General features: G+C 35.5%; 1 pseudogene; it reads right to left on the bottom strand.

The window, feature by feature from the left end:
* Nucleotides 1-51,214: 51,214 nt before the first annotated feature.
* On the bottom strand, nucleotides 51,215-52,164 carry LOC101284136 (14-3-3 protein epsilon-like; annotated as a pseudogene).
* Between the last annotated feature and the right edge of the window lie 19,925 nt (nucleotides 52,165-72,089).

Raw genomic sequence — 72,089 nt, 5'->3', positions numbered from 1 at the left:
ATACTTTCCTTCCCCAGACCTTAAATCAGCTATTTCTCTAAGGAGTCGTGGTTCTTTTTAGTGGACAGTAACATTTAGAAACCAAGATCTGGGCAATAGGTGTTCTTATTGTTCCTAGGATATCATTGCTTCTAGGACTTTTCATTGGGCAAGACTTTTAATTCATGAGTTCATACTCTAATTCCAATCCCATACCAGAGGATCTTTCTTATTCATAACATATTCCATATTTGCATTTTCCTTTTCCACCTTTAGAACACTGTTTCCACCTAAATATCAACATATTTACTCATTTGCTCAATTCTATAGTTTGCACAAAATAGTTTTATAATTATTATTGCATACAACTGCCAACAAAAAACCTACTAAGTAAAGTTCGTGATGTCTTTTCAGTTCTTTGTGTCTTTAGAATATATCCCAATGAGGATATATAGTCAGAGTAATATATTCAAATGTTACTTGGTTTTAATTCTATGTGTGGTTTTGTAATTAATTTGATTAATAATTACATCCGTGTATTTATCTTAGTATTCAATTTTAACTTTTTTCTACTCTTGCTAATTAAATTTTATTTTTTGAATGTGTAAAATATTCATATAACTTGGAAAACAATACTACCTATTAATAGGATACTTGAAGAAGTCTCATTCTTTTCTCTATTGCTCTTACATTATCACTACCCACAGGCTGTAGGTGCCAATTTAATTAGTTTCTGGTTTATCTTTCCTGTGTCTCTTTTTATAAAAATAAGGACAGGCAGACACACACTTCATATTATCCCTTCTTTCTTACACAAAATGTAATACACACTATATGGTCTTTTGCAACTTGTTTTATTCACTTAATGACATTCTGGAAAGTACTCAGTATTAGTTAATTGATAGTTTCTTTATTTTATAGCTTAGATGTACCAGATTTTATTCAAATAATCTCCCAAATGTGGACATTTAAGTTGTTTCCAATATGTTGAGATAATAAATAATGCCACAGTGAATAAACTTGTGCATATGTCTTTTCCCCCTAATCAGTGGAGAAATGCCTAGGAGTAGGATTGTTGATTCAAAGGACAAATACATATTCAGTTTTGTTAGATATTGCTGAATTTTCCACCATAGGATTAATACAATTTTGCATTCCCCGTGGCAATATATGAGAGTGAATATTTCCCTATAACCCTGTCAACATTTCGAATTTTTGCCAAACTAAGAAGTGAGAATTGTTATTCACTAGAGCTTTGATTTGCACTTCTCTTATTATGAGTGGAGTTTACCATGTTTTTGTATGTTTAAGGCTAATTGGTACATCTTTTTAATGAACTGTCTGTCCATGCCTTTTGTCCATTCCATCTTTTAATTGAGTTTTTGGTGGTTTCCTCAATTTTATGTTGTGAGACTGGCCCTTTATCTCACATCTCACCTTCCCATTATTGTCCAATGCAATAAAATATCAAAAGCATTATGAATCGCCTAATTTAGTTAGGCTGATACACAGTGAGTTAATTTACAGATCCTAGCACACAGTGACTTGTGTCTTCTAACTCAAATAAGAGGTAGAGAGTTCAAGTGGACTTATTAATATAACCTTAATTTAAGTCCTCAGTTGCTTATCTCTTGGGGACAAATGCTTCTCATAGTTTAGAATTTTATGAATTTTAGAAAGTTAATAGGTGCATATAATGTATCCTATATAGCATCACCCATCGGCTATGAGACAGCACCACATAATCAAATACATAAATATTTATGAAACAAAACTTATGAATATTTATACTAGATGGTGTACATAAAAAGCATAGTTAGACACACATCAGCTCAAGTCAGGTTTTGTGGTCAGATGAGTTTATGTAATATCAGGATTTGCCACCAAATGATTTATGAGTAAAATTTTAAGTTTTCAGAGGTTTTTTTAAATTTTGGAATTGTGGATAACAGATTGCAGACCTGCAATTCATTGAGCCAGTCATTTCTGTGTATTGTTTGAGAAAGTTGTGCATTATTAAATAAACCTTTAAGAGAACCATTAAAAATTCAGGTAAAATGTCTTTTTAAAAAATTATAGGGGCTTCCCTGGTGGCACAGTGGTTGAGAGTCCGCCTGCTGATGCAGGGGACACAGGTTCGTGCCCCGGTCCAGGAAGATCCCACATGCCGCAGAGTGGCTAGGCCCATGAGCCACGGCTGCTGAGCCTGCGCGTCCGGAGCCCGTGCTCTGCAACAGGAGAGGCCACAACAGTGAGAGGCCCACGTACTGCAAAAATAAAAAATAAAAATAAATTATAAAGGCAAATTATTTATACTTCCTAGAAATATACAATCTTTCAGGACTGAATCAGGAAAAAATAGGATATCTGATCACACTAATTACTAGTAATGAAATTGAATCAGTAATCAAAAAACTCCCAGCAAACAGAAGCCCAGGACGAGATGGCTTCATGGGCGAATTCTATGAAACATTTAGAGAAGAGCTAACACCTATCCTTCTCAAACTCTTCCAAAATATAGCAGAGGGAGGGACACTCCAAAACTCATTCTACGAGGCCACCATCACTCTGATACCAAAACCAGACAAAGATGTCACAAAGAAAGAAAACTACAGGCCAGTATCACTGATGAACATAGATGCAGAAGTCTGAAACAAAATACTAGCAAACAGCATTAAAAGGATCATACACCATGATCAAGTGGGGTTTATTCCAGGAATGCAAGGATTCTTCAATATACACAAATCAATCAATGTGATACACCATATTAACAATTTGAAGGAGAAAAACCATATGATCATCTCAATAGATGCAGAGAATGCTTTTGACAAAATTCAACGTCCATTTATGATAAAAACCCTCCAGAAAGTAAGTATAGAGGGAACTTACCTCAACATAATTAAGGCCATATATGACAAACCCACAGCCAACATCGTTTTCAGTGGTGAAAAACTGAAACCATTTCCACTAAGATCAGGAACAAGACAAGGTTACCCACTCTCACCACTATTATTCAACGTAGTTTTGGAAGTTTTAGCCACAGAAATCAGAGAAGAAAAAGAAATTAAAGGAATCCAAATCAGAGAGGAAGTAGTAAAGCTGTCACTGTTTGCAGATGACATGATACTATACATAGAGAATCCTAAAGATGCTACCAGAAAACTACTAGAGCTAATCAATGAATTTGGTAAAGTAGCAGGATACAAAATTAATGCACAGAAATCTCTGGCATCCCTATACACTAATGATGAAAAATCTTAAATTGAAATTAAGAAAATACTCCCATTTACCATTGCAACAAAAAGAATAAAATATCTAGGAATAAACCTACCTAAGGAGACAAAGGATCTGTATGCAGAAAATTATAAGACACTGATGAAAGAAATTAAAGATGATACCAATAGATGGAGAGATATACCATGTTCTCATATTGGAAGAATCAACATTGTGAAAATGACTATACTACGCAAAGCAATCTACAGATTCAATGCAATCCCTATCAAACTACCACTGGCATTTTCCACAGAACTAGAGAAAAAATTTTCACAATTTGTATGGAAACACAAAAGACCCCGAATAGCCAAAGCAATCTTGAGAAAGAAAAATGGAGCTGGAGGAATCGGGCTCCCTGACTTCAGACTATACTATAAAGCTGCAGTAATCAAGACAGTATGGTACTGGCACAAAAACAGAAATATAGATCAATGGAACAGGATAGAAAGCCCAGAGATAAACCCACGCACATATGGTCACCTTATCTTTGATAAAGGAGGCAAGAATATACAATGGAGAAAAGACAGCCTCTTCAATAAGTGGTGCTGGGAAAACTGGATAGCTACATGTAAAAGAATGAAATTAGAACACTCCCTAACACCATACACAAAAATAAACTCAAAATGGATTAAAGACCTAAATGTAAGGCCAGATACTATCAAACTCTTAGAGGAAAACATAGGCACAACACTGTTTGACATAAATCAGAGCAAGATCCTTTTTGACCCACTGCCTAGAGAAATAGAAATAAAAACAAAAATAAACAAATGGGACCTAATGAAACTTAAAAGCTTTTGCACAGCAAAGGAAACCATAAACAAAACCAAAAGATAACCCTCAGAATGGGAGAAAATATTTGCAAATGAAGCAACTGACAAAGGATTAATCTCCCAAATTTATAAGCAGCTCATGTAGCTCAATATCAAGAAAACAAACAACCCAATCCAAAAATGCACAGAAGACCTAAATAGACATTTCTCCAAAGAAGATATACAGATTTCCATCAAACACATGAAAGGATGCTCAACATCACTAATCATTAGAGAAATGCAAATCAAAACTACAATGAGGTATCACCTCCCACCAGTCAGAATGGCTATCATCAAAAAATCTACAAACAATAAATGCTGGAGAGAGTGTGGAGAAAAGGGAACCCTTTTGCACTGTTGGTGGGAATGTAAATTGACACAGCCACTACGGAGAGCAGTATGGTGGTTCCTTAAAAAAGTAGAAGTAGGACTTCCATATGACCCAGCAATCCCACTACTAGACATATACCCTGAGAAAACCATAATTCAAAAAGACACATGCACCCCAATGTTCATTGCAGCTCTATTTACAATAGCCAGGACATGGAAGCAACCTAAGTGTCCATCGACAGATTAATGGATAAAGAAGATGTGGCACATATATACAACGGAATATTACTCAGCCATAAAAAGAAACGAAATTGAGTCATTTGAAATGAGGTGGATGGACCTAGAGTCTGTCATACAGAGTGAAGTAAGTCAGAAAGAGAAAAACAAATACCGTATGCTAACACATTTATATGGAATCTAAAAAAAAACCAAATAAATGGTCATGAGGAACCGAGGGGCAAGACGGAAATAAAGATGCAGACCTACTAGAGAATGGACCTAAGGATACCTGGAGGGGGAAGGGTAAGCTGGGACAAAGTGAGAGAGTGGCATGGACAAATATATCGCACCGAATGTAAAACCGATAGCTCATGGGAAGCAGCCACATAGCACAGGGAGATCAGCTCGGTGCTTTGTGACCACCTAGAGGGGTGGGAACGGGAGGGTGGGAGGGAGGGAGACACAAGAGGGAAGAGTTATGGGTTATATGTATATGTATAACTGAGTCATTTTGTTATAAAGCAGAAATTAACACACCATTGTAAAGCAATTATACTCCAATAAAGATGTTAAAAAACATTATGAAGGCAAATTATTTATACCAGGCTGACAATTTTAAATAACTTCCTTAAACTTCACAACCCTACCTAATCAATATGAATATGGAATTACGTTCAGTGTTTGCTTAGAAGTCTGAAATTTCATAAAATATTTTTTTCTTATTTGGGACACATTTAACGTGAGTTTTTGTAAAGATACATAACAACTTTCTTTCCTTTCATCCCAAATTATATATTTATTTGGTTATTTGTTTATTATTGTTGTCCCTTAAGTGTTATTTAATTCACGACTCTATCTGCAGTACCTAGAACAATGTCTGACTGACTGTAAGTGCTTGACAATTATTTTTGCATGAATTCATGAATGAAAAGATATCATAAGGAGAAGACAATGCAGGGAAAGAAATATTAACTTACATCTTTATCTGCAATAAAAGTACAGGTTGAAAACACTAATACAAAGGGTAGTATTAATTTACTTCTTACTCTATCCCAATTCAGATTTTTCTAGAAATATACTCATGTATCTAGAGAGAGTGACTACATACTTCCCTTGCAAAGAGGAAGAAGTTAGCTTTGCTTGAATAGGTGGAAGTTATTTATCTCAAGATGCCCTTATCTTATGTCCTTTTTTCCCCACTCATCACTCCTAAAAGTAGATCATTAGAGAAAAACTAAAACCTCAACTTCTGTCATATTTTGGTTCTGTCCTCAATTTGTTGAACTGCCTTAGTCTACTAATATACTTTTTCCCTTTTTAAATATTTGCTTTATTTTTCAGATTATAAAAAAACACGTGTTCATGACAGGTTATTCATAAAAATTATAGACCATTTGGAAAATAAGGAAAAATAGGAAGAAGGAAAAATAATCCAGTTTCACTCCTCAACAATTCATAATATTTTGGTATATTTTCCTCTAGTCATTCTTCTAAGCATAGTATTTTTAAATATACCATATAGACATTTAAAATCTTGTCTTCTAACCCTTACACTATAAATATGTTGTGTATTATTACAAAATTTTAATAAACATAATTTTAAATAAAAACATAATATATCATCACATGGAAATATCAAAAATTTCTTAATTTTCCCCTATTATCAGATATTTTAGTTGTTTCTGTTGTTCATATATTATAATGCTTTAAAGAACATTTTGTAAATATTTTTTCTATTCTTGGCATTGTTTGCTTAGTCTCCCAGGTGTGAAATTTCTGGGTCAAATGGAATGAAGATAAATCTTTCCATAAAGCTAGGGAACTGATAGATATCTAGCCCTACAAGATCATTTTAAATCCCAACAAGTATTTCATAACATGAACCTGGAAACATATCCAAGAGGAACTCCATTACCCACTTACAATATATGGCATTCTTCTGAACTACTAATTATACCCTTTGACTTTGAAATTGTGGTAGTTTTTGTTAAGCAGTGGAGGAATCTGAACCATTGTCTTTAAGAATGTGCTAGCAAATTGCCAGAGAGATGTCTTTATCAAGTTTGCATTTAGTAGTTTCAATTTACTGCTTATTTCACTGATGCAGTTATTACATTATGTCTTAAAACAGCTGTATTTCACTTTTGAAATACAAAGGATCATAAGAGACTAGTACGAATTCTCAATCTATTTGAATTCCCCCTGGGGGGTTCTGAAAACTGTCATTTTGGCTTACTGTTACACATTTGCCATCTAGTGGCTAAAGTGGGAAATTGCAGACTTACACCCTCTTCAGTTGGGGGAAGAAGATAATTTGAGCCTGTTTTTCCACAAGAAATCCATAGTGGTAAAAAGCACAAGCTGTCAATCAGTAATACTCAATAGGGATGGGTATGATTGCTTTATAGGGTATACCTATATTCAGTTAAGAGAAGAGCCTACCCTAAAAAGAAGTAAGGCTCAGAGAATATCATATAGAGCTTTTCCCCAGCAAATGCTATCTCATCATCCCCATTCCCAAGCTCACACTCTTTTCAGTGAAATCAGGTTCAAAGGGTTATTAAAGGTGGCTTTGAAGTGTAAAACAAATCATCAAGGGCATTATGGTGTTACGTATGGGTGGAAGGAAGGGTACCTCACTAACTTTGCTTTGGCTACGGAGTATTTACTAGCTGATTGTTTTAAGATGAGCCCAGATCTTTTATTTACCCTCTTAAAAAGTTTCTTCCTTTCTCCCTCTTTGTAGTCTGAGTTAATTTCTAGTCAAGTAGAACATGTGGCTAAAAAAATAACGTTTTTCTGGACTTACTGTTCCTTAGAATTAGATGTATCTGGTAACTTTCTCTCTGCTCTTTAACTTTTTTCAAATTATCCCAACCTAGTAGAATGACATAATTCTGAGAACGTGGGCCATGCAAATTATATGAGAATCTCTCTAAATATATATTCAATACAGTGAAATGCTTAGATTTGGGAGGATAAATAAAGGTAAGGAGGTAGGTGAAGTAAAATAAATAAAGGGTTGGAGTGAGTGGGTAGAGGGGCATTCTTTCAAAGATAAATTGTGAAAAATGCTAAGAGCTGAACTGATATTCAAATTTGTCTGGAATTTTCTTTTGCCTTCAGACATGCAGAACTCAGGAAGGATGAAGGACATATTAACACATTTTTGACCGGAGATGTATTACTGCCACAGGTGTTAGTTTCTGCAAAAATCCCCCAGTCGGCAATGTGTTAAAATGTGGGTTAAGTTAGAGGTAGTGAAATATTTCAATAACAGCAGATTTATCAAGCGATACTGAGCTTGAACCATTTCTGGGTGTAGCCAGTTACACATGCCATTTACATAAAATTACAAACTATGAAAATAAACACCTAAAGTGGGCAGAAGTCCTCACATCCTCACCACAAAGTCTTTTGTTATATGTATTTCAAAATCATTCATCCATACGTTTATTCATTTGGCAAGGAACTACTAAGTATACTTCAAAATGAAAACAAAAAACATATACCTTTTGATTCAACAAATCTATTGCTTAGAATTTACTCCTTGATTATACTCACAAAAGTATGACAAGGTATGGTTGTCAGTATTTTCAGTGGACATTGTTTGAAATAGCAAAAGACTGTAAATTATTCATCAATGATGGTTTTGTTAAACTAATTAGAAGTAAAATAAAATTCATCAGTACAATAGAATAGTATGCCACCATTAAAAACAGCAAAGCAGGGTTCTATATGCTTGCATAGAAAGCTCTTTAAATTGTAAAAATAAAAGGAAGGCAATTAATATAATAATATTTTATTACATGTACATACATGAATATATAACCATATGGTTTCAGACATTCATTATGATAATTTCCTACTGCTGGAGGTTACTTAAAAGTGCAAGAAGTAAAACCAAAACAAAGCCCTATTAAGTAAGATTATAAAATTCTTCGAGGCTGTTAAAGCCTAGTTCACAAAAGCATGATCTGTGGTGTGTTTACTCCATCTGTACCATCTTTGAAAATAGAGCAATAAAGAGAAATATCAAGTATTCATTATTATTTTTTTGAATGAACTATATTTTAAGTTAATCATGTCTGGAAGCATTTTGACGAGATGAACTAGGGCCCCAGGATCTATTTTTAGCACTTAAAATGGAGCCCAAATTTAGGTGCTGGAGTTTGTAGCCAATATCCTCTTATCATACTCTTGAACTTCTTTTCTTGAGTGCCTGATTCCATTACACTGCTTATGCTTACTACAATTTTTTAAAATAGTAAGTGGCTGAGCTCACATTTATTTTTTTTAAGTTTTTTTGGATTATATTTGATTTACAGTGTTGTGTTAGTTTCTGCTGTGCAGCAAAGTGAATCAGTTATACATATATCCACTCTTTTTTAGATTCTTTTCCCATGTAGGTCATTACAGAGTATTGAGTAGAGTTCCCTGTGCTATACAGTAGGTCCTTATTATCTATTTTATATAAAGTAGTGTGTATATGTCAATCCCAATCTCCCAATTTATCCCTACCCTGCTTTCCCCCTGGTAACCATAAGTTTGTTTTCTACACCTGTGTATGCTCACTACAATTAATATTCATTGAAGGAAATCAACTGAATAACACTTACTGATTGCTGATTTAGTTACATGCACTATGCTAAGTACTTAATCTTCACAACTATCCTATGAGATAGTTACTAGTGTGATTCTCACTTTACAAATGAGAAAACACATTTTGATGCCCTACCTAGTGGTGACTTCTCCAAGCATTATAACCATGACCTGGACTTACTTGCCTCTTCTTTTATTAAAATATCTCTGTCCTATGCATTATTCTTTCAAAGCATGTAGATTTTTCAAAGGTGATAAATTAATCTGTATGAAATTATTTATGCTTGATTAGAGGCTAACATGTCACCATTCTTTGAGAATATTTACTTATTTAACAGAAGGTTTTGCAGACACATCATATATTCAGTCACACATTAATTGATCAATTTACATGCTAGGCACTAGAGATCTCTATTCTCTTGGAGCACAATTTTGTGGAGCCTATAGACATTAATCAAATAATTCACAAAAGCATATAACTTTAAGTTTTGTTTGTTTGTTTTTTTATTTTGACATCTTTATTGGGGTATAATTGCTTTACAATGGTGCATTAGTTTCTGCTTTATAACAAAGTGAATCAGTCATACATAAACATATGTTCCCATATGTCTTCCCTCTTGCGTCTCCCTCCCTCCCACCCTCCCTATCCCACCCCTCCAGGCTGTCACAAAGCACCGAGCCAATATCCCTGTGCCATGCGGCTGCTTCCCACTAGCTATCTACCTTACTACGTTTGTTACTGTGTATATGTCCATGACTCTCTCTCGCCCTGTCACAGCTCACCCTTCCCCCTCCCCATAACCTCAAGTCCGTTCTCTAGGAGGTCTGCGTCTTTATTCCTGCCTTACCCCTAGGTTCTTCATGACATTTTTTTTCCTTAAATTCCATATATATGTGTTAGCATACGGTATTTGTCTTTTTCTTTCTGACTTACTTCACTCTGTATGACAGACTCTAGGTCTATCCACCTCATTACAAATAGCTCAATTTCGTTTCTTTTTATGGCTGAGTAATATTCCGTTGTATATATGTGCCACATCTTCTTTATCCATTCATCCGGTGATGGGAACTTAGGTTGTTTCCATCTCCAGGCTATTGTAAATAGAGCTGCAATGAACATTTTGGTACATGACTCTTTTTGAATTTTGGTTTTCTCGGGGTATAGGCCCAGTAGTGGGATTGCTGGGTCATATGGTAGTTCTATTTGTAGTTTTTTAAGGAACCTCCATACTGTTCTCCATAGTGGCTGAACCAATTCACATTCCCACCAGCAGTGCAAGAGTGTTCCCTTTTCTCCACATCCTCTCCAGCATTTATTGTTTCTAGATTTTTTGATGATGGCCATTCTGACTGGTGTGAGATGATATCTCATTGTAGTTTTGATTTGCATTTCTCTAATGATGAATGATGTTGAGCATTCTTTCATGTGTTTGTTGGCAGTCTGTATGTCTTCTTTGGAGAAATGTCTATTTAGGTCTTCTGCCCATTTTTGGATTGGGTTGTTTGTTTTTTTGTTATTGAGCTGCATGAGCTGTGACAAAAGCATATAACTTTAAACTGATAAGTGCTATGAAAATAAAATGGGTCAATCAGTGCCAGTCTGGCAGGTTAGATAGGGCTTTCCTGGAGAAGTGAAGTTTATCTCAATATATCAATGACAAGTAGGAGTTAACTAAGCAAGTTGGGGGTGGGGACATTCCCCTCCTGAGAACAGCAAGGGCAAAGGCTTGGGAATGGTTGGGAGCCCAGTGATCCAAAAAGAAACAAGACCTGAGTGGTTAGCAAGTAGAGAGAATGGTGAGTGAAGAGACTGAGAATGGTGAGTGAAGAGACTGGAAAAGTAGACAGAGATTAAAAACCATATGCAACCTGGGAGAAATAAAAAGAAAATCAAGCAATTAAACAGATAATTTAAAATCCTTGTAAATGCCATAAATGAGATAAATACTACCATAATATGTAAGGGAAAACTCTAAAACATGCTTTGAGATTCAGGAAAGACTTCCCAGAAATGGGAGCTATGAAGGATGACCAGACATTAGTTAAAATGAGAAGAAGCGGAGGTGGTGGTTAATAGTGTTTCAGGCCAGAGGAACAACAAAGGCCTGGATATAGGAGATGGCATGATAAGCCTAAGAAACTGAGAGTAGCTTTTTTATAATGAATGCTGAGTTTGGCTGACAGTGGGGGAAGATGGTTGGGATAACAGTGAATGTAGGAAAAAGGCTATGGGGTCATTCTGGCTGAAACAAGATGAACAAAGGCAGTGCACAGCAGGGGAAGAAAAGAAGGGAGAAATTATTTAGATAATAAATGGAAAATGACTGCTTGGTGAATTATTGTGGAGGAAGGGTGTGAAGACAAAAAAGCCAGATTTCTAACTGGGGTTACTGGGTGCCTTAAAATGCCATTCACAGTGTTACAATGAATGCAGAACAAAATAGGAAGTAAGAGTTGAAGGAATTTAATTTGGGGTATGTTAAATGTTATGCACCTATGGAACACTCATGAACACATCTGATTGAGGAATGCATATCTGTCTCTACTACTGAAAATAGATATGAAGGCTGGAGTTAAAGATTAGGGTATCATCAGTATATTGAAGGTGTGTAAATGAGAGTATGCAGGAAAAAGAGTGTTTAGAATAAACGTTTGAAAACAATAACATTTAAGGGGTGGGAAGGAAATGAGGAGCCCCTGAGAAAAAGTGATTAAGCAACTAGAAGAGAAAAACTAGGAGAATGTCATGTCATATAATCTAAAGAAGGCATTGTAAGAAGGAGGGAATGATCAACATTGACAGATACAACAGAGAAGTCAAATAAGGTAAATACAGAGAAGTATCCATTAGGTACACAAAAGAGAATTTCTAGGTGACCTTTGTGTAAGCAATTTCATAGAAGTAGCTGACGCTGGAGGTAGTGGGATTAGGAATAAGTAGGAAATAAGATAATTGAAACAGTGAGAATAGATAACCCATTCTTAACGTTTGGTTGTAAAAATTATGAAACATATGAAGTGAGTGGAATTTTCCTCTCTTCCTTCCTTCCCTCCCTTGCCTTTCTCTTTCCTTCTTTCTTTCTCTCTCTTTCTTCCTTTTTCTTGCCTTCATCGTTCCTTTCCTCCTTCCTCCTTCCCTCCCTCCCTCCCTCCCTCCCTCCCTCCCTCCCTCCCTCCCTTCCTTCCTTCCTTCTTCCCTCCCTCCCTCCCTCCCTCCCTCTCTCCCTCCCTTCCTCCCTTCCTTCCATTTTTCTTTAACATGGAAAGACCCTTCAGAATATATAAATGCTAATGGGAAGGAGCCACTATAGAAGACAGTGAAGGTCAAGAAGAGAGAATAATAAATTGATTGCTGAGATTGGTTGCTGAGAATGAGGGAGTGAATTGGAGGCAGATTATAGGTGAGAAGATTGTTACAAAAGATGCAGGATACTGCTTTGATTCTAAAAAGTGAGGGGGAGGAAAATATACTGATAATATTTTAGAATTCACGGTAAGGAATATCTTTCTTATATTTTCTCAGTAAGGAAGAATTCATGCTTATCTGTTCAAAGGGAGGGTAATAGGTGGTAAAGCAGACATTCAAGGAGAATGGACTATAGCCTCTGTGGAGAATGGGAGAGAGAGAATGAGGTAAAGAGAAGTGTTTGGTATCATTTATGACAGGGTTTAAGTTGGAGACTTTAAATTTGTATTGGAAGAAGTTGGTATGGTAGTGTGAGTTTAATCTCATGTTCAGCAATCAGAAGATAGTACAGAGAATAGGAAGTTAGACCCAGGTGTCCATTCTTTTTCAGATTCTTTTCCTATATAGGTTATTACAGAGTACTGAGTAGAGTTCCCTGTGCTATACAGTAGGTCCTTGTTGGTTATCTATTTTATATATAGTAGTGTGCATATGTTAATCCCAAACCCCTAATTTATCCCTCACCACCCTACCTTTCCCCTTTGGTAACCATAAGTTTGTTTTCTAAGTCTGTGAGTCTGTTTCTGTTTTGTAAATAAGTTCATTTGTATCATTTTTTTTAGATTCCACATATAAGCGATATTATATGATAGTTGTCTTTCTCTGACTTACTTAGTATGATAATCTCTAGGTCCATCCATGTTGCTGCAAATGGCATTATTTCATGCTTTTTTATGGCTGAGTAATATTCTCTCTCTATGCTGAGAGAGAAATGTCTTCATTTCTTATCTTCTTCTAAGGAGTTAGTTTGGTTATTCTCTACATTGATAAATTAATGTATCAAATTGTTTTGAGCTTTTCATATGGAAAACTGGGCTGAATTAAACCATGTTTATGTATATCCAAGTCAGTTTGAAAACAGAATATAGCCATAGACTTCAGTCAAGCTACTTGTTATTGAAGAACAAATGGTTAGTAACTGGGAATGCACTAGTTACTTGATTTAATCTATTTTTCTACCCCCTACCCTAAACCAGCTCTTTAATATAGATGATTAAATTAGCTGTAACATATCTCATACCTTCTAAGATTATCTTCTTGGAGTAAAATGTCATGTGTACATATTTGTATGAATTAAAGGGGTTACTTAATTCTCAACAATTGTGACTTCTTAATGACTGTAAAAAATTATACTTATTAAGAAATCTTAGAGCATTCATACCTGGACACCATTCCCTATTTTGGCCAGTGTGGGAGCTGTTTCTCCTGTCTCTTTGAAGAATCTTCTTTTAAAATGTTCCTCATCTCCAAGCTAAAGACAAAACTGGCACAGCATTGTTTATAATAAAATATATAATACCATATATAATATAATATACCTGTATGTATAATCATACAAATACAATTTTTATTACATAATCCATATATTTAACCTCTTCTCTGTGCTAAACACTATTATGTCAAAAATAACAGTTAATAATTAAGTGATCATGAATTTACACATATATAAAATGCTTAATATTTATTTTCTTTTTTAAGCATTTTATTTTATATTGGAGTATAGCTGATTAACAATGTTGTGTTAGTTTCAGGTGTACAACAAAGTGATTAAGTTATACATATACATGTGTCTATTCTTTTTTTTTTAACATCTTTATTGGGGTATAATTGCTTTACAATGGTGTGTTAGTTTCTGCTTTATAGCAAAGTGAATCAGTTATACATATACATATGTTCCTATATCTCTTCCCTCTTGCGTCTCCCTCCCTCCCACCCTCCCTATCCCACACCTTCAGGCCGTCACAAAGCACCGAGCCGATATCCCTGTGCCATGCGGCTGCTTCCCACTAGCTATCTACCTTATGTTTTTTAGTGTATATATGTCCATGACTCTCTCTCCCCCGTCACAGCTTACCCTTCCCCCTCCCCATATCCTCAAGTCCGTTCTCCAGTAAGTCTGTGTCTTTATTCCTGTCTTACCCCTAGGTTCTTCATGACATTTTTTTTCTTAAATTCCATATATATGTGTTAGCATACAGTATTAGTCTTTCTCTTTCTGACTTACTTCACTCTGTATGACAGACTCTAGGTCTATCCACCTCATTACAAATAGCTCAATTTCGTTTCTTTTTATGGCTGAGTAATATTCCACTGTATATATGTGCCACATCTTCTTTATCCATTCATCCGATGATGGGAACTTTCCCATCTCCGGGCTATTGTAAAAAGAGCTGCAATGAGCATTTTGGTACATGACTCTTTTTGAATTTTGGTTTTCTCAGGGTATAGGCCCAGTAGTGGGATTGCTGGGTCATATGGTAGTTCTATTTGTAGTTTTTTAAGGAACCTCCATACTATTCTCCATAGTAGCTGAACCAATTCATATTCCCACCAGCAGTGCAAGAGTGTTTCCTTTTCTCCACACCCTCTCCAGCATTTATTGTTTCTAGATTTTTTGATGATGGCCATTCTGACTGGTGTGAGATGATATCTCATTGTAGTTTTGATTTACATTTCTCTAATGATGAATGATGTTGAGCATTCTTTCATGTGTTTGTTGGCAGTCTGTATATCTTCTTTGGAGAAATGTCTATTTAGGTCTTCTGCCCATTTTTGGATTGGGTTGTTTGTTTTTTTGTTATTGAGCTGCATGAGCTGCTTCTAAATTCTGGAGATTAATCCTTTGTCAGTTGCTTCATTGGCAAATATTTTCTCCCATTCTGAGGGTTGTCTTTTGGTCTTGTTTATGGTTTCCTTTGCTGTGCAAAAGCTTTGAAGTTTCATTAGGTCCCATTTGTTTATTTTTGTTTTTATTTCCATTACTCTAGGAGGTGGGTCAGAAAGCATCTTGCTGTGATTTATGTCATTGAGTGTTCTGCCTATGTTTTCCTCTAAGAGTTTGATAGTTTGTGGCCTTACATTTAGGTCTTTACTCCATTTTGAGCTTAATTTTGTGTATTGTGTTAGGGAGTGATCTAATCTCATACTTTTACATGTATCTGTCCAGTTTTCCCAGCACCACTTATTGAAGAGGCTGTCCTTTCTCCACTGTACATTCCTGCCACCTTTATCAAAGATAAGGTGACCATATGTGCATGGGTTTATCTCTGGGCTTTCTATCCTGTTCCATTGATCTATCTTTCTGTTTTTTCGTTCTCAAGATTGCTTTGGCTATTCGGGGTCTTTTGTGTGTCCATACAAATTGCAAAATTTTTTGTTCTAGTTCTGTGAAAAATGCCACTGGTAGTTTGATAGGGATTGCATTGAATCTATAGATTGCTTTGGGTAGTAGAGTCATTTTCACAATGTTGATTCTTCCAATCCAAGAACATGGTATAACTCTCCATCTATTTGTATCATCTTTAATTTCTTTCATCAGTGTCTTATAATTTTCTGCATACAGGTCTTTTGTCTCCTTAGGTAGGTTTATTCCTAGATATTTTATTCTTTTCATTGCAATGGTAAATGGGAGTGTTTTCTTGATTTCCATTTCAGATTTTTCATCATTAGTATATAGGAATGCCAGAGATTTCTGTGCATTAATTTTGTATCCTGCTACTTTACCAAATTCATTGATTAGCTCTAGTAGTTTTCTGGTAGCATCTTTAGGATTCTCTATGTATAGTATCATGTCATCTGCAAACAGTGACAGCTTTACTTCTTCTTTTCCGATTTGGATTCCTTTTATTTCCTTTTCTTCTCTGATTGCTGTGGCTATAAATTCCAAAACCATGTTGAATAATAGTGGTGAGAGTGGGCAACCTTGTCTTGTTCCTGATCTTAGTGGAAATGCTTTCAGTTTTTGACCATTGAGGATGATGTTGGCTGTGGGCTTGTCATATATGGCCTTTATTATGTTGAGGAAAGTTCCCTCTATGCCTACTTTATGCAGGGTTTTTATCGTAAATGGGTGTTGAATTTTGTCAAAAGCTTTCTCTGTATCTATTGAGATGATCATATCGTTTTTCTCCTTCAATATGTTAATATGGTTTATCACATTGATAGATTTGCGTATATTGAAGAATCCTTGCATTCCTGGAATAAACCCCACTTGATCATGGTGTATGATCCTTTTTATGTGCTGTTGGATTCTGTTTGCTAGTATTTTGTTGAGGATTTTTGCATCTATGTTCATCAGTGATATTGGCCTGTAGTTTTCTTTCTTTGTGACATCCTTGTCTGGTTTTGGTATCAAGGTGATGGTGGCCTCGTAGAACGAATTTGGGAGTTTTCCTCCCTCTGCTATATTTTGGAAGAGTTTGAGAAGGATAGGTGTTAGCTCTTCTCTAAATGTTTGATAGAATTCGCCTGTGAAGCCATCTGGCCCTGGGCTTTTGTTTTTTGGAAGATTTTTAATCACTGTTTCAATTTCAGTGCTTGTGATTGGTCTGTTCATATTTTCTATTTCTTCCTGATTCAGTCTTGGCAGGTTGTGCATTTCTAAGAATTTGTCCATTTCTTCCAGATTGTCCATTTTATTGGCATAGAGTTGCTTGTAGTAATCTCTCATGATCTTTTTTATTTCTGCAGTGTCTGTTGTTACTTCTCCTTTTTCGTTTCTAATTCTATTGATTTGAGTCTTCTCCCTTTTTTTCTTGATGAGTCTGGCTAGTGGTTTATCAATTTTGTTTATCTTCTCAAAGAACCAGCTTTTAGTTTTATTGATCTTTGCTATCATTTCCTTCATTTCTTTTTCCTTTATTTCTGATCTGATTTTTATGATTTCTTTCCTTCTGCTAGCTTTGGGGTTTTTTTGTTCTTCTTTCTCTAATTGCTAGAGGTGCAAGGTTAGGTTGTTTATTGGAGATGTTTCCTGCTTCTTAAGGTGGGCTTGTATTGCTATAAACTTCCCCATTAGAACTGCTTTTGCTCCATCCCATAGGTTTTGGGTTGTTGTGTATCCATTGTCATTTGTTTCTAGATATTTTTTAATTTCCTCTTTGATTTCTTCAGTGATCACTTCATTATTAAGTAGTGTATTGTTTAGCCTCCATGCGTTTGTATTTTTTACAGATCTTTTCCTGTAATTGATATCTAGTCTCATGGCGTTGTGGTCGGAAAAGATACTTGATACAATTTCAATTTTCTTAAATTTACCAAGGCTTGATTTGTGACCCAAGATATGATCTATCCTGGAGAGTGTTCCATGAGCACTTGAGAAAAATGTGTATTCTGTTGTTTTTGGATGGAATGTCCTATAAATATCAATTAAGTCCATCTTGTTTAATGTATCATTTAAAGCTTGTGTTTCCTTATTGATTTTCATTTTGGATGATCTGTCCATGGGTGAAAGTGGGGTGTTAAAGTCCCCTACTATGAATGTGTTACTGTCAATTTCCCCTTTTATGGCTATTAGTGTTTGCCTTGTGTATTGAGGTGCTCCTATGTTGGGTGCATAAATATTTACAATCGTTATATCTTCTTCTTGGCTCGATCCGTTGATCATTATGTAGTGTCCTTCTTTGTCTCTTCTAATAGTCCTTATTTTAAAGTCTATTTTGTCTAATATGAGAATTGCTACTCCCTCTTTCTTTTGGTTTCCATTTGCATGAAATATCTTTTTCCATCCCCTTAATTTCAGTTTGTATGTGTCTCTAGGTCTGAAGTGGGTCTCTTGTAGACAGCATATATATGGGTCTTGTTTTTGTATCCATTCAGCCAATCTGTGTCTTTTGGTGGGAGCATTTAGTCCATTTACATTTAAGGTAATTATCGATATGTATGTTCCTATTCCCATTTTCTAAATTGTTTTGGGTTCGTTATTAGAGGTCTGTTCTTTCTCTTGTGTTTCTTGTCTAGAGAAGATCCTTTAGCATTTGTTGTAAAGCTGGTTTGGTGGTGCTGAACTCTCTCAGCTTTTGCTTGTCTGTAAAGGTTTTAATTTCTCCATCAAATCTGAAGGAGATCCTTGCTGGGTAGAGTAGTCTTGGCTGCAGGTTTTTCTCCTTCATCACTTTCAGTATGTCCTGCCACTCCCTTCTGGCTTGTAGGGTTTCTGCTGAGAGATCAGCTGTTAACCTTATGGGGATTCCCTTATGTGTTATTTTTCCCTTGCTGCTTTTAATATGCTTTCTTTGTATTTAATGTTTGACAGTTTGATTAATATGTGTCTTGGCGTGTTTCTCCTTGGATTTATCCTGTATGGGACTCTCTGTGCTTCCTGCACTTGATTAACTATTTCCTTTCCCATATTAGGGAAGTTTTCAACTATAATCTCTTCAAATATTTTTTCCGTCCCTTTCTTTTTCTCTTCTTCTTCTGGAACCCCTATAATTCGAATGTTGGTGTGTTTAATGTTGTCCCAGAGGTCTCTGAGACTGTCCTCAGTTCTTTTCATTCTTTTTTCTTTATTCTGCTCTGCAGTAGTTATTTCCACTATTTTATCTTCCAGGTCAATTATCCGTTCTTCTGCCTCAGTTATTCTGCTATTGATCCCATCCAGAGTACTTTTTATTTCATTTATTTTGTTCATCGTTGCTTGTTTCATCTTTATTTCTTCTAGGTCCTTGTTAACTGTTTCTTGCATTTTGCCCATTCTACTTCCAAGATTTCGGATCATCCTTACTATCATTATTCTGAATTCTTTTTTAGGTAGACTGACTATTTCCTCTTCATTTGTTAGGTCTGGTGCATTTTTATCTCACTCCTTTACCTGCTGTGTGTTTTTCTGTCTTCTCATTTTGCTTATCTTCCTGTGTTTGGGGTCTCCTTTTTGCAGGCTGCAGGTTCATAGTTCCTGCTGTTTTTGATGTCTGTCTCTAGTGGCTAAGGTTGGTTCAGTGGGTTGTGTAGGCTTCCTGGTGGAGGGGACTAGTGCCTGTGTTCTGGTGGATGAGGCTGGATCTTGTCTCTCTAGTGGGCAGGTTCACGTCTGGTGGTATGTTTTGGGGTGTCTGTGGACTTATTATGATTGTAGGCAGCCTCTCTGCTAATGGCTGGGGTTGTGTTCCTGTCTTGCTAGTTGTTTGGCATAGGATGTCCAGCACTGTAGCTTGCTGGTCGTTGAGTGAAGCTGGGTGCTGGTGTTAAGATGGAGATCTCTGGGAGATTTTTGCCATTTGATATTATGTGGAGCTGAGAGGTCTCTTGTTGACCAGTGTCCTGAAGTTGGCTCTCCTACCTCAGAGGCAGAGCCCTGACTCTTGGCTGGAGCACCAAGAGCCCTTCATCCACATGGCTGAGAATAAAAGGGAGAAAAAGTAGAGAGAATTAGTAGAAGTATGAGGAAAGAAAGAAAGAAAGGAGGGAAGGAAGGAAGGAAGGAAGAAAGAAAGAAGCAAAGAAGGAAAGAAGGCAAGAAGGAAAGAAAGGAGGGAGAGAGGGAGGGTTAAAGGAAGGAAGGAGGGAAAGAAGGAAAAAAGACAGAAAGAAAGAAGATACAGTAAAATAAAATAAAGCATAGTAAAGTTATTGAATTAAAAAATACTTATTTAGAAAAAGAAAAAAAGGGACGGATAGAACCTTAGGACAAATGTTGGAAGCAAAGCTATACAGACAGAATCTTACACAGAAGCATACACATACACCCTCACAAAAAGAGATAAAGGGGAAAAAATCATAAATCTTGCTCTCAGAGACCACCTCCTCAATTTGGGATGATTCGTTGTCTTTTGGGAGGTCTGAGGTCTTCTGCCAGCCTTCAGTAGGTGTTCTGTAGGAGTTGTTCCACGTGTAGATGTATTTCTGGTGTATCTGTGGGGAGGAAGGTGATCTCCGTGTCTTACTCTTCTGCCATCTTCAAGGTCCCACCACATCTCATTATTTTTGTTGACAAAACTGTGGTCAGCATAATTGTAGACCTTTTATAGGAAATTTGTCTTTACTACATGGTTGTTTTTATGAATTTCTTTTTGTATGTAATATTCTTCAGTTTAATAATGAAACATGAAAACACTTTACAGTTTGGATTGAGAAAATGTTTCCACAAAGCCATTTTTACTTGTTTCACCAAGTAATTCAGTAATATTATAGGCTCAGGATACATTTTAATGTCAATTTCTTACCTTGGGAGTTTCTGTCTCATATAGATACTGTAGCATTAAATGCTAAACTTACATGTTAAGGTCCAGGTTTCAAATAATCAGAGTTTTCTGTTCTTTCATCCACACCTCAGGCCAAGAAAGACAAATTGCATTGTCTCTCTGTGCTGACAGACAGACATATTTTTATTTGCTCTCAGCTTTTACAGAGAATACAGTTTGTGTGCCAACATTTTTTTTTTATAAATCTCAGTTCTAACTTTCTACTTCTCTAAGACTTCATCTCAGAGCAGAGAGAGGGAAGAGTTAACCCAATCCCCAAGTTTTCTGAAACTGGCATTCCTTCCACACACACAATAAAGGCAACTGTAACATTATCTCACTCACTTAATGCTCAAGTTTTTTAAAAAATTTAATTTAATTTATTTTTTATATAGCAGATTCTTATTCGTTATCTATTTTATACATGTTAGTGTATATATGTCAATCCCAATCTCCCAGTTCATCCCACCACCCCACCCCCACTTCCCCCCTTGGTGTGCATACGTTTGTTCTCTTCATCTGTGTCTCTATTTCTGCCTTAATGCTCAAGTTTTAATTGTCACTTTTTTCAAGGATTATTTTGTCTTAAAAACACACAAATAGATGGAAAAATATACCATGCTCATGGATTGGAAGAATTAATACTGTTAAAATGACCATACTACCCAAGTCAATCTACAGATTCACAGCAATCCCTAACAAAATACCCATGGCATTTTTCACAGAACTAGAACAAATAATCTTAAAATTTGTGTAGAAACACAAGAGACTCCAAACAGATAAGACATATTGAGAAAGAAGAACTAAGCTGTAGGTATCATGATCCCTGATTTCAAACTATAGTACAAAGCTACAGTAATCAAACAGTATGGTAGTGGCACACAAAAAAAGACACATATACAATGGTCAGAATAGAGAGCCCAGAAATAAGCCCACACACCTATGGTCAATTAATACAAGACAAAGAAGCCAAGAATATACAATAGGGAAAAGACAGCCTCTTCAATAAATGGTGTTGGGAAAACTGGACAGCTCCATGCAAAAGAATCAAACTGAAGTTCTTTCTCACATCAGACATAAAAATAACTTCAAAATGGCTTGAAAACTTAAACGTGAGACCTGAAACAATAAAAGTCCTTGAAGAAAACATAGACAGTACATTCTTTAAAATTGGTCTTAGTAATTTTTTTGGGGGGGTGGAGTTATGTCTCCTCAGTGAAGGGAAACAAAAGCAAAAATAAACAAATGGGACTATATCAAACTAAAAAGCTTTTTCACAGTGAAGGAAATTATCAACAAAACAAAAAGGCCACCTACTGAATGGGAGAAAATATATTTGCAAATGATATATCTGATAAGACGTTAATATCCAAAATATACAAAGAACACATACAACTCAACATCAAAAAAACAAACAACCTGATTAAAAAATGGGCAGAGGACCTGAATAGGTATTTTTCCAAAGAAGACATACAGATGGCCAAGAGACACATGAAAAGATGCTCAACATCACTAATTATTAGAGAAATGCCAATCAAAACTACAATGAGATATCACCTCACACTTGTCAGCAAGACAAGAAATAACAGGTGTTGGCAATGACATGGAGAAAAGGGGCCCCTTGTACACTGTTATTGGGAATGTAAACTGGTGTAGCCACTAGGGAAAACAGTATAGATATTCCTCAAAAAATTAAAAATAGAACTACCATCGGATCCAGCAATTTCACTCCTCAGTATTTATTGGAAGAAAATAAAAACACTGATTAGAAAAGATATTAATATATGCACTCAATATGTTCATTGCAACATCATTTACAATAGCCAATATATGGAAGCAACCCAAGTACCCGTCAATAGGTGAATAGACAAAGAAGATGTGGTATATAGATGCAATAGTATATTACTCAGCTATAAAAAAGATTGAAATCTTGCCATTTGCAAAAACATGGAAGGACCTAGAGAGTATTATTCCAAGTGAGATAAGTTAAAGAAAGACAAATGCTGTATAATTTCACTTATATGTGGAATCTAAAAATCAAAACAAATAAAAATACATAAGAAAATAGAAACAGAGTCATAGATACAGAGAACAAACATGTGGTTTCAATAGAGGAGGTGGGTGGCAGGTAGGAGAGAAATAAGTGAGGGAGATTAAGAATTAAAATCTTCCAGCTGCAAATAAATGAGTTACAGGTATGGGGAATATAGTCAATAATTATGTAATATCTTTGTATGGTGACAGATGGTAACTAGCTTTGTTGTGATCATTTTGAAATGTATATAAATACTGAATCACCATGTTGTCTAACAGGAACTAACAGTGCTTTACGTCAGTTATACTTAGAACAAATAAACCAAAAAACAAACTATCTCATAGAAAAAGAGATCAGATTTGTGGCTACCAGAGGTGGGGGTGGGTGGGTGGTGGGGTGGGGTAGGGAGAATTTGATGAAGGCAATCAAATGGTACAAACTTCCAGTTATAAGATAAATATGTACTAGGGATGTAATGTACAACATTGTAAATATAATTAACTCTGCTATATGTTATATGTGGAAGTTAAGAGTAAACCCTAAGTGTTCTCATCACAAGGAAAAAAGTGTACTTTTTCTATTTTCTTAATTTTGTATCTACATGAAATGATGGATGTTCACTAAATTTATTGTGGTAGTCATTTCATGAGGTATGTAAGTTAAATCATTATGCTGTAAACCTTAAACTTATACAGTGTTATATGTCAATTATATCTCAATAAAACTGTAAGAAAAATAAATTATAAAAGAGAAAATCTTAAGAAAAACCACAGTGACTGAAATAATTTTGTTTGAGAGAATTTTAAAGCTATCTTAGATTTACCTATTACCTGAACTAGAAATCCAAAGACTTTAACATCACATTTTCCATGTGATTACATATCTGTTTATTGAAACTTAATCCCCCCTCATTGTTTACATGATTTCCTTTTTGAATGTAGCCAAATATACTAAATAATCATCTCTAGCCAAACCCACTCATACACACATCCTCTCACTTTGATTTAAAATGGTTAGAATATTTTTTTTCTGAAGCTTGAATCACTTTAAAAGGGGGAAGAGCTCTATATTTTGGGTGAAGTAGGTATAGGAACATAAGTAGCACTCTTAATTTGGTGAGATTGATTGACCAAACTTTAAAATATTCCAGCAAAATTTAGAAATGCTCATTCAGACAGAGTAGTGATAAGGGAAAATTTGAACTAGAGCAATCTTTGTGGTTTATGAGTATATTGTATTTTTAAGAAACCTATTGTTTATAGTATTTTTTCATTTAATTAATTTAAAAAATATGACACTTTCAGTTTGAAGATGACAATGTTTTGTCAGTATACTCCATTCTCTTCTTGGAAGTCACCCTAAAACAACAAGAAACATGAGAATGATAGATACAACTATGAATTTGTTTGAACTATATTCAGAGAAAACCTTGAAATAAGGACTGAAATGTGTTCCAAGCAATGAAATCAAGCATGGCTGTAGAAAGAACCTGAAAGGAGAAACCACAAATCTTGTAAAGTCAGAAATTTCTATTCCCTAATATAAGGTGGGCACTTTGGAGCGTGAAATGAGAACTCCTCAATTTCAACAGCAAGAAAATTATGCATACACCAGTAGTGTGAGTTTCTCTGGATCTGGTTTGCTTCTACAAAATGGAAGAGGTAATAGTAGAACAAGGAAGCACACAGACAACTCATATTTCCAGGAAGCAACTTGTATTTGTGGCATTGTGATTCGTACTGTGAACTGCTTACATCTGTCTATTTCCTTTGGCTAGAAAAAACAATAAAAGTTAACAGAACACTCACACAAAATCCTCAGGCACAAATCAATCTACTCATAGCTTAGAATAGAGTCCTATCCCCTTTAAGACAACAGCTTCCTGCAAATAGCTTGTCTAGAAAAAAATAACCTCATTCAAAGATTAAAAAATCACAACAAAAACAGAAGAAATATGAGAGACAGGGACAGGGAAGGTGCTTGGCAAGTTAAAAAAAAAAAAAAACTTACCAGAAAAATACTGTAGCAAAACAGATGAAGACTGTGGCAAAATATTTCACCATGAAATTTAAAAAATCATCAAAGCCATATCCTTTCTAGAAGAGCATAAAGAAGAGATTCAAAAGCTATTGTAACATATAGAGAGATAATGGAAGGAGATATGATGTTTTTCTGTAACACTTCAGAAAAAATCAGAGAAAACACACCACAGAAATGAAGGCAAAATTAGAACTAGCACAAGATTAAAAAATAGGTACTACAATCAACCCAATGAGTTACAAATATAGTAGGAAAAAAAGCAGAATTTGGAAAGTGCTATTATAATTAAAGAGAAAATGACACAGAAGAAAGAAAAATCTAACATATACACAATTGGCGTCTCTGAATAAGAAAATATAAGTAATAAAATAAATATGTTATAGTTATAAATCAAGAAATGAAGATAAGGCTAGAATCCACATATTGAAAGTATAATTGTGAGCAGTTATGAACAGATAACAGATGGAAGTCCTGTAGTGGCTTCAGGTAATCTCCTGAAACTATGAGCAGCTAAAATTGGTGATGGTGGCTTTCTTGAGATTACTCAAGTTTATTTTGGCTTCTGGATAAATTCCTATGAATCACATTCTTTAATGTTGCAGGCAGCTGAGATAGACATGGGCTTTCCTACAATCCTGACATTTCTTGATTTTATGAACTCCAGCAGAAGCTTCCCTGACCTTCACATCCCTAGCTCTAACAAAAGCTTTGTGAACCGCTAAGTCTTTATATTAAAATATTTCCTACAAAATTCCTAGACTAGCTTTTTTTTTTCTGACCAACACTGATTGATATGCTCATGGAAATAATTTTTTTAAATAGAGAATTATAGTTATTAAATAAAACATTAATGAAATAATGTATTTTATATATACTTTATAAACAAATAACATATTATTACATACAAATATATGAAAGCAAACCTTCCTAAATATCAGAGGAAACACACACAGAACATAAATAATTCATGTAATGAATGATTTCAAGAAAGTATATAAACAGAAATGTAACAAAATTTCAATAAAAGTAAATGAACTAAACTAACTAATTAAAAGGACTATCAAGAGGCACTACAGAAAATGGTGCTGTAAAGAATAGATAACTACAACAAAGTGATTTAGAAAGATTGAAAATAAAAAGAATATGTAAAAGGTGTGGAAAAAGGATAGCAGAATCTATAATGAGACCTTAATATGAGACAATTTTGAATCTGAGTTTTAAATTAAACAAAAATGTAGCATTGTATAATACTAAAAGTTATAATCACAATGAAGTTATAACAATTATATCTATGTATCAAATAACATGGCAGCAACATTTATCTATTCAAAACTATAGGATAGCAAAGAAAAAGTAAAAAGAAATGCATTATTGGCAGCAGATTTATTCACTCAGTTGATGTCATGCCAAGTGGACAAAGAATAAATATAGAAGACCTAAATAGCACAACTAGTAAGGTGAAGTTATTTGTATGTATCATATTCTATACCATAAAATACAGAATATATTTTGTATTAAAGGACCCCTGAAATATTCTCCAAAATATGACTATATATTTTGCTAAAAGAAATACATCATTTTTCAAGGTATAAGAAAAGTAAAACAATGTGAATATTCATTAATCACAATTCAATAAAAGTAGAAGATAACAACAAAAATAGGAAACAAAAAATCCTGCTTTAGATAACATTCTCTTAAACAATTCAAAGAGAAAATGAAACCTTACATTAGAATATGAACAAATGATGATAACAGAAATATTGATACTATATATCAGAACTTTTGTGATGCTTCTAGAGCAGTGCCCAAATTAAATTCCACAGTCTTAAACACTTAACAAAAAATTAAAAATTAAAAATATATGAATCATCAAGCCAAAAACAAGTTAAGAAAAAAAGACTAATAGAAGGTAAATCAAAAGAGATTAGAAGAATTAAAAGACTTTAAAAATTAATGGAGTCTTAAAAATTTGTTGATTCTTTGAATAACAACAATAAAACTGAGAAGCAGTTAGCTAACCTGATCAAAATAAAACATTGGGGGGATTTTTTTAAATAAAGTATGATGAAATAAGCTCAGATGGAGACACCTTGAAGAATAATGTCACAACTCTGTTCAACTGTGCAAATAAATTCGAAGACCAAAATGAAATGGATAATACTTTAGAAAAATATACCAAAACTCACTCAAAATACATAGAAAAATCTATCATAAAACAAGAATTAGGGCTTAATAATTTCACAACATTCCTACTTCTTGGAATTTATCTTCAGAAAAAAATTGCATATAGGAGAAATAATGTATGTACAAGTTTGTTTACTAAAGAATTGTTTGTAATAGCAAACAATTTGAACAACCTAAATGCCATCCGTAGAGAACAGATTAAAATGAATTATGATACAGCAATATAACGGAATACTATGCAGCTGAAAGAACAGACAAACCATAGCAAACACATGGAAAGCATTTTGTATTATAATGGAACAATCTCCAAGACACATTGTAAAGTGAAAAAAATTAGGTGCATAAATGCCTAAAAAAAGATAATTGTATTTGCTTGTGTGTGTGTATTTGTATATGCATTTATACACATATACATGCATAACAGTTTTCTAGAAGCATAACTAATAACATAGATTTTATGCAATAAAACCGGGTGCTTAGGGCAAAGGAGTTTTCATTTTACAACCTTTTGTGTATTTTGAATTTTGAAGCATGAGAAAGTATTACCTATTTAAAAATAAGTATAGGACTTCCCTGGTGGCGTAGTGATTAAGAATCTGCCTGCCAATGCAAGGGACACAGGTTTAAGCCCTAGTCTTAGAAGATCCCGCATGCTGTGGAGCAACTAAGCCCGTGCGCCACAACTACTGAGCCTGCGCTCTAGAGCCCGCAAGCCACAACTGCTGAGCCCACGCGCCACAACTACTGAAACCCGTGGGCCTAGAGCCCATGCTCTGCAACAAGAGAAGCCACCACAATGAGAAGCCCACGCACTGCAACGAAGAGTAGCCCCCACTCGCTGCAACTAGAGAAAGCCCGTGTGCAGCAATGAAGACCCAACACAGCCAAAAATAAATAAATAATAAATAAATAAATTTTTTAAAAAATTGTTTTTAAAAATAAATAAATAAATAAAATAAGTATAATTTACTTTTTAACGATAATAAAGGAAAATCAGCAACAACAAAAACTTCTTTATCAAGAGAGAACAAAAACTTCTTTATCAAGAATCAGCAACAACAAAAACTTCTTTATCAAGAGAAGAAGACTTCTTTATCAAGAGAGAAGAGAGAAGAATTTACTTTTTAACGATAATAAAGGAAAATCAGCAACAACAAAAACTTCTTTATCAAGAGAGAAAATTAAGGGTTGAGGCACTTAGGCTCTAAATCCTAGTCTTTACCTCCTGCAGTCTACCCAAAACAAAACTGGAAGATCCTGGTATTTTTCTATTATACTTAGTCACCTTGTCATTCAGTTTCAAAGTGAAAAGAGAAGGTTAATATGGTGGAGAAAAAATGGAATATATTTTTTAAATTCAAATTAAACATTTTTAAATGATTGAAAGTTATTAGGGATAAAACCAAATTTCAAAATTTAACTCACAAAATACACGTAGATTTAGGATACAAAGAAAAAAGGCTTTGCTACGGACACACCAATTTGCAGCACATACCAAGGAGTAATTGAATCTTAATTCAGGTTTAATAACTCTTTCCAGTTTGGAAACTTTCAGCTACAGTTCCTGTGTGCTACGGAAATGAAAGAATTCTAACAGACCTTTTCCACGTTAATTATAGTCAGCTTTTAGGAAGTAGGAGAAAACTTGTACAAAGTAGAACAAGATTTGGTAAATCCCAACCTTCCTTGATATTTCATGAACATATCATTGAGAAAAGTCAGTTCTTTGAATCTAATTTTTTTTTTTCACAGAAAGGTAGTGCAATTTGTACTCTAAGTTGCTCTGTTTGGTGGTATGTAATTTGGGTCTCATTGAACCATTGAGAAGATAATTCTTTTAATGTTTACAAGGTCTGGTTTTTGGAGGAGATTTTGTATGTTTTTTTAATTTCCAGGATTGTAAACAGCTAGCTCTGTAACACTGGGTGACTCATAATATTTTTATGTACAAGTCTGAATCTTTCCAAATTGGGTTGATAAAATCAATGGCTTAAAGCCATCTCTTTGTAATGTTCTTAACAGAATAATGTTTAAGTAATGGATAGTCTTAGATTCTGAAACAGTCCCTTAGGCTCCAACAAGTTAAATACAAGTTAAAGTGACTTAACCTGCTGAAGAGAAAGTAAAAGTGCAATAACAGTTCTAGCCTGTCAGGAATCATTTGAGTTACATCCAAGCACAGTAGCTACTTTAATTGTATTGTATACATTGATTGGTATGTTATGATGGTCATGTCTATCACATGACCCATTAATAATTTAGTGGTAATTGCCTAATGAGTGATTAAGGACCAATTATTTTAGATTGGTCAAAATGTTTGCTATGTATTACCTTTGAATCTTTTTTCCTCTTGCGTTTCCTTTATCTTTAATAATTATTCTGTTTAGGGAGCAGAAACCAAAATTTTTACCCAGGACAAGCACTTTCTGAAAAGCTCCTTGTACTCTTCAGTGTCTTTCATGTACACTAGAAGCTATCTCACCTCATAGTCTTTGGGAAAATTTTTCATCTTTAATCTGCATGGATTTAATCTTTAAATCCTGCTATGCTGTTTTTTGTTTTGTTTTGTTTTAACAGCTTTAATGAAGTGTAATTGATATATAGTAAGCTGTACATATTTAAGGTGTACAATTTGATAAATTTTGACATATCTGTATACCCGTGAAACAATCACCACAATCAATATAATGAATTTACCATCCACAATCCCAAAAGTTTCCTTGTGCCCCTTTGCCTCTCCTTGCACCCTCCCTCCCCAAGTAACCATTGATTTGTTTTTTTGTCAATACAGATTAATTTGCATTTACTAGAACTTCATATAAATGGAATCCTAAGTATGTACTTTTTTGTCTGCCTTCTTTCACTAAGCATAACTATTTGAGATACATCTATGTTGTTGGGTTATCAGCAGTTAATTCCTTTTTAGAATATTACATTGCAAGTAGCATTCCATTGTATGAATATACCACAATTTGTTTATTCATTCACCTGTGGGCAGATATTGGGTTGCTTCTAGATTTTTGGTTATTACATGTAAAGCTGCTGTAAACAGTCATGTACAAGTGTTCATATGGGCAAAGCTCTCATTTCTCTTGTGTAACTGCCTAGGAATGGAATGCTGAATCATAGAGTGGGTAGGTATGTTTAACTTATTTTTAATTGAGATATAATTGACATGTAACATTACATTAGTTTCGGGTGTACAACATGATTCAATATTTGTATATATTGTAAAATGATCATCATAAGTCTAGTTAATATTCATCACCATACAGTTACACATTTTTTTCCTTCTGATGAGAACTTTTAGGATCTACTCTCAGCAACTTTCAAGTATGCAATAGAGTATTAGTACCTATAGTTGCCATGCTGTACATTACATCCCCATGACTTATTCATTTTATAATTGGAAGTTTGTGCCTTTTGAATTGCTTCACCCATTTTGTCCCCCACCCCAACCTCCTGCCTCTGACAACCACTGTATATGTTCTCTGTATCTATTTTTTAAAACATATTTTTATTGAAGTAAAATATACATAACATTTATCATTTTAATATTTTTAAGTGTACAGTTTTGTGGCATTAAATACATTCACGTTGTTGTGCAATCATAACCACCATGCATCTTCAGAACTTTTTCATCTTACAAAACTGAAACTCTGTACTCTTTAAACACTAACTCCCCATTCCCATCTCCTCCAGACCCTGGCAACCACCATTCTACTTTCTGTCTCTTTGAATTTGACTACTCTAGGTATGTCATGTAAGTGGAACCACACAATATTTGGGCTTTTGAGACTGGCTTATCTCACTAGGCAGAATATCTTCAAGGTTCATCTATGTTACAGCATGTTTTAGAATTTCCTTTTTAAAATGATAATAATATTCCATTGTATGTATTTACCACTTTATTTTTATCCATTCATCATCCATTGATGGGCATTTGGGTAGCTTCCACCTTTTGGCTATTGTGAATAATGGTGCTATGAACATGGGTGTACAAGTATTTGTTCAAGTCCCTGATTTCACTTCTTTTGGGTACATGCCCAGAAGTGAAATTGCTCCATCATATGGTAATTCAATGTTTAATTATTTTAGGAATTGCCACCATATTTTCCACAGTGGCTGCACCGTTTTACATTCCCACCTGAAGTGCACAATGTTTCCAATTTCTCCATATCCTCACACTTTTAAAAATAATAGCCACCCTAATAGGTGTGAATATATAACCTTAGTGACTACTGATTAAATGAAATGAGTGAAAACTTAATTAAATGATGTTCAGTGTTGTTTAAGAGTCTTTAACCCCTTTTTCAAACAGACTACTATGTAAAAGCTTACTCTGTAAAAGAGATAACAACATGGCCATTCTGTTTGAAATGAGGGTGGGAGCAGCAGAGCTCTGCCTATTTTCCAGGCTCCCAGCCCTGTTCCTCTCCCTGTGGTACCCTAAAGGAACACTTAAAAGCAGTCCACAGTGTCAAATACCTCGAAATATCACCACTTCATGCTTGTAACTGTTCAGACTTGTAACTTCTACTTTGGCAACTAGTGTAGCCACCATTTCATTCAGTAAAGTTAGTTTCAAAAGTTAAGGCAAAGAATTAAAAACTCAGAGAGAGACTTAAAGCTGATAAATATCCTGTGTAATCCTACAAGTGCCCTCATGGTTCCTTGGTATCTCAAAGTACTTGGCAAATCCATATTATCCCTTAATCCTTTCAAATTGACTTGAAATGCCCTGACATCAATTAAAAACTAATTTCAACCTTTTACTGTCCTTGTATTTTAAATCTGAATATGCTGGAATCTAAATTGCTTGAACATCCAATCATCCTTATATGCATCATTTTCCAACAAATATACTCTATAGGATCCACTATTTAGTGGGTCCCCAATACCCCATTACTCTCTTAGCGAAATCCAAATTCATGAATGCTTTTTTACTATGTATGCATAAAATAGTTTCTGAGTTAATCTAACAGTTAAAGATGCAGCATAGTGTAATGGTTGACAGCATGGGCTATGGAACCAGACTGCCTGAGTTAGATCCTGTTTCTATTACTTTGCCACCTTGTGTGAATCAGGTAACTTCTCTGGGCCTCAACTTTCTGATCTGTTAAATAGGGATAATGATATTAGAACCTATTTCATAGAATTGCTATGAGGATTAACTGTACTAATATTTATAAAGTGATTAGAACAATGCTTGGCATATGCAAACACCATTAATAGAATTAGATGAAATTTCCTCTTTGGCAAAGGTTATGTTAGATCTATATTTCCCTCGAGATGTGTTGAATTCTAATATATATTGTCGATATGCTACCTCACTTTATAAAGCCAAGAAGCTGTATATGGACTTGATGAGTGCCTTTCTACAAAGTGTTTTAGATGCCAACAAAACAAGAGTGGGTTACTGAGAGCACTTGCTTCCTTCCATAATCTGGTGCCTGCTACTTTCTTGCAATCTCTCATCAATCTCTTACATACTTCGATTCAAGCCATAACAAAATACTTAAAATTATTCAAAGGTATAATGCTTTCTCAACCTCTACACTGCCTCACATCCTGTTCCTTCTTCCTGAATCATTCTTGTAACATTTCTTCTAGCTAACTCATGTGAAATTTCAGTACTGATTGAGCAATTGTAATTAAGTGTTGAATTTTATTTGAATTCTGGGCTTGATGACAGAGTATCAAAACAACTCCTAAATCAGGAAATACATGGGGAAGCAAAATAGAAGATATTCAATGTTAGCCTTCTCAGCATGTATTATAGCATAAAATTCATTCAACCTAATATACAATTTATATCTCTATAGAGAAAGAAACCAGGTCACCGTGCTACATGTAAACAGAGCCTTGGTCCCTCCTCTGTCTTTACCCCATTCTCGATTTCCTCTCTCTGGAGTTTCTCCCTTGGCATTTGCCTCCTGTTTCAACTATAGGCCATTATTCACCACTTGTCACCCCTTAGAAATTCTGGACAGAGTTGCCTCATAAATTGCCATTCTCTTTCTGTGCATGCCAGTGGCAATTCCTGACTACAATGGTATAACAACTAGCCAGAAAATGACAGAAACATAACCCAATTTCGCATACTAATTCTCAGTCAATAGTCCCCTGAGGTAACCACTATTCTGAATTCTACCATCATATATAAGTATTGGCTCTTTTTAAACTTCATGTAAATAGAATATAGTATGTGCTCTTTCTTTCAACATGAATGTAAATAGGATGCATTCATATTCTTCCATGCAGCAGTATTTTGTTCTTTTCATTGCTGTTCCCTCTTATAAACTTACAAGAATTAATGTAAATATTGTATTGTTGGACATTTGTGTTACTTTCAGTTTTGACTATTATAACAAAATTTTTTATATGAACTCACACTTTTGGTGTACACCTTAAAGTGGAATTCCTGAGCTGTAGAAATGTACATACACACACACACACACACACACACACACACACACACACACACACACACACACACCTCCCAAAGGACAGATATTCTCAGAAACATGACTCTAAACCCACAAAGAGTAAGAGAATCAACAATCATTTAGTAGATGCCTCCTGTTTTCCCTGACCTATACTGGGCATGACTGCCTCATAATTTGTAAGACAGGTTGTTTTTCAGTATAGTTCATATTTAACATGATAATGAAGATAGTCTTGGTTCCTTTCTTTCATTACTTACCACTCAACTATGCCTCTCAAATTTTGCCCCTCCTGACATGCTTTTGGATAACAGAGGGCCATAATATGGCCATGAATGCCTCTTAGTATATACTTTTCTACCTAGGAAAATTCAGCTAGGAAAACTTAGGATGCCAGTAATTCTTAACAAGGGCCTATCCTTTGTCTCTGAATAGGAGAGGGGGAGGTGTGTGGTATCATGCTAAGAGATGATTTAATTCTTCTGGTTACATAAGGGTCATATAAGCATGTATAGTAAAAGGCATAAGGCATTTTTCTAGCCATGTTCCAAAAGCATAAGATATTGGTAAGTATTATGAGAAAAGACACAATCTATATTTGTGGAAGATAAGGCCTAAAAAAATTAAGCAAGTTTTTTTACTATAAGAATTATTGGGGCTTTTAATATTCTGTAAAGTCCTAAATTAGCAAGGCAGACTTTACAATTTCCCAAGTTTCTTGAACATGAAACATTTTATCAGACTACCTAGTAATATGTTTTGGAATCAATGATTATTAGAACCCAGTTAGAGAAATACGTTCATAGGGATATAAGGGATACCATGTGGCCAAATGAATTGAGCCCACTGCTTCCCTCCAGAGGGACTGGAGAAGAATCTGTGGAGTTTCTCTCTATTCAACAGTTATTTACTGTGTGGCTAATGTGTTTCAGGCCCTACACTAGGTACAGGGTAGATTAACATGATAAGACTGAGGCTCTTCTCTATAGTTGCTCACAGGCATAAGTAGTGCCTACTTATGCAAAAATCATCTATTTGGGGCTAGAGTCCTAGAATAGCTTTCTTACCTGGAAGCATACCTAGGAGTAATATCTCATTGGGTCTGACTTGTTCTTGTTTCTTTAAGAATAAAAGTAGATATCTCCCTTAATTCTGACCAGCATGTATAGCAGTCCTGGTGTTTAGAATTATAAGATACTATATTTCAATAGTACTTTATATTTTTTCGAGTCGGCATGTTTTGTGTCTCATTTGAACCACAAAATTCCTGTGATTATTAGACGAGAGAGATGGTTATTTCTATCAGATATATAGAGAAATTGAGATAGAGGGGTAAGATAAAAGTCAGCATGGTGGAGTGGGAAAAATAACTGAATGAGGAAAAAGAAAACACATGACCTGGTTCCCTAGCAGCCATTAACTGGTTGCATGACATTTTTTAGATATTTACCTGTTTATTTCCCTTTTGAAATGATGATAAAATCTGTGCTATATACCTACTGGGGCTGTTGTGAGGTAAAATAAAATGCAGATAAAATACTTTGCAAAAGTATAAGCACTAAGCAAATGCAAGGTATTCTTATTTATTTGTTCACAGCTATGCACTTCACCAGGGATGCTGTTAGCATGAGAAACCACCCCACATGGATAAATCTAGTGCTTTTTCACAACATTAAGATGTGGGAAAATAACACAAATATAGATTCTCAAATGTCTTCCTAAATGTTTTTCTTGATTTCATGCTTGACCTACAGTAGCCTGAGAAAACTTTTTAAAACATGAAAATATTCATCCTGTCATTCCCCTGCCTAAAACTGTTTGATGGTTTCCCATTACACTAAAAATAAAATCCACATTCCTTTCCATGATCTAAAAGACCAGGTCTGATCTGGCTGCTGTCTATATTGCCAACCTTTATTTACTGTTTCTGTCATTCACTCCCTACAGACACATTTATTTTACTTCCTTGAATTCTCCAAGCTCTTTCCTATCTCAGAGCTTTTGTACATGTTAGTGCCTTTCTTTGAAATGACTCCTCTGCCTTCACGTGGTAATGGCTCCTCATATTTTGGAATTAGATTAAATGTTATTTCTTCAGAGAGGCCATTTGTATATAGTATGTATATCACATCACTTTCTCTCATAGCACCCATTTTTTTAATGTCATAGTCTTTATAGTCTTTATTTAAAAAAATATTCGTTTTTTTAAAATGTTGGCTTTCCCTAATGTACTAGAAGCTTCATGAATGCAGAGATCTTGTGTGTTTTGTTTATCAGGCTGTGCACAATGCTTATCACAGTAACTGACACGTAGTAGCCATTCAATAAACATCTGATGAATACTGCTTTTTATCAAAAATATCAATGCTCTCTTTTGATAAAAGAAAGGAGAATACTACTTTCTGAGGGAAAACAGTGACTAAAGCTTTATTTTGAAAGAATAATCATTAATAGTATCAAATATTTTTAGATTATATTATGAACTTTGTAACCTGTGGTCCCCATCTGAAGCAGACTAGTAATTCCTTCATCCCTCACATGGCCCTGGCAGCCACCACTCATTTGTCTTTACTGCCAGTACCCACTTCTCTGATTTCACACAAACTTTGGGAGAAAATGATCCTCCTGACAAATATGAATCTGTTGGTCAAGAGAACAGTGTCATCACTAATGGGAAGGATATATTGACTGTAGCAGTTATACAGTATGCTATCTTAAAAGGAATTCTTGAGCATTAAGCAAATATTTCCTTAATCACATGCCATTTTGATCATTATACAAAAGGCTTATAAAAAATAAAATTTTATTTGTATGATATTCACTTTGTTAGAAGTGGCACCAGAAGATAAAAATCAGATACTGAATCATCAGGTAGAATTTCACTATACTCCTTTCTTTCTCCTCATGTCCTGATGGAACCACTCCTGCTTTCTAGATATTTCAGCTTGAAATAAACAAATGACTCATAGATCATTCTGCTGCTGGGAATGTCCTGCAAAGTCCTGTATGTTTTGTTCATCTTTGAGCCCATCTGTGGTCTTCCTGTGCCAACCCTAGAAATGATCTGTAAAATATTTAACATCTGCAATGCTTCTGGATTCCCAGTGGTACCAAGCTTTGACTATAAAATAATATCTTCTACATGAGGGAAAACAATATAAAATAAAACATATTTTCAATTTTCATTTCCTTTTTTCTTTGTTATTAACATGTTGTCATTAATCAACCATTCAGTACAGCTGCAGACTCCTGTTTATTTTAATTAATTGCTGGGTCATCTGGTAGGTGTATGTTTAACCTTATAAAAACTGCCAACATATTTTCCAGAGTGACTGTGTCATTTTACATTCCCACTACCGGTGTATGAATGATCCACTCTTTACATATCCTTGCCCAAATTTTCTGTTGTTACTATTTTCTATTTTAGCCATTCTTTTAGGTGTGTAGTACTATCTCACTGTGGCTTTGATTTGAATTTCCTTAATGGCTAATGAAGTTAAACATTCTTTCATGTGCTTATTTGTCATCTGTATATGCTCTTTGGTGAAATGTCTGTTCCTGTCTTTGGCCCATTTTTGAATTGGATTTCTTGCTTTTTTTACTGTTGATTTTACAGAGGTTTTTAAAAGTTCAGGATATAAGTCCTTTGTTGGATAGGTGATTTGCAATTTTTTTCTCTCAGTCTGTGGCTTGTCTTTGCATTCCCTTAGCAGATTTTTCACATTGCAATAGTTGTAAATTTTAATGAAATCTAATTTCCAATTTTTCTTTTTAGAGATCACACCTTTGGTGTTGAATCTAAGGATTCTTTGCTTAATGCTAAGTCATGAAGGTTTCTCCTATTTTTTTTTCTAAGTTTTATAGTTTTACACTTCACGTTTAGAAGTAGGATCTGTTTTTAGTTAATTTTTTGTAACATCTTTATTAGAGTATAATTGCTTTATAATATTGTGTTAGTTTCTGCTGTATAACAAAGTGAATCAGCTATATGTATACATATATCCCCATATCACCTCCCTCTTGCATCTCCCTCCCACCCTCCCTATCCCACCACTCTATGTGGTCATAAAGCACTGAGCTGATCTCCCTGTGCTATGCATCTGCTTCCCACTAGCTATCTATTTTACATTTGGTGGTGAATATGTGTCAATGCTACTCTCTCACTTCGTCCCACCTTTCCCTTCGCCTTTCCCGCATCCTCAAGTCCATTCTCTATGTCTGCGTCTTTATTCCTGTCCTGCCCCCTGGTTCATTAGAACAATTTTTTATTTTATTTTATTTTTTTAGTTTCCATATATATGTGTTAGCATAAAGTATTTGTTTTTCTCTTTTGGACTTACTTCACTCTGTGTGACAGGCTCTAGGTCCATCCACCTCACTACAAATAACTCAATTTCGTTTCTTTTTATGGCTAAGTAATATTCGATTGTATATATGCACCACATCTTCTTTATACAGTCATCTGTTGATGGACACTTAGATTGTTTCCATGTCCTGGCTATTGTAAATAGTGCTACAATGAATATTGTGGTACATGACTCTTTTTGAATTATGGTTTTCTCAGGGTATATGCCCAGTAGTGGGATTGCTGGGTCATATGGTAGTTCTATTTGTAGTTTTTTAAGGAACCTCCATACTGTTCCCCATCGTGGCTGCATCAATTTACATTCCCACCAACAGTGCAAGGGGTTCCCTTTTCTCCACACCCTCTCCAGCATTTACTGTTTGTAGATTTTTTGTTGATGACCATTCTGACCAGTGTGAGGTGATACCTCATTGTAGTTTTGATTTGCATTTCTCTAATGATTACTGATGTTGAGCATCCTTTCATGTGTTTGTTGGCAGTCTGTATATCTTTTTTGGAGAAATGTCTATTTAGGTCTTCTGCTCATTTTTGGATTGAGTTTTTTTGTTATTGAGCTGCATGAGCTGCTTGTATATTTTGGAGATTAATCCATAGTCCATTGTTTCATTAGCAAATATTTTCTCCCATTCTGAGGGTTGTCTTTTGGTCTTGTTTATGGTTTCCTTTGCTGTGCAAAAGCTTTGAAGTTTCATTAGGTCCCATTTCTTTATTTTTGTTTTTATTTCCATTTCTCTAGGAGGTGGGTCAAAAAGGATCTTGCTGTGATTTATGTCATAGAGTGTTCTGCCTATGTTTTCCTCTAAGAGTTTTATAGTGTCTGGTCTTACTTTTAGGTCTTTAATCCATTTTGAGTTTATGCTGTCTACAGGAGACCCACTTCAGACTTAGGGACACATACAGACTGAAAGTGAGGGGATGGAAAAAGATATTCTACGCAAATGGAAATCAAAAGGAAGCTGGAGTAGCAATTCTCATATCAGACAAAATAGACTTTAAAATAAAGACTATTACAAGAGACAAAGAAGGACACTACATAATGATCAAGGGATCAATTCAAGAAGAAGATATAACAATTGCAAATATTTATACACCCAACATAGGAGCACCTCAATACGTAAGGCAAATGCTAACAGCCATAAAAGGGAAAATCAACAGTAATACAATAATAGTAGGGGACTTTAACACCCCACTTTCACCAATGGACAGATCATCCAAAATGAAAATAAAGAAGGAAACACAAGCTTTAAATGAGACATTAAACAAGATGGACTTAATTGATATTTATAGGACATTCCAACCAAAAACAACAGAATACACTTTCTTCTCAAGTGCACATGGAACATTCTCCAAGATAGACCATATCTTGGGTCACAAATGAAGCCCTGGTAAATTTTAGAAAATTGAAATCATATTAAGTATCATTTCCGAACACAATGCTATGAGACTAGATATCAATTACAGGAAAAAAAATGTAAAACATACAAACACATGGAGGCTAAACAATACCCTACTAAATAACCAAGAGATCACTGAAGAAATGAGAAGAAATAAAAAATTACCTAGAAACAAATGACAATGAAAACACGACGACCCAAAACCTATAGGATTCATCAAAAGCAGTTCTAAGAGGGAAGTTTATAGCAATACAATCGTACCTCAAGAAACAAGAAACATCTCAAATAAACAACCTAACCTTACACCTAAAGCAATTAGAGAAAGAAGAACAAAATAACCCCAAAGTTAGCAGAAGAAAAGAAATCATAAAGATCGTATCAGAAATAAATGAAAAAGAAATGAAGGAAACAATAGCAAAGATAAATAAAACTAAAAGGTGGTTCTTTAAGAAGATACAGAAAATTGATAAACCATTAGCCAAACTGATCAAGAAAAAAAGTGAGAAGACTCAAATCAACAGAATTAGAAATGAAGAAGTAACAACTGACACTGCAGAAATACAAAAGATCGTGAGGGATTACTATAAGCAACTATATGCCAGTAAAATGGACAACCGGGAAGAAATGGACAAATTCTTAGAAATGTACAACCTGCCAAGACTGAATCAGGAAGAAATAGAAAATATGAACAGACCAATCACAAGCACTGAAATTGAAACTGTGATTAAAAATCTTCCAACAAACAAAAGCCCAGGACCAGATGGCTTTAGTTAATTTTTATATAAGGTATGAAGTTTAGGTTGAGTTTTTCTTTTTCTTCTTAACTTATGAATATCCAGTTGTTGAAATGACTGTCTATCCTTCCTTCTTTGAATTGTTTTTTTCACCTTTATCAAAACTCAGCCATATTAGTGTGGGTCTATTCTGGAGTCTATTATGTTCCATTGGTCTATGTGTCTGTCTGCTAATACCATACTATCTTGATTACTGTGGCTATGTGGTGTCTTAAAATCAGGTAGTGTGATTCCTCCAACCTTATTCTTCTTTTTCAAAATTGTTTTATATATTCTACGTCCTCTGTTTTTCCATATAAAATTTAAAACAAGCTTGTTTATATCTAGAAACACTCATGTTGATATTTACATGAGGATTGCATTAAACCTGTAGATCAATTGGGGAAGAAGTGACATTTTTGCTACTTTGAGTTTTCTAATCCATGAACACATTATGCCTCTCCATTTATTTCAGTCTTTTATTACTTTCTTCATTTTGTAGTTTTCAGCATATAGATCATGTACATGATTTGTTAAACATATGCCTAAATATTTCAGTTTGGTGATACTGTAAATGGCGTTTTATTTTAAGTTTTGATTTCCATTGCTAAATTTTGATTTGTTCATTGCTAATATTTAAAAACATGATTTATTTTTATTTGATGATCATGTATCTGTGATAACGTTAAATTCCTTTGTTAATTCTAGAAGGTTTAAAAAATATATTGATTCTTTGGGGTTTTCTACATAGATAATCATGCAACATGACTCTATTTCTGGTACTAGTTTTGCACTATAACTTTGTGAATAAGGGTCCCACCATAATGTTTTTCTCTTTTTTACAGGCTGTTCAAAGCTTTTTAAATGTTTCTTTCTTCTTTAATTCTATGGCCCCAAATCAAGTAATAACATCAGATAAGGCTTTGCATCTCTAACACTCTATTCCTAAATTGGAAATTCTATCTCTTTTTCCTCCTTCATTCTGCTGATTGTAACATCAAAGGTTATACTGATGCCATCTGCACATCTCTGCAGAAAAGGATTTTTGAAGCATTAAAGTTTGGAGATAAGAACCTCATAATAAAAATAGCCACAGAAGCAAATCTTTCTCTCTCGTGAAAAATATAACAAATAACTACAAGTTTCTTTCCAAATATAAAAATGTGCTTTTTAATTTAACCATTAGATTTTATTATATCCATGAATATAGAAGACTTTCTTCAGGTTCACACTTCTCCAAAATGTTCTACATCCAACAGCAGAAATCATATTTATTCTCAGACATTCTCATTAGATGTCTTCTTTGAAGAGGAAATTCATGCAAATAGTTGTCTCTTCCATACATCTAAAACTGCCACCATTTACCCACCCAAACTTCCTTATCATAAGTCAGCTGTACTTGCTAGACAATTAAGTATTGTACATGGGGAGTTGCATTCAAATTTATTGCATTTGTTTACATTTGATTTCTTTGTTGGGAGGCATTATCCCCTTGGAGGGCATCAGAATTCTAGAAGGTGAATTTGGGTATACTGGCCCAAAAAGCTGCCCATTGATAACCACCATTCCTTAGCTGAGAATTACTAGATAACATTTTCTATGTTTGTTAGCAAGAGTATTTTAACCTAATGAGTATGGTTGTTGAAGGCCTTTCTTTCCCAACTGGATTAGTGCCATATTTAAAAATCCCACAGGGAGATCTACTATTAGTTGTCTCTTCTGTGTCTTTGCTGAGCTACTCTTATGAACTTCCTGATGCCAAGATGTGATAAGCATTAGTCTTGAAAATCCCTGTACAGAAGAGCAAGTAAGCACTCTTTCTCAATCTATGATGTGTACCTAAGTCAAACGAACTGAAAAAGTACTGAAAAACTATGTTTATTATTTTAAAAATAACTAAATTCTATGCAGTGCTAATTTTAAGAAACTTTCGCTGACAAAAATCTTATTGTCTCAATTCAATTAGCTCCATTAACTCAGGTGACTCTGAGATAAAGTCAATGTCAACAACAAACTCAAGTAGATAGAACTGATATTAAATAAGACGATTTTGAAATAAAAACTGGTCTTTAGACAAGTAAAGTTGATATATGTTTGATGTCAAAATAGGACTTTTTTGGGGGAGACAGATATTTTGTTCAGAAGTTAAACCTTACTAAAGACAATGCAATAAAACTGAGTTAATTGAATTTTTAAAAATTCATGATATAGCTCACAGAAGTAACAGCCTAATTTCTGGCTGATTCCTATTTACACTGGGTGCTACACTTTTAAAATGAGCATTATTATTGTTATTTGCCTCCCTTCAATCTTGATGACCTGGGACAAAGTTCTAAGTTCCCTGACCAAGTTCCAGCTTTACTTACAAATCATAATATACATATGTTAAATAAAACTCAACTAACCAATATCCTCAAGTTACCAAATGTCTTATCTGCACTTCACCAGAAAAGAACAGATCAGAGTTTTAATTTTTAAAATGGAAAAAAAGAAAATTAATCCAGGGTAGTCAACCTAGGGTCAGCATACATTCACCCCAATTTCATAAATCTACTGCCTCTACATATAATATTCTGAATAATGAGTATGGATCTTCAATCAAGATGATAGCCTTTATACCTTCCTAAATTGTAAAATCAGGTAATTTGGCACAGTCCTTGGGTCATGGGGAAGAGGGCAAGACTGTGCTACTCAAATATTAAAATAAAATGGGTGGGGGAGCAGTCTCTACATGAGAAATCTCTATATCTTTTGCTTAATTTTGCTATGCACCTAAAACTCCTCTAAAAAAATCGTCTATTTAATAAATAAATAAATGTCACCCTCTGCTAATCTTCAGCTACCCTGAAATTCAAATAACTAGAATCCAACAACCCCAAGTATGCATCAGTTAAATATGGCTTTTCTTTTTTCTATGTATTTCAAGTCAAAATGATAGATTACCAGCCCTCTGTACTTTAGGTATGAGCCCTACATCAACTGAGGCTGAGAGAGAATTCTATTGAATGCTCATGAAGCTGTATATCATTTGGCAGTGATAAATACATTTGGCTGACAGTAATAGAGACTCATCAACACTTGGCTATTGAGTGAGTTTCATTCATCCGACACTCATATGAGGAACAGTTTCTAAAATACTTTTTCATGTGTTTATGTTTCTCTGCCAGTAAAGAAAAAGTATTCTGAGTATTTTGGGCTACCTTATCAGTAGGTACAGAAAACTCTCCTGTTTTCCAAATTTAGGAGTGAGTTTTGATGTCTCACTTCTGATATTCCCTTCCTGCCCCCAATAGATAATTATGCCTTCTATTTCTTTGCCTTGCTTCTGCAGTAGGCTGGGAAGACCCTCCTTAATAAAAAGTGTATTAGTTAATGTCAATACAGGCTTTCAGACTTGTAACATTTGAAAAATTGAAAAATCAAAAGACATGAAAAAGGAGAGAGCTTTAGTAAAAACAAGGAGAATGGTAAGAAACTATATATCTATTGGAGAAACATATATCCTAGCCTGTAGGTATAAGTAGGGTAGTCTATATTTCTATAGTTGGGAAAGCTTAAGATATAAAATGATCTATATTTTCCTTCCATGAAATATTATAATGAACAAAATATTTGCCATATAATAAGTTTTAAGGATGGTAGTCAGGAGGCTGATTTTTGTTAAAATGTTGTTCCAATCCTAGAGCCAGGCTAATTTCCATGGCAGCAATGCTATAAAGAGAGTTAAGACTGTTTCAAAGCAATATATTAGGCTAAAAGAATATGCTAGATTAAAAGAACCAAACAGATAACCGTGAAGAAAATTAGAAATAATTTAAAAGTCTTTTTTATCAGAAAGCTTATGAATGTGTAGTGAAATAAAAAGAAAAGCATCTATATCTTTTTCAGGGAGTCTAAAGGAATATAGCCCAACAGAGGTTACTGGCAGATGTTTGTCTCCACTCATTAATCTGGACAAAAACAGGTTTTAGCAATTGAATTCTATCTGTGCTTTCCATAATCCTGCAAACACATTTCAAAGTACTGTACTTATATTGCGGTTCCAGGGTTGTTGAAGAGAAAATATGCCTGGCATCCTTTGGAATTGGCATATGCAATGTTTTTCAAAACAGACTAAATCCCTGGCATCTTTCCTAAGCTTATTAAAATGTTGTATTTGCCTTCCAAGTGTCACTTTTTAACCAGAACACTCTCATAAATTTACCCTAAGTCTATGACAGCTCCCATGTTTTAAGAGAGCCAGAATTTTGTTTTGTACATATAACAAGGGAATAAATGGCCCCTCGATGAATAATTTTCATTTTTGCAGGATGAAGTTATCAAGCAGAAAGCTTCATTAGACTTGCTGCCATTGTTTTAGAGATGAAAAAAAGAAATAATTTTCAAGGTGATATGCCTAACTAACACTGAACTACCACAGTAGTACCCATTAACTTCAGATGAGGGGCCATAGAGTTTAAAATCCATTCCAAAAAATTAGAAAAAAATAGTCTGTTCTAAGTGAATTGTTTTAATGAAGCTTAGTTATGTTACAAACATATGATAAGAATACAAAATGAACTGATAGAATACTTCTCAGCTAAATAAATGAAATATGAAGTCAAGCCTGTTAAAATGCCTGCATCTGCAGAAAAGGATTGCAGTTACACTAAAGATATTCCATATGGTGGAGAGAGATGGGGGTGGGGGAGAGAGAGAAAGAGGGAGGGAGGGAGAGAACACAACTAGATAACTAGATGTGCAGTTGTGGACTGCATTTGATCTACAGGGTAATGATGCATGGAATACTGGGTTCTTTATAATGGAAGTTTTCTGTATACCTATGATATTAGCAATAGCAGTGAGGTTGAATTTCTCCTTTACATTAGCAAAAAAGATAACATCAGATGCTCTCAGAATTGCCCTTTATACTCCTTTTCAAAGAACCCCTGAAGGTTTCCTGGCTGCAAGAAAGTATCATTTTTAGGGGAAAAAAATACATCCCCTGCATAAGAAAGAAGAAACACATCCCTTTACCACTCCTTACGACTGTGAAATAAAGTTTTCTTGGAGTGAGACTAGAGGTGGTGCCTTTTGTTACTCTTTTCCATTACCATTTTTCACTATCCTCATGCTGTCAAATAAATGTATATGAGATACTTTTCCTTCATTTCTTTTTCATTTATTTCTGATCTGATTTTTATGATTTCTTTCCTTCTGCTACCTTTGGGGTTTTTTTGTTCTTCTTTCTCTAATTGCTTTAGGTGCAAGGTTAGGTTGTTTATTCGAGATGTTTCCTATTTCTTAAGGTAGGATTGTATTGCTATAAACATCCCTCTTAGACCTGCTTTTGCTGCATCCCATAGGTTTTGGTTTGTCGTGTCTCCATTGTCATTTGTTTCTAGGTATTTTTTGATTTCCTTTTCAATAAATGGTGCTGGGAAAACTGGACAGGTACATGTAAAAGTTTGAGATTAGATCACTCTCTAATACCGTACAAAAAGTAAGCTCAAAATGGATTAAAGACCTAAATGTAAGGCCAGAAACTATCAAACTCTTAGAGGAAAACATAGGCAGAACACTCCTTGACATAAATCACAGCAAGATCCTTTTTGACCCACCTCCTAGAGAAATGGAAATAAAAACAAAAATAAATGGGACCTAATGAAACTTCAAAGCTTTTGCACAGCAAAGGTAATCATAAACAAAACCAAAAGACAACCCCCAGAATGGGAGAAAATATTTGCAAATGAAGCAACTGACAAAGGATTAATCTCCAAAATTTATAAGCAGCTCAATAACAAAAAAAACAAACAACCCAATCAAAAAATGGGCAGAAGACCTAAATAGACATTTCTTCAAAGAAGATATACAGACTACCAACAAACACATGAAAGAATGCTCAACATCATTAATCATTAGAGAAATGCAAATCAAAACTACAATAAGATATCATCTCACACCAGTCAGAATGGCCATCATCAAAAAATCTAGAAACAATAAATGCTGGAGAGGGTGTGGAAAAAAGGGAACACTCTTGCACTGCTGGTGGGAATGTGAATTGGTACAGCCACTATGGAGAACAGTGTGGAGGTTCCTTAAAAGACTACAAATAGAACTACCATATGACCCAGAAATCCCACTACTGGGCATACACCCTGAGAAAACCATAATTCAAAAAGAGTCATGTACCTAAATGTTCACTGCAGCTCTATTTACCATAGCCAGGACATGGAAGCAACCTAAGTGTCCATCAACAGATGAATGGATAAAGAAGATATGGCACATATATACAATAGAATATTACTCAGCCATAAAAAGAAATGAAATTGAGATATTTGTAGTGAGGTGGATGGACCTAGAGTCTGTCATACAGAGTGAAGTAAGTCAGAAAGAGAAAAACAAATACCATATGCTAACACATATATATGGAACCTAAGAAAAAAAATGTCATGAAGAACCTAGGGGTAAGATGGAAATAAAGATGCAGACCTACTAGAGAATGGACTTGAGGAAATGGGGAGGGGGAAGGGTAAGCTGTGACAAAGTGAGAGAATGGCATGGACGTATATACACTACCAAATGTAAAATAGATTGCTAGTGGGAAGCAGCCGCATAGCACAGGGAGATCAGCTCGGTGCTTTGTGACCACCTAGAGGGGTGGAATAGGGAGGGTAGGAGGGAGGGAGATGCAAGAGGGAAGAGATATGGGAACATATGTATATGTATAATTGATTCACTTTGTTATGAAGCAGAAACTAACACACCATTGTAAAGCAATTATACTCCAATAAAGATGTTAAAAAAGAAAAGAAAAAACTCAATTTGCCTCCGTTTCAAAGAGGGGATCTGCCTTGAGAGTCCCCAGGCATCCAGAGATAGGTAGGCTATCTCAGTATGAAAATGCTTTCAATAAGAACTTTACTTCCTCTACAATTTGGCCTCTAGTCAACCTTGTAAAAATGTATTATGTAGAAAATATTATTTAATTAAAACTCATCAAGTAATGCTCTGTGTGAAGCCAGATAGTTTTCAATTCAATAGCCACCTACTAATGGCTGTGATAAAATTGTAAGATATACAGGGTAAAAAACCATAGGGTTCTTAATCTCCAGGAACTCACATATCTTATAATCCTCTCTTAGTATTGCTCATTTATAGGCACTTATATCTTCATCCTGCAGGATCTGGAATCAACCCTGACCAAGGCAAACTGTACATAAGGAGAAATATCTCTATCACTGAGTGAGATTTTGAATTAGTCCTGCTGCTTTAAGTCAAATATCTAATATCCCTAAACTTTCCTTTTAAACCATATGTGTCCAATTTGTGCTACTGAACAAGTCTTGGTTTCTGATTATTCATTTGTTCATTGGAAGCGAAGCCTTGTTTGGACCCTAAATACTAGATACTAGAGCATGTTTGGGGCCTTGAAAAACTTTCTACATGTTGCTAATTACCTTTCTCTATATTTCCTCCATCTTCAAGGTTCTTACTCAAAATTGAATATACCACCTACAGACATATCTTACTACAATAAATCTGAAATTGTCAATCACCACTTTCTGAAGCCTCTTGTTTCTATAACCTTACACACCAGATCTGATTCCCTAGGACTCCACTGACAGCCAAGTTCAAGAACAGCTTAACCACATTTGATTGAATGTTCTAATTTAAACTATTGATTGTCCCTCTCAGGAATTAGTCTTATGGTTTTGTCAGCAAATCATCCCCATTTTACTTGATTACCTATGCTTCCACCATTAGCTTTGAAGTCGAACCTAACTGGGTTATCACAGTCACCTTAATAGTTATCTTCCTATTCTTTTTTTTTTTTTTTCGGTACGCGGGCCTTTCACTGTTGTGGCCTCTCCCGTTGCGGAGCACAGGCTCCGGACGCGCAGGCTCAGTGGCCATGGCTCACGGGCCCAGCCACTCCACGGCATGTGGGATCTTCCCAGACCGGGGCACGAACCCGTGTCCCCTGCATCGGCAGGCAGACTCTCAACCACTGCACCACCAGGGAAGCCCTATCTTCCTATTCTTAATCACAATATGTACACAAATTTTCTACTATGCCCTATCACTCTTGCAATCCAAAAGTGTACATAAGTTTTTTTTCTTCACATCTTCTAAACAGAAGATTAATTTATAAACCACCTGATATTTTTAAGAAATATCTACAATGAATGTACTGATATCTTAAAGAAAGTAACAAGAAAGGAAGGAAGGGAAATAGGAAGGGAGGGAGGGAGGGAGAGATAGAGAAGGAGGGAGGAAAGGAGGAAGAAAGAAAGGAAGAAAAGTTGAAAGTAACCACAGTGAGAAACTCAGTATTTTGGCTTGTTGGCTTGGCCCTCCAAGTATAATTCAAACAAAACATAAAATCCTACAATATGTGACACTAACGTGAAAATTTCTCCCTTGATGCAAACCCTCTTTGGTATTTTTCAGCTGGAAATAAAAAGCACACTACTCTCTAACTATGTAAGGAACATACTTATGATGCTATGTAAGACACCATTAATGCAGAAATAAAAATTTTTAATGTTAAAAATTTATATTTGTGATTTACATTAATATCCATAGCATAGTACATGGCATTGTTTGTTCTCATGATTAAAGAACTTATCTTAAAAACACTGCCCTAGATGGCACAGGAGAAAATGCTAGCACAAGTAGGAACACAAAACATAAAGGTGTAAATTGCATTCAAAAATCAAGTCTAGAAAAAGAGGTTAGAAAACAAATCTCATATTACTCTTTAAGATCTGAATTGAAGTGTAATTATAAGATAATGAAAGTTATTTTCTTGTGTGATACATCAACTGGCTCTGACAGCAGCTCCCAAAATTAAAATCCACCCAGATTTGCAGCAATGTCAATAATGCTAGAGTATGTGTATGGTCTTACAAGGTAACTGTGTGGAAACATATTTTTTAGTTATGTTTCAATTATATTGGTTTACTAAACATCACCCCATAAACCATTAAATGGTGTAAACAAAGACACAATGTATACATGGACAAGAATATAAGCTCCTACTCTCATGTGAAATTGTAAAAATATCAATTTCAAAATCATGTAAAAATTAGGAAAGTTTCACAAGAAAAATATATTGAGACTAAATAATTCATATTCTGTTATATTTTACACCTTTAGTTCTCCTTCTTAGAACTACTTAGTGTAAACTAAAGTAAAGATGGTTTATAAAAGTAAGATTCAAAGATTCTAAGGTGGTAGCCAAGAAAACTTCACTTTGTTTATGGACAAAAGACTAATTATGACTGTGAAATAACCAAAGTAGAGAGTAGGGTACATTTCAAGGAAGAAATTGATTTTAAGTTCAGGTTCATAATATCTCTCCTTCCCAAAGGGAGCTTAAAAAGGGTAAGAAAGATTAAAGTATCATTGAAATTAAGACAATATCTCAATCGCATAACACAACTCTGAGGAATATCATCCAGATATAAAACATTTTGAATGAAATTAAAAGAATATACTAAGAATCAACTACAGAGAGGCCAATATAATTTGTTAGGATATAAGCAGAAGAAAGTATGAAAAAAACTCCATTTTTCAAACTGAATGGACAACTGAGAGTATTATGTTGGCCAGGGAAACAAATTGAGGAAATATAATAGTAATGTTAAAATGCAATTAAAGTAGAAAATTGCCTATTTTTTTTTACTAGTAAAAACTAAGCTACTAGAATGGAAGACAGGAGCAAATACATAACAGATAATGCATTATGGGACAAAGAAGAAAACCCATTAAGAAAAAAAAGGATATTCATAAAATGGGGATTCAAGACTCTAGATAATTGATATGACTGATGAAAGAAAACATATATAGCAATAACAACAAAAATATTCACAAGTCTAAAAGAAGAAAATCTTCCAAAAATGACAGAAGTCCTGAGTCTGCAAAGCAAAAGGCTTCACTGTCAAAAAAAATTTATAATGGCAAAAAAATCCAGATATTCCTCATTATATAACTTTTGAGATGGAGAAGGAATATTATACCTACCCAGATATAAGGTTACTTGCTGTAGGATTAAGATATTTTTGGCTACAAGTAAAGGAATATATAGTTTAAAGTGGTTTAAAAATAGGTGTTTCAATTCTTGTTGGTTTTTCATTTGTTTTTGTTTTTATTTTACTTACATTACAAGAAATCTGAAAGAGGCTGTTTCCCAGTTGGTACAGTGGCTTAATGATATCCACAAGGATATGGGCCCTTTGTATCCTTTCACATGACCATCCGCAGCAGTAAGACTTTTGTCTTCAGTTTTGTTCTCTCATGGTCACTTAGCTATTGCATCATCCCTCATCGTGTCCTCATACAACCACACCCAAAAGCAGGAATAGAGAGTAGATACTGTCTCCTCATTTGTCTTATTTATTTGACTAGAGATTTTATTTTAGAAATACAGAGGATAGTGGTGCAATAATATTTGACATTTTAAATTAAGGTTTGCTTCATTTAAGTTTAATATTAATTCCATGCTGTGTTTCAGTAAGAACAATACAGATTTTTTGTATCTGTGGATCCAGTCAGACATCCAGTAGTATAAATTAACTTCAAGGCATACAAACTGAACAAAAGAAGTTAAGCGATTGAATGGCTGAGGAACTTATTTCCCCAGGGGAAGAGGGAAGAAGAAGAAACAAAGAATATAACAGGCATGCAGCCTTTTCCATACCACCTTCGATGCTAACCTGCTTCAGAGGGAGAGTAAAAGCAGGCAATGAGCAGCCACAGATCGTTGGACTGTCACCAGCATCATGCTTTTCAGCAACATTTCAGCAGAGTTTGAAGCACTTTTTTACAGTAAGAGCATTACAACAAACTCTCCAAAGACCTTTAACCACCTCAAGCTAACACCCAATTAGTTTTAAACATCAGTATAAAATTCAATTTAAACAACCAGAAAAAGGAAAAATGATACCACTTATGCCTCTAGAGTGTGATTAACCTCTCTCTTAGATGTTTGCATCACCTAGAAGTCTAATTGCTTTTGAATGTAATTTCCATTTCTAATGGTGATCCTGCCACATCTGGCAGGAGATGATACAGTAGTGCTGAAAAAGCCTGTATGTAGTCCTATTAGTGTCTTAAAGAACCGAAAAACTGGAACAAGTAAAATGCACAGAAATTCATTCTTGCCTTTAAGAACATTTGAAAACTGTTTTTTAAAAAAAAAAAAAAAAAAAACAACAGGGCAGAACCTAAATTCTGAAACCAAATGTAGAAGTCAGATTTGGTGGTTCTCACTGACCATGAGGAATTTCCTACGTGGTGGGATGGGAAAGAATAGGGTGGCTAGGGATGGTTTTTCTTGTTGGCTTTTAGGTCTCACTGATTTTCATCTTCCACATCCTGCAAAAATTCTTTATTCTTCTCTTCACCCTCACCCTGCATGTCTGAATTCAATAGTGTCAGATTATCACATAACAACTGCATGATGTGTAGAGTCCTTATAGCTCTCTTCGCTCAGCATATCCAGCTCTGCAGTTGCATCGAGAGTTGATTTTGCCAACCTGCAGGCATGCTCAGGGAAATTAAGAATTTCATAGTAGGAAAAAAGAAGCATATTCACAGATATAGAGAACAAACCAGTGGTTACCAGTGGAGCGGGTTGGGGGAGTGGGAGATACAAACTATTGAGTGTAATATAGGCAAAGGATGTATTATACAACACGGTGAATAGAGCCAACATTTTGTAATGACTGTAAATGGAAAGTAATCTTTAAAATCTGTATAAAAATAAAATAATTTCATAGTAAAATACAGTAAAATTGAGAGCAAGCCCTAAGTAAATGGGATGCGTTGGTGGAAGTTCTGTCATTGCAATATCATTAGCAGCTTTAAAGCTACTAGGCTGTTCTTTGCAGCCTCCTTCCTGTGGCAAATTCAGCCAGATACCTGTGATAGTTCCTTTTCATTTTATAATAGAAAACCTTGGACTCGCCAGTGTTAGCTGCTAGAATGAGGTGTTTGTCTGGTATATCCAAACTGTAACAACAGATTAACCTTAGCTCAATCTAGACCATTTGCCAATATTCCTAGATGATTTTTAGTTTGTTTACTCCTTCTTAGTTTCTTCTTTCTGTTTAATGCTGCTGATTATTCTCCAGGAGGCTCTTCTAGCTTCAATCACAATTTTATATACAACAGATAGAAAATGTATTTCTTCAACTGTCAGCTCCATATCTATCCCTGCTACTTTCTTCATTAATTCCATCCTATCATTCAGCCTCCTTGGCCAGATTCCTGGTGTATACCAGATTCTCCTGATCATGCATAGTGCAACAGCTAGCTACAGTGGGGCCTGTGCAACAGATGGAAGTGGATAGGATCTCTCTCTCAGCCTCCTGCTCTGCATCCAGGCAGCCCAATTATCTCTTTTATTAGTGAGGAAACTCTTTCTTAGAACACTCCAGCAAAATTCTCCTTACATCTCTTCACTTCAACAAGGCCATATTACTACACTCTAGCTATAAGGGAGACTGGGGAAGTGATTTTCTACATTTCCATGCTCTATAATCAAAGATGGGACTCTGACAAGAAGTAAGCAGTAAAAGGGGATTGGCTAATGGGTAGGTGACTCAAAGTGTCTACTATAGTCATTTACCAAGGGAAAAAAGTGATTGAGCTATTCTTAGATTTTCAACATCACCAGATGCCAAATATAGAAATAATGTCAGATAAATTTTTATAAATGATATATATACATATGTATACATATATATACATATACATGTAAAATATACATATACATACACAATATACATATATGTACATAAAACTACACAAATCATAAATGTATGTAATTTAATGAATTTTCACACAATGAATATACTTAATGAAATCTGCATCCAGATCTTAGTTGTGACCAATCTACTGAAAAGCCTCTTGAAGGGGGGCTTCCGGGAAGATGGCGGAAGAGTAAGACACGGAGATCACCTTCCTCCTCACAGATACACCAGAAATACATCTACACGTGGAACAACTCCTACAGAACACCTACTGAACGCTGGCAGAAGACCTCAGACCTCCCAAAAGGCAAGAAACTCCCCACGTACCTGGGTAGGGCAAAAGAAAAAAGAATAAACAGAGACAAAAGGATAGGGACGGCACCTGCACCAGTGGGAGGGAGCTGTGAAGGAGGAAAGGTTTCCACACACTAGGAAGCCCCTTCGCGGGCGGAGACTGCGGGTGGCGGAGGGGGAAGCTTCAGAGCCGCGGAGGAGAGCACAGCAACAGGAGTGCGGAGGGCACAGTGGAGAGATTCCCACACAGAGGATCAGGGCCGACTGGCACTCATCAGCCCAAGAGGCTTGTCTGCTCACCCGCTGGGGCGGGCACAGCTGGGAGTTGAGGCTCGGGCTTCAGTCGGAGCGCAGGGAGAGGATTGGTGTTGGCGGCATGAACACAGCCTGCAGGGGGTTAGTGTGCCACGGCTAGCTGGGAGGGAGTCCGGGAAAACGTCTGGAGCTGCCGAAGAGGCAAGAGATTTTTTCTTACCTCTTTGATTCCTGGGGCGCGAGGAGAGGGGATTAAGAGCGCTGCTTAAAGGAGCTCCAGAGACGGGCGCAAGCCGCGGCTAAAAGCGCCGACCCCAGAGATGGGCATGAGACACTAAGGCTGCTGTTGCCGCCATCAAGAAGCCTGTGTGCGAGCACAGGTCACTATCCACACCCCCCTTCCGGGGAACCTGTGCAGCCCGCCACTGCCAGGGTCCCGGGATGCAGGGACAACTCCCCCCGGGAGAACGCACGGCACGCCTCAGGCTGGTGCAACGTCACGCCAGCCTCTGCCACTGCAGGCTTGCCCCGCACTCCGTGCCCCTCCCTCCCCACGTCCTGAGTGAGCCAGAGCCTCCGAATGAGCGGCTCCTTTAACCCCGTCCTGTCTGAGTGAAGAACAGACGCCCTCCGGCGACCTACACGCAGAGGCGGGGCCAAGTCCAAAGCTGAGCCCCTGGGAGCTGTGAGAACAAAGAAGAGAAAGGGAAATCTCTCCCAGCAGCCTCAGAAGCAGCGGATTAAAGCTCCACAATCAACTTGATGTACCCTGCATCTGTGTAATACATGAATAGACAATGAATCATCCCAAATTAAGAAGGTGGACTTTGAGAGCAAGACTTATGATTTTTTCCCCTTTTCCTCTTTTGGTGAGTGTGTATGTGTATGCTTCTGTGTGAGATTTTGGCTGTATAGCTTTGCTTCCACCATTTGTCCTAGGGTTCGATCCGTCCGGTGTTTTTCTGTTGTTTAATTTTTTTCTTAATAATTATTCTTTATTTTAATAACTTTATTTTCTTTTACTTTATCTTCTTTCTTTCTTTCCTTCCTTCCTTCCCTCCTTTACACAATGAATCATCCCAAATTGAGGAGGTGGACTTTGAGAGCAAGATTTATGATTTTTTCCCCTTTTCCTCTTTTTGTGAGTGTGTATGTGTATGCTTCTGTGTGAGATTTTGTCTGTATAGCTTTTCTTCCACCATTTGTCCTAGGGTTCTATCCATCTGTTTTTTTTTTATTTTTTTTTATTTTTTTCTCTTAATAATTACTTTTTATTTTAATAACTTTATTATATTTTATCGTACTTTATTTTATTTTACCTTATCTTCTTTCTTTCTTTTTTCCTTCCTTCCCTCCTTCCTACCTCCCTCCCTCCCTCCCTTCACCTTTCTTTTTTTTTCTTTCTTTCTTTCTACTTCTACTAATTCTTTCTTTCTACTTTTTCTCCCTTTTATTCTGAGCTGTGTGGATGAAAGGCTCTTGGTGTTGCAGCCAGGAGTCAGTGCTGTGCCTCTGAGGTGGGAGAGCCAACTTCAGGACAGTGGTCCACAAGAGACCTCCCAGCTCCACATAATATCAAACGGTGAAAATCTCCCAGAGATCTCCATCTTAACACCAGCACCCAGCTTCACTCAACGACCAGCAAGCTACAGTGCTGGACATCCTATGCCAAACAACTAGCAAGACAGGAACACAACCCCACCCATTAGCAGAGAGGCTGCCTAAAACCATAATAAGTCCACAGACACCCCAAAACACACCTCCAGACGTGGACCTGCCCACCAAAAAGACAAGATCCAGCCTCATCCACCAGAACACAGGCACTAGTCCCCTCCACCAGGAAGCCTACACAACCCACTGAACCATCGTTAGCCACTGGGTACAGACACCAAAAACAATGGGAACTACAAACCTGCTGCCTGCAAAAAGGAGACCCCAAACACAGTAAGATAAGCAAAATGAAAAGACAGAAAACCACACAGCAGATGAAGGAGCAAGATAAAAACCCACCAGATGTAACAAATGAAGAGGAAATAGGCAGTCTACCTGAAAAAGAATTCAGAATAATGATAGTAAAGATGATCCAAAATCTTGGAAATAGAATAGACAAAATGCAAGAAACATTTAACAAGGACCTAGAAGAACTAAAGATGAAACAAACAATGATGAACAACACAATAAATGAAATTAAAACTACTCTAGATGGGATCAATAGCAGAATAACTGAGGCAGAAGAATGGATAAGTGACCTGGAAGATAAAATAATGCAAATAACTACTGCAGAGCAGAATAAAGAAAAAAGAATGAAAAGAACTGAGGACAGTCTCAGAGACCTCTGGGACAACATTAAATGCACCAACATTCGAATTATAGGGGTCCCAGAAGAAGAAGAGAAAAAGAAAGGGACTGAGAAAATATTTGAAGAGATTATAGTTGAAAACTTCACTAATAAGGGAAAGGAAATAGTTAAGTCCAGGAAGCACAGAAAGTCCCATACAGGATGAATCCAAGGAGAAATACGCCAAGACACATATTAATCAAACTGTCAAACATTAAATACAAAGAAAACATATTAAAAGCAGCAAGGGAAAAACAACAAATAACACACAAGGGAATCCCCATAAGGTTAACAGATGATCTTTCAGCAGAAACTCTGCAAGCCAGAGGTGACTGGCAGGACATATTTAAAGTGATGAAGGAGAAAAACCTGCAACCCAAATTACTCTACCCAGCAAGGATCTCATTCAGATTTGATGGAGAAATTAAAACCTTTACAGACAAGCAAAAGCTGAGAGAGTTCAGCATCACCAAACCAGCTTTACAACAAATGCTAAAGGAACTTCTCTAGGCAAGAAACACAAGAGAAGGAAAAGACCTACAATAACGAACCCAAAACAATTAAGAAAATGGGAATAGGAACATACATATCGATAATTACCTTAAATGTAAATGGACTAAATGCTCCCACCAAAAGACACAGATTGGCTGAATGGATACAAAAACAAGACCCATATATTTGCTGGCTACACGAGACCCACTTCAGAACTAGAGACACATACAGACTGAAAGTAAGGGGATGGAAAAAGATATTTCATGCAAATGGAAACCAAAAGAAAGGTGGAGTAGCAATTCTCATATCAGACAAAATAGACTTCAAAATAAAGACTATTAGAAGAGACAAAGAAGGACACTACATAATGATCAAGGGATCGATCCAAGAAGATATAACAATTGTAAATATTTATGCACCCAACATAGGAGCAGATCAATACATAAGGCAAATACTAACAGGCATATAAGGGGAAATCGACAGTAACACATTCATAGTAGGGGACTTTAACACCCCACTTTCACCAATGGACAGATCATCCAAAATGAAAATCAATAAGGAAACACAAGCTTTAAATGATACATTAAACAAGATGGACTTAATTGATATTTATAGGACATTCCATCCAAAACCAACAGAATACACATTTTTCTCAAGTGCTCATGGAACATTCTCCAGGAAAGATCATATCGTGGGTCACAAATGAAGCCTTGGAAAATTTAAGAAAATTGAAATTGTTTCAAGTATCTTTTCCGACCACAATGCTATGAGACTAGATATCAATTACAGGAAAAGATCTGTAAAAAATACAAACACATGGAGGCTAAACCATACACTACTTAATAACGAAGTGATCACTGAAGAAATCAAAGAGGAAATAAAAAAAAATACCTAGAAACAAATGGCAATGGAGACACGACGACCGAAAACCTATAGGATTCATCAAAAGCAGTTCTAAGAGGGAAGTTTATAGCAATACAATCCTATCTTAACAAACAGGAAACATCTAGAATAAACAACCTAACCTTGCATCTAAAGCAATTAGAGAAAGAAGAACAAAAAAATCCCAAAGTTAGCAGAAGGAAAGAAATCATAAAAATCAGATCATAAATAAATGAAAAAGAAATGAAGGAAACGATAGCAAAGATCAATAAAACTAAAAGCTGGTTCTTCGAGAAGATAAACAAAATTGATAAACCATTAGCCAGACTCATCAAGAAAAAAAGGAAGAAGACTCAAATCAATAGAATTAGAAATGAAAAAGGAGAAGTAACAACTGACACTGCAGAAATACAAAAGATCACGAGAGATTACTACAAGCAACACTATGCCAATAAAATGGACAACCTGGAAGAAATGGACAAATTCTTAGAAATGCACAACCAGCTAAGACTGAATCAGGAAGAAATAGAAAATAAGAACAGAACAATCAGAAGCACTGAAATTGAGACGGTGATTAAAAACCTTCCAACAAACAAAAGCCCAGGACCAGACGGCTTCACAGGCGAATTCTATCAAACATTTAGAGAAGAGCTAACACCTATCCTTCTCAAACTCTTCCAAAATAGAGCAGAGGGAGGAACACTCCCAAACTCATTCTACGAGGCCACCATCACCCTGATACCAAAACCAGACAAGGATGTCACAAAGAAAGAAAACTACAGGCCAATATCACTGATGAACATAGATGCAAAAATCCTCAACAAAATACTAGCAACAGAATCCAACAGCACATTAAATGGATCATACACCATGGTCAAGTGGGGTTTATTCCAGGAATGCAAGGATTCTTCAATATACGCAAATCAATCAACGTGATACACCATATTAACAAACTGAAGGAGAAAAACCTTCCTGTATGCAGAAAACTATAAGACACTGATGAAAGAAATTAAAGATGATACCAACAGATGGAGAGATATACCATGTTCTCGGATTGGAAGAATCAATATTGTGAAAATGACTATACTACCCAAAGCAATCTACCGATTCAATGCAATCCCTATCAAATTACCAATGGCATTTTTTACAGAATTAGAACAAATTATCTTAAAATTTGCATGGAGACACAAAACACCACGAATAGCCAAAGCAGTCTTGAGGGAAAAAATCAGAGCTGGAGGAAGCAGACTCCCTGACTTCAAACTATACTACAAAGCTACAGTAATCAAGACAATGTGGTACTGGCACAAAAACAGAAACATAGATCAATGGAACAAGATAGAAAGCCCAGAGATAAACCCATGCACCTATGGTCAACTAATCTATGACAAAGGAGGCAAGGATATACAATGGAGAAAAGACAGTCTCTTCAATAAGTGGTGCTGGGAAAACTGGAGAGCTATATGTAAAAGAATGAAATTAGGACACTCCTTAACACCATACACAAAAATAAACTCAAAGTGGATTCGAGACCTATATGTAAGACCAGACACTATAAAACTCTTAGAGGAAAACATAGGAAGAACACTCTTTGACATAAATCACAGCAAGATATTTTTTGATCTACCTCCTAGAGTAATGGAAATAAAAACAAAAATAAACAAATGGGACCTAATGAAACTTCAAAACTTTTGCACAGCAAAGGAAACCATAAACAAGACCAAAAGACAACCCTCAGAATGGGAGAAAATATTTGAAAATGAATCAATGGAGAAAGGATTAATCTCCAAAATATATAAACAGCTCCTGCAGCTCAATATTAAAGATACAAACAACCCAATCCAAAAATGGGAAGAAGACCTAAATACACATTTCTCCAAAGAAGACATACAGATGTCCAAGAAGCACATGAAAATCTGCTCAACATCACTAATTATTAGAGAAATGCAAGTCAAAACTACAATGAGGTATCACCTCACACCAGTTAGAGTGGGCATCATCAGAAAATCTACAAACAACAAATGCTGGAGCGGGTGCACTGTTGGTGGGAATGTAAATTGATACAGCCACTATGGAGAACAGTATGGAGGTTCCTTAAAAAACTAAAAATAGAATTAGCATATGATCCAGCAATCCCATTACTGGGCATATACCCAGAGAAAACCATAATCCAAAAAGACATATGCATCCCAATGTTCATTGCAGCACTATGTACAATAGCCAGGTCATGGAAGCAACCTAAATGCTCATCAACACACAAATGGATAAAGATGCAGTGGTACATATAAACAATGGAATATTACTCAGCCATATAAAGGAACAAAATTGAGTCATTTGTTGAGATGTGGACAGATCTAGAGACTGTCATACAGAGTGAAGTAAGTCAGAAAGAGAAAAACAAATATCGTATATTAACGCATGTATGTGGAACCTAGAAAAATGGTACAGATGAACCAGTTTGCAGGGCAGAAGTTGAGACACAGATGAAGAGAACAGACGTGTGGACACCAAGGGGGGAAAACTGCGGTGGGGTGGGGATGGTGGTGTGCTGAATTGGGCGATTGGGATTGACATGTATACACTGATGTTTATAAAATTGATGACTAATAAGAACCTGCTGTATAAACAAACAAACAAACAAAACAACTAATACTAAACTTTTTTTGGTTATTTGTATGGAAATATGTTAATATAAATATTTCAGACATTACATGAAATTTCTAAAAATCTTATATGTTCTGGTATAACGCTACAAGTCATAATTCTAGTTATTACTTTAAAATGTATATCTCAGAAATAACTAAATTTCCTTGTCAATTGCATTATTATGAACTTTCATCAATCTTTAACTGGGATCATTTTTAAGTCTTTTGTCATTTACAGACAGTTCTGGGTGTTCTCTGATGCTTTTGCAAATGTGTTCCTATAAAAGGGTTTCATCTTCAAGGAATTCATGGAAAAGACTCTGACAAGTACAGGTTTCTGATAACTGACTATACTGCTGAACTGAATGAATAAGCATTTTCAGAACGCTAATGGAAAACTGATGAACTCATAAAAGTGCTAACAAAAGATCAAGATGAAAAAAAAATTAATTACACGGGACTGAGTGAACTGATGAGGATGATTACAATTTTTGTGACTTTCTGTTTGAATAATAATAAAAAAAATCCCACAAGGACTCAGAGGCAAAAAATATACAAATCAATTTTCACTGCAAAGTAAAGGAGCTGTTACAGTGGAGGATTACTGGACTGAATGTCAACATTATGACATAATATGAGTGTGTTTCGTGTTTGGTAATTGCAATCATTGTTGCTTTCGTTGTGATCATCCATTAAAAAAAAAGTCTAAAAATAATAAATGCTGGAGAAGGTATGGAGGAAAAGGACCCCTCCTACACTTTTGGTGGGAATGTAAATTATTACAGCCAATATTGAGAACAGTATGGAGGTTCCTTAAAAAACTAAAAATAGAGTTACCATATGATCCAGCAATCCCACTCCTGGGCATATATCTGGAGAAAACCATAATTCGAAAAGATACATACACTCCAATGTGCTTTGCAGTACTATTTACAATAGCCAAGACATGGAAGCAACCTAAAATATCCATCAACAGATGAATGGATAAAGAAGATGTGGTATATGTATACAATGAAATATTACTCAGCCATTAAAAAAAGAATGAAATAATGCCATTTGCAGCAACATGGATGGCCTAGAAATTATCATACTAATTGAAGTAAGCCAGACAGAGAAATACAAGTATCATATGATATTGCTTATATGTGGAATCTAAAAATTAAAAAAAAAGATGCTAATGAACTCATTTACAAAACAGAAATAGACCCACAGACGTAGAAAACAAACTTATGGTTACCAAAGGGGAAAGGGGGGAGGGATAAATTAGGAATTTGGGATCAACATATACACACTACTGTATATAAAATAGATAACCAACAAGGACATACTTTATAGCACAGGGAACTATGTCCAATATTTTATAATAACCTATAAGGGAATAGAATCTGAAAAAGAATATATATATGCATATGTCTATATATATAATTGAATCACTGTGCTGTACACCTGAAACTAACACAACACTGTAAATCAATTATACTTCAATTAAAAAAAAAAGAAATACTATATGATCCAGCAATTGCACTTCTGGGTATATACTCCAAAAAATTGAAAACAGGCACTCAAACATATTGTACGCTCATGTTTATAGCAGCATTATTTGTAACAGCCAAAAGGTGGAAGCACCCCAAGTACCCATTGGTGAATGAATGAATAAATAAAAGGTGGTATATACATAAAATGGAATAACATTAGCTTTGTAAAGGATCAAAATTCTGACACATGCTATGATATGACTGAACCTTGAAGACATTATGCTAAGTAAAATAAGCCAGACACAAAAGGACAAATATGACTCTAGTAATAAAGGTAACTAGAGTAGTCTAATTTATAGAGAAAGAAAATAGAATAGAGGGTATCAGGTACTGAGAGGAGGAAGAAATGATGAATTATTGCTTTATAGGTACAGAGTTTCAGTTTGGGATGATGAAAATGTTCTAGATATGGGTAGTGGTGAGGGTTGCCAACAATGTGAATGTACCTACTGCACTGAACTATATACTTAAACTTAGCTATGTATGGTTTACCACAATGATTAATAGTGAGAAAGATTCTCTCCTTGGCTAAACTCTAGTCAGGCTCCTCTGAGCCTTCTTATTAACTTGGCCTCAACCTAGTGTACACAAACTGCACAAGTGATGTTTTTCACAGCTTCCACCCATTAAAAGAGTTCAAAAAACACTACCATAGTTGCTAACAGCTCAAGGCTGCATCTCTAGGATGATGACTCCAGCCCCCTTAAGTTCCTGCTTGGGAAAGCTCAAGGCTGCCAAAAGAATTTATTGTTTGTTCCAGCCAACCCCTGAAGATAGGGCTCCTATCTCCTGATCTATGTGAGAGTGTAGGAGCCTAACTTTGATAAGTGCCAATTAACAAACCAAGATGACATAATTACATTAACCAATCCACTTTCCCACTTTCTGTAAATTTCCACTTCCTTGACTCTACTCAAGCTCCCACTATACTTCCTTCCCATTCCCTCATTATCCCTTTAAAATGCCCAGTCACTTTTGCATAAATCAAAGTTGAATTCAGTTCATGCTGAAGTTTTTTTCCCTACTGTAATAGTGTTACTGAATAAAACCTGTTCTTACCTCTTTAACTAGTGTCTGGCTTTATTTATCTTTAACAGTGATTAAGAGCATGGAGTGTAGGGCTTCCCTGGTGGCGCAGGGGTTGAGAGTCCGCCTGCCGATGCAGGGGACGCGGGTTCGTGCCCTGGTCCGGGAAGATCCCACATGCCGCGGAGCGGCTGGGGCCCTGAGCCATGGCCGCTGAGCCTGCGCGTCCGGAGCCTGTGCTCCGCAACGGGAGAGGCCACAACAGTGAGAGGCCCGCATACCGCTAAAAAAAAAAAAAGAGCATGGAGTGTAGCCAGACTACCCTGTCTCAAATATGAGCAGAACCAGTGGTTGTGGAAACTTGGTCAAGTCATATACCTCCTTTGTATTTCATTTTACTCAAGGGAAAATAGGAATAAAAATAGTAAGCTTATAGATAGGATTACATGAGACAATCCAGGTAATTAACTTAAAACAGTTCTTGGCGCATAGTGAAGGCTACATGATGGTTTTACTTATCACAGCACTGTTGCTCAGCAGCTTGTTTAGAAACTGGCAGGCAATTTACAAAGGCAGAATATTTGGATAAATATTTGCAATATTTATGTAAAACAGTGGGTTATATAAAAAGTTCTTATAAATACAGAAAATGAATATTCTGATAGAAATACTTGCAAAAAGCAGGAACAGACAATTCATAACAAAAACAAAAATTTGTCAATAAATATATGAAAATATCTTTGACCAAACAATTAGGGAAATGCAGAAGACAAATAAAAATATATGTATAATAAAACAAACAAAAAACCAGCAAGGAGATATCATTTGTCCTTTATGAGCCTTGCAAAGATGAAAGAATAAAACAAAAAATTGAAATATCCAGCACTGGTGAGAGCATATTGAAATGAATACTCATTCTTGAGTATGCTGTTTTATTTGTGAGTAAAATTCATTGACTAGAAAAAATGTCCACAACACAATGATGCACGAATAAAGCAGATTGTGAAACAGCATGTAAAATGTGGTAGTTATATCTGGTTGGCAGTATTTCACTGGTTTAAAAAAATGTTTTAGTTTCTTGTATTATTTGAAATTTTATAAGCATTTTTTTAACTGAAAAAAAATGAAAACAAGAAAATTGTCTTAATCTTAAGTAGTAGATGAAGAGCAAGTATAGAGTTTTCAGGACAAAATCAGTGAGATTAAAGTGGTGCCTGCAAAAAGCTCAATTCCCCATCATTATGTAGTAGGAACACTGACAAATAACATCCTACTGGAGTTCGGTTAGAAATTTACCTGTGTCTTTAGCAGAATTTGGAGAAACATGATAGTGGTCAAAAACATGACTTGGTTATTGACTAGGGCTAGGGATTAAAATAAAAGGGCATAAAGAGAAGACTTCCTTCTTTAGAAACACCACTGTTGGTGAGCAATGACATTACTGGTTAGAGATTAACTAAAGGCAAATATAGACTTTGAGTGATTTTAGAAGAAGGATGGGAAGTGAATGAAGAAAACAATGCATTAATATATTTAATCCTTAAAACAATCCTATGAAGTAAGGACAATGATTTTTTCCTACTTTCCACATGAAAATTAAAGTGCAGAGAGGAGAGGTACTCACCCAAGGTCATAGAATTACTTAATAAAACACTAGTCTGAAGTGTTTAGGCTGTATATATACCAGTGCTTCTCAATTTTAATTTGGAGCATGTGAAAGAATGGGAATATTGGCAGAAGTCATAAACAGGTGGCCCAGAGGCAGAGCCAGCTTGCAGATTGTTTTGTTTGGCCAGCACCATATTTTATGTTTGCTAGTTTATTTCTTTTTGTTTTAAAAATATGGTAGATTTTAAATTCGCAAAAGTACACATAATATTTAATCACCAGTTGTTTTTATTTTGATTTTTTTTATGAAAAAAAATCTGAAGATCTGGAAATATTCTTGACTGCACCATAGCCATCTGTTAGGTCTGAGTTGAGGCAGTCCTCTTTAGAAGAGGCATGCACCCTCCACTCAGTCTGCCTCACTCCTTATATCACAGGTTTGGCCATATTGGAATTGATGGCATCTGCTATAGAACATACAAAGACCTTTAAAAAGCACCCTTAATTGTCTGTAAAGGTTAAAAGATGGTTATTTATTCTTTTGTAACCCAGATATTACTAGTGCCAGGTGAGGATAGAAAAAATTCCAACTAACCCTAGAATACATTTTTTCGTTTTCTATATCCTGACAAAATCTTCCTATTAGCAGTATTAAGAAATTGCTATTTTGCTGATAATTTGTTAGGGGGGCAGAGGTTAGAGTTACATCACACCTCAAAAGCAAAATTATAAGAAAGTATCAATGAGGTATCTCTGTCGTTCCTCCAAAGTTCCCCTTCAACACTGGCACCCTTATCCCTCAGACCCATAGTTCAGCTCATCTGCCCGCCTGGCTTTGGCCTCCAAAATCAAGCACAACTAACTCCCAACAGTTCTCCCTTTTCCTTCTTTTTTTTTTAATTAAAATATGGTTAACGTACATGGCCTTTATTATGTTGAGGTGTGTTCCCTCTATGCTCACTTTCTGGAGAGTTTTTATCATGGATGTGGAATTTTATCAAAAGTTTTTTCTGCATCTATTGAGATGATCATATGGTTTTTATTGTTCAGTTTGTTAATGTGGTATTATCACACTGATTGATTTGTGGATATTGAAAAATTCTTGCATCCCTGGATAAATCTCACTTTATCATGGTGTATGACCCTTTTAATGTATTGTTGCATTCGGTTTGCTAGTACTGTGTTGAGGATTTTTGCATTCAAGTTCATCAGTGATATTGGCCTATAATTTTCTTTCTTTGTGAGATCTTTGTCTGGTTTTGGTATCAGGGTGATGCTGATGCTCATAGAATGAGTTCGGAAGTATCCCTTCCTCTGCAATTTTTTGGAATAGATTGAGAAGGATAGGTTTTAACTCTTCTCTAAATGTTTGGTAGTATTCACCTGTGAAGCCACATGGTCCTTGATGTTTGTTAGTTGGGAGTTTAATTACCAATTCAACTTTATTACTGGTAATTTGTCTCTTCAAATTTTCTATTTCTTCCTAGTTCAGTGTTGGGAGATTGTACCTTTGTAAGAATTTGTCCACTCTTCCAGTTTATCCATTTTATTGGTGTATAGTTGCCCAGCAATTCTACCCTAGGTATATATCAAAAAACCCCAAAAAACACTAATTTGAAAAGATATATGCACCCCAATGTTCATAGTAGAATTATTTACAATTGCCAAGATATGGAAGCAACCTAAGTGTACATCAACAGATTTTGATGTGGACACAGAAGATGTGGTATATATATATACAATGGAATACTACTCAGCCATAAGAAAGAACAAAATTTTGCCACTTTCAGCAACACAGATGAACTTGGATGGCATTATGCAAAGGGCATTATTCTCTGTCAAAGTCAGACAGAGAAAGACAAATACTGTATGGTATCACTCATATGTGCAATCTAACATAAAACAAATAGTGAATATGACAAAAATGAAGCAGACTCACAGATATAGAGAACAAACTAGTGGTTAACAGTGGGGAGGTGGGGTAGGAGCATTATAGGGGTGGAGACATGGGAGATACAAACTACTGGGTATAAGATAGGCTCAAGGATATATTGTGCAACATGGAGACTATAGCCAAAATTTTATAATAACCGTAAGTGGAAAGTAACCTTTAAAAATTGTATAAAAAGTAAAAGAAAAAAGAAAAACAAACAAAAAAGGAATATAGTTGACCTAGAATAATATATTAGTTTCAGGTGTACTACATAGTGATTTGACATTTGACTACATTATGAAGTGATCACCATGATAAGTCTAGAAACCATCTGTCCCCATACAAAGTTGCTGCAATATTATTGGCCATATGCTTTATGCTATACATTACACCCCCATGGATTATTTACTTTGTAACTAGAGATTTGTACCTCTTAATCCCTTTCACCTTTTCCCCCACCCCAGTTCCCTTCCCTCTGGCAACCACTCATTTGTTCTCTATCTACGAGTTTGTTTTCATTTTGTTTTGTTTTTTAGATTCCACATATATGTGAGATCATATGGTATTTGTATTTCTCTGACTTATTTCACTTAGCATAACATCCTCCAGATCCATCCATGTTGTTGCAAATGGCATGATTTCATTTTTTAATGGCTAAGTAATATTCTACATATACACATACATGCCACATCTTCATCCATTCATTTATCAATGGACACTTAGGTTGCTTCCATATCTTTCCAATTATAAATAATGATGCAATGAACACTGGTGTGCATATCTTTTCAAATTAGTGTTTTTGTTTTCTTTGGGTAAATACCCAGAAGTGGAACTGCTGGATCATATGGTAGTTCTATTTTTAATTTTTTGAGGAACCTCCATACTGTTTTCCTTTGTGGCTGCACTGATTTACAATCCCACTAACAGTGTGTGAGGGTCCCATTTTCTCCACATTCTCATCAACACTTGTTTTTTTCTTGTTTTTTTGATACCAGCCATTCTGATGGCTGTGAGGTGGTATCTCAATGTGGTTTTAATTTGCATTTCCCTGATGATTAGAGATTTTGACCATCTCTTCATGTGTCTGTTGGCCATCTGTATGTCTTCTTTGAAAAAATGTCTATTCAGGTCCCATGCCCATTTTTTAATCTGGTCGTTTGTTGATGTTGAATTGTCTGAAGTTTTGCATATTTTGGACATTAACCCCTTATCAGATTTATTGTTCGAAAACACCTTCTCCCATTCAGTAGGCTGCCTTTTCATTTTGTTGGTAGTTTCCTTCATGGTGCAAAAACTGTTTAATTTTTGGAGACCTACTTGTTTATTTCTGCTTTTGTCCCTTGTGATTTGGGTGTCATATCCATAAAATCATTGCAAAGACCAATGTCAAGGAGTTTTTTCCCCTATATTTTATTCTAGGCATTTTATGGTTTTAGGTCTTGCATTTAAGTCTTTAATCCATTTTTAATTTATTTTTGTATATAGTGTGAGAAAGAAGTCTAGTTTGATTCTTTTGCATGTAGCTGTCCAGTTTTCCCAACAAATTTTCCCTTTTCTTAGGCAGAGCAATTGAGCTCTTTCTTATTCTTTTAGCTTCACAATTATAGCATAACTCTGTTAACAAAGGGCTGACCTTAGGATCAACTCTCCTTAGAAGTTGCAGGGGATCATAAATAAAAAATTATTTATAGCAAGTAACATATTTTCCCTTTTACATTTGTATTTAAATTCCTCCAAACTCATGGCTATTCTATACCATTGAGGCAGCAGTAAACTGGGAATAAAGAACCACATTTTAGCTCTGACTCTGCCACTTACTAACTGAATTACTTAGAGTAAGTTTCATATATATTAGGTTCTCAGATTTTTCATTTGTAAAATGAGAATACAATAATTACACTTCCTATCCAACGGGTTATTATTACTATCAAACATAGTTTATAACCTGAAAACACGTAGACAATAAGAATTGTCATTTTTTAAAGTGCCTTTTTAAATGTTCTGGAAATTAGATTTTAAATGTTCAAGAATACCTTTTCTTGAACACCTAGTGTATGCCAAGCATTGTGCTGGATATTTTGTAAAAACTTTCTACTTTAATCATCTCTGCAACTCTTTGAAATAGTAGTGATACATATTTTTCACCGAAAGAAACTAAAACTCAGAGAAGTTAAATAGCTTGCCAAAGGCCATCTGTCTGAGTCAAAAGCCCATGTTCTTTCGATGACACCACATTGTCATCCATCCATTAACTTGGAACACTCTGGATGTATCTAGAGAAGGCTACGAAATTATTTGACCTTGCAAAACATTTTTGGATTCTCATGTACACAGCCTCAGGATTAAAAACATTAAGTAACCTGAAAATATTTTATATCAAATACTTAGTACTATTTGAGTACATTATTTAGTAGAATTATGGTATTTATATAGCAATCAATTCTACTTATAAATAGTCTTTTTCTATTCAGTCTTACACCTATCAGTTAGTCCTGTCTTCTTGCAAACAAGGAAGCAACCACAGGAAATTAGGCTCCAGGGAGGTGGGAACAAACTATCACTTACATTGGATTATTTTTATGCTGGAACAATACATTTTGAACAAAAAAATGATGGAGGTAGTGGATTTTGTGAAGGTATAAACTGAGCATTTGTAGCCACCTAATGACTACTGACACACTAATCCTATCTTGATTTTTTGTTTAGTTTTCATTTTCAAATGATTCTGAGCTAACATGGCAACACAGTCTCAAGTATGCTCACTTCTGCTCTCCTCTTCTTTGAAGAGGTTCTTTGCAATGCTCTTTGAGGGGCAGCATTAGAATAGGACAGAATGATTTAGCAAAAAGAACTGAAAAGAGTCCCTCTTGGATTTTTTCCAGTGTTAGAGAAGAGAGATTTGCAAGAAAAAATTAACGTTCATTTCTACTCACTAGGTGAGAACTGGGTTTAAATTTGATTGGTAATGTTGTGATATCAGAATAAAATTGTTTGCCTGCTAATAAGATATATTTCCTATTTCATTCTTCTAATAATACTTCTAGGGCCCTCAATTCTATTTTGACTGAAAGTAATAACAAAGAATCAAATAATGATTTGATTTGCTCACTCCCCTACCCACAGCCATCTATTTTCTAAGACGTTCATCATTTGGATATAAACTAAATCTCTTTAATGTTAAGAAGACTGGAGAGGATAACATCTTTCATCAGCCTGCTGGTGCTGCGAATTTGTTTGTGAAAAGTTGCCCCTTATTCAAGTTGAATCTGGGGAAACTCCCAAACATTGGCTAATTCAATGGCTGGAAAGTCCTGAGGGGCCTATGAATTTGGCAAGCATAAAGATGTAGAAGCAGGCCCAGATGGTTTCTTCTGGCCTGTGAATCGTCAGCCATCTCTGCTCTACCTTCCTCAGGCTTGAGGTTGGTAAATAGTCAAAGAAAGAAACAAGCATGATCAGCAGCAGTGACTTCAACTTGTTGAAAATAAGAAATCTAGTATTTCACTTGGGGACCACAGGGCATATGGAAAAGTTAGAACACTTTAGAGGAAAAAAATATCTAATATGCTGAAGATAAAAAGAGAAAAGCTGAATTGTGACTTCTAAATAAGGAAGTTAAAAGGACTATGGATGTTTTATTTTCTTTAAAGATAGTGGTAGTTAAAAAAGAGGTATTGTCACAGGGATAATGGTCTTCTATAGCTATGTAAATGTCAAAGGGAAATCAGGATATCTATATTTCCTGAAAAAAAATTGAATTGATCTTTTGTGAAAGTTCAGTGACAAAGATCACTATTATGCCAGATGATAGATGTACACCAAGCCATTTTGTCTGATGTATAGAGGTGTGGTTGAATAACAGCTATACTGTAGTCTATTAATAACTACCTTTTCCTAACACAGAGGAACAATGAATTATTACCTGCTGTGACAATCAATTAACTGTAGGAAAGAAAAACAATATATTCAGTCATTTTGTTTTACTTTTCTTTTAGGGCTTCTTACGCAAATACAAGGCATGACTATAAAACAGCAAGATTAGTGTTTATATAAACATACAAGCATTGTTAGATTTCAGCGAATTTTGTCCTCTTCAAAGTAATCATCTTGACTGTACACATGATAACAATTGGTTCCAAATTGTCCAGGACAAACAATCTAGATGTCCTGTAATTTTATTATTCTCAATAAAGGTAATTCATGAATGATAGAATGTAATATTAATCTGAATAATTTTGCATGACTTTTCACAGATATTTATAAATCAGGAAAAGTCCTTGATCAAATCATGTATTGTGATTTGGCATTCAGTAAATATGGTTACAGAAGCTATGTAGTTATTCTAGCAATGTGTAGAACACTTTCGGGCAACTGTCACCAGTATCAGCTTATGAGTCACACGAGGAAATCACTGTTATTACTTTATCTCACTGTGAGATATGTTCCTACAGCTGAGCATAAAAGCATCTCAGCATCCCATTTTCTTTGCACAGGTTTCCTAAGATGACTTCTGAGTAGAGTACTTCCATATTAAACTGACATACTAAAATGTTGAAAAGAACATGACTGCCATTCTCAGAGGTTTCATTACTAAAATGCTGAAAATCTTGAATTCTAAGGACAGTACTATGATGTATGGTATATCACATTAAATGCAATGGAAGCTTTTATCCTAGGGATTTAAAATGCCCTCATCATTTCCATGTATGACTTCCTTATAGATCAGTCCATTAATCTACAGGTATTAATGGGTGATGTATTTGTGCCTAGTGCTGTGGTAGCTGCAGCCAACTAGTTTGCAGAAGGCATTGCCAGTTACAATTTTAATAATGAGAAATAGATGAACTAAGAAATTAAATCATTAGCCTGAGTTCACATAATGACACACTGGTAATCCCAGCAGAGAAAGCCACTTTCTTAATCTTGGCTCAGTGATCTTTCATGAATAGCTCTCTTTTTCTCTCTCTCTTTCACTCTGCGCATACACACACACACACACACACACACACACACACACACACACACACACACACACACACACACACACACACACACTACTCTATAGCCTTATTTTCTAAAGTATTTAAAACCATGGCTGTTGATGTTTTTCTCTGACCGTGTATATACTTAAGGATGTTCAGAGTGGGATATGGGGATGTGAGATGTGGGGAGGGAGGGTGACATCATAGCATGATTTATACTAGGTCTGTTAAAGAAAGTTTTAAAAGACTGCAAATCCATAAATAATCCTATTGGGTTCATCCACTTGAAAGCATAAGGAGAAGAGGTCTCTCATAACTGGGTTGGGACAGGAAGGTAGAGAGTTATCCACAGAGAGAAGCTACTGACTGATCATGAGAGAAAATGGAAAAGGCCAGACGCTTAAAAATGAAAGTTCATAGTTTGTTTCCTGTGGCTAACAGGCACTCTGGCGTATCTCACACTTTGAATCCCTGGCTGAATGAGGTATGGGTTATGGATTACTGAGGAAAGGTAGGGAGAAGGGTTGTGGTAAGAGCTTCAGTCCCATAGTTTCAGCCTAATGAAAAAATTCAAATAAGCCTGAGAACAGAGGTGGTAGAATTACAGAATTTTCTGATATGATGCCACAGGCAATTTTTCATACCATTTCCAATCTACAGCTTCCTTATTGTTGTGATCTTTGGGTCCCAGAGAAGATGTTTGTTTGGGGGAAATGACTGTAATGAACTATTATCAGCTGAATTTATTGCTTCTATGTAAAGGCACCATGTTGCATATTTTAAATGCATTCTATCAATTTATGCCCACAATGGTTTTCAGACATAGGTGCTATTATTATCCCTGTTCTATAGATAAGGAAGTTCAAGCTCAGAGAATTTAAGCAACGTGTCCTTGATCACACTACAAAATACTGATGGAACTAAAGCTACCAATTAGGTTGGTCTGACTGCATTTGGTCCTTATAATGGCCCTGCAAGAAAAGTGAATGGAGAAATGGAGTCTCCTGCTAGATTCTTCATTCATTCTTTCATTGAACAATTATTTGACTTATATTCTGGACCACTCACTGTGTATGCACTGAGAATACAGTCATAAACAAAACAAACCTGGTCCCTGTTCTCATGGAGCTCACCATTTTGGGGAAAATATAATTATAAACAAAATCTCCTCCCAATTCAGAAAACCTCCTCACAAAGGTAGCAAAGAAACAACTGTATTATTGAACAAGCAATAAGTCAGAATTCAATGCACATCATAGGCAATCCGCTAAAGAGATTGCAACAGCAGAAAGAAACATTACTTGTTTATACAGCTAAATGGATACAACACATTAAATTCATGTTCTCAATATAAAATTGCTAATTTTCTGCTGTCTTTATGACTGAAGGTAGGTTTTGCCCTTTGGAGTCACTTGCCAGCTGAATTTAGGCCTATATCCTCCTAGGAAACTGGGAGATAGGACATTATATTCTTTGATGATT

The sequence above is a fragment of the Orcinus orca genome, chromosome X (genome assembly GCF_937001465.1).
Source record: "Orcinus orca chromosome X, mOrcOrc1.1, whole genome shotgun sequence".
Taxonomy (NCBI): Eukaryota; Metazoa; Chordata; class Mammalia; order Artiodactyla; family Delphinidae; genus Orcinus; species Orcinus orca.
The sequence above is the reverse complement of the archived record's forward strand: the minus strand, read 5'-3'. Positions and strand labels throughout refer to the sequence as shown.